This window comes from Rhyacophila brunnea, unplaced genomic scaffold (assembly GCF_057557595.1).
Source record: "Rhyacophila brunnea isolate RB1 unplaced genomic scaffold, BYU_Rbru_1.0 scaffold_261, whole genome shotgun sequence".
Classification (NCBI taxonomy): domain Eukaryota; kingdom Metazoa; phylum Arthropoda; class Insecta; order Trichoptera; family Rhyacophilidae; genus Rhyacophila; species Rhyacophila brunnea.
The window spans coordinates 6,265-78,353 of NW_028232926.1; the positions used below are offsets into that span (position 1 = coordinate 6,265).

General features: G+C 33.5%; 2 protein-coding genes across 3 annotated transcripts in view; one reads left to right on the forward strand and one right to left on the reverse strand.

Annotated features, from left to right (window-relative positions):
* LOC147068716 (eEF1A lysine and N-terminal methyltransferase homolog) overlaps positions 1-4,881 on the forward strand; it is an 11,120-nt gene extending 6,239 nt beyond the window's left edge. The window contains exons 6-8 of the mRNA XM_085951865.1: positions 1,243-1,563; positions 4,330-4,458; positions 4,557-4,881. Coding sequence (XP_085807991.1) covers positions 1,243-1,563; positions 4,330-4,458; positions 4,557-4,831 — 725 coding nt within the window. The 3' untranslated portion in view covers positions 4,832-4,881. The remainder of the gene's footprint in view (positions 1-1,242; positions 1,564-4,329; positions 4,459-4,556) is intronic.
* A 6,375-nt stretch (positions 4,882-11,256) lies between these two features.
* Positions 11,257-45,992, reverse strand: LOC147068717 (SUN domain-containing ossification factor-like). 2 transcript variants are annotated; one of them, XM_085951868.1, is made up of 4 exons: positions 45,872-45,992; positions 22,730-23,114; positions 14,835-17,100; positions 11,257-14,394 (listed from the first exon to the last, which is right to left on the reverse strand). In XM_085951868.1, exons 2-4 carry the CDS (start codon positions 22,816-22,818, stop codon positions 13,234-13,236), a joined length of 3,516 nt encoding a protein of 1,171 aa, XP_085807994.1. In that variant the 5' UTR covers positions 22,819-23,114; positions 45,872-45,992; the 3' UTR covers positions 11,257-13,233. The 2 variants fall into 2 exon arrangements, with proteins under 2 accessions (XP_085807994.1, XP_085807993.1); XM_085951867.1 differs by lacking the exon at positions 45,872-45,992 and adding an exon at positions 23,494-23,567.
* Between the last annotated feature and the right edge of the window lie 26,097 nt (positions 45,993-72,089).

Consider the following 72,089-nt stretch of genomic DNA (forward strand, 5'->3'; position numbering starts at 1 on the left):
AGTTGCGTTGGACGCAGTGAATGGGTCATGATACGACCCGGGTCGGTGTGTCAATTGTATTTACTATTGGTGAGTGTGCATAGTGCCTGAAGATGCCGAAAGGCGATACCCGTGTCGCAAAAAACGATTCAAATGGAATAGTACAAAACTTAAAACCATTAGAATTTATATCTATTTGAATTGCGGAGTTGTCAAGTATCGCGACATACGATAATAAAAAAATGCATCGTACTATTATTGTTAAAATGTTAAAATCGTTGAAATAAATAGTGCGCAGGCGACTTTTTTAGTATTAGAGCAAATTTGTGATGTGTGTTTATCTCATTTATCTGATTGACCCCCAGGCTAGAGCACTGTTAGCCCCCCGCCTTGCGGGGGACATATTTGTAAATATCGTTGTTAAATTATGGTTGTTTGCGAAGGATTATTTATAATTTTATTATATATCCATTGTTATCGAAAGAAATTATCAATAGCAAAATATCGATGTATCTTTCATAAAGTATTGATACTTCAAAATATTGATATTTTTGTTACGGTCCTGCACTCATGCGTAATACGGAAGGGGGCGTGTTCATAACAAAGTTAGTCTATGGTTAAGGATTCCTTAACTCTATACTCAGGATTGTCTATAGTTAAGTCATCCTTTTCGGCGACTTATCCTTAGGAACGATTTCTTAGATTCTGCATTCGGCTCTAATACTCTATTTTAGCTTCCCTTTTATGTACAAAGAGCGGAGTTGTTCCATTTACGATATTGGAAATTTGGCACCTGCAGTTGGCTGTTTTGTGTGAGGAACGATAACGCAATTATTTATATTTAGGAGTTTGAAATTTTGTGTGAGCATAGAAAACATGCTTTATAACATATTTCCATCAAAATCTCATTTTTGGTCAAAAGTGGAGTTAGCTGATTTGCAGGTTAAGCAGTCGATATGCTTTATTATATGCATGATTAATGAATTACAGAATAAAAAGTTCATTTCATGTAGATTCTTGTATAAACTGACATGGCTAATCTTTGTCAATTCTCATTTAAATAGATTAGTTGTAATTTAAGATTAATTCAAGAAACTTTTTATAAACATTATATATTTGATAAAGCAGTTTTTTTTTAATATACCTATGATATGTAAAGGAATGAAATATGATAATAATCTGCCTTATATTTTTTATAATTTATTGGCCAAAAAATTTACAGGGTGAATTATAATAATGAGTTGATCAATTTTCTTCTCTTAGCTAAGAATGCTGGAGATAAACAAATACAAATTGATTTTGGCTATTTGGCATGCAGCCACCACATTTACATGACGGTGGGAGTCCAGCTTGCCATTCAAAAGAATAAGAAAGCTCAAGGAAACGTGGCTATAATTGGACTCGGAGGAGGGGGACTGTGTACTTTCCTGCATGAATGTTATAACAACATTAAAATATCCGCTGTGGACATCGATGAAGCTATGTTGACAGTCGCCCAAGAATATTTTGGACTGCATCTAGACGACAGACTGAAGGTTTCTATTGAAGATGGACTTGTATTTTTGGAACAAGCTAAGAAAAAAGGTAAAAACCATGTATAAGCAAGCTTGTTACATATTATGTAGTTATGAGTATTGTGACTATTCAAAATTAGTTGCCATCAGTTTCCAAGAGCAATAATAAATATTTATTTTGTAGTATGTATCTCTATATGTATGTAGTTTATGAATAATTGTACCACCATGGCTGCAGACGTCATAGCGGCGCAATCTGCAGAAATACGGATCTCCTCAATCTATCTACGTGCCTGACCTCCGCCAAAGTCCTTGACACTGCATATAGTGCTATAAAATCATAGCCAAGACTCTTCTTCTAAAATACATATTGAAGCTGGACTACAGTCGTATTTTTATAATAAATTTTGGAATATCACTTTTTCCGATAATATCAAGTGTCGTGTAGATAAGTGGCGAAGCGTAGACTGGAGATTCGATAAAAATAGTGTACACTCTGTCAGTCATACTTATTTGTTTTCATTGAACTAAGAATACAATTGCAGTTGGTGTTGGGACAGTTTTTAAAATTAAATTAAACTCTGCCTTACCAAACCATAATAGATATAAAATACTCTTCTATTCATCTTCTACTTGGCCGTTCCCTCATGGCTGAGGAATATGACCTCCTTGAAATTCCGTCATCTTTTGAGCGACCAAGACTTTCCACCTATTTCGGTCCTCTGCTTCTCTCAGGGAAGAGTGTAGGCTGCCCCAAGTAAGCTCCTTCACTTGGTCGCGACAACGCTCTTTCTCTGCTTTGCTTTCCCTGAAAACTACCCAAAACAACCAATCTCTCCAGGTTATTCCCTCTACGCTGAATATGTCAAAAAAACTGCAGTATTCAGACATATTGTCGGGAACAATTCCTTTACCTCTCATCTATCTATAAAATATCTAAATTGATGATTTAATGACATAATTTTAAATATTTTCAAAATCAAAATATATTTTTATCTGGTTTTGGGGAGGGTTTAATTGAATTTTAAAAACTAACCAACACCATTTGCAATTTGTGTAGTTCAATGAAAATAAATAATTTTAACTGGCAAAGTCTTGAATGCACTAAGTATTTATGTCAGATGTCCACAGCCTACCTCCCTTCACCACTGGTGTGGATCAGTGGCGAAGACTCCATACTAAGCTATTATTTAAAGCCTACCTTTTTAAGAAAAATAAATATTTAAATAATAACTTGATTATTTTTGTAGAATATAAAAATCTTTCGTATATGTAGAAGTGTATTATAAATATTATATACCATCTGTCAAAGGTTAAAAAAAATGAAACAGCACCATCTCTATTCAACTATTGTATGTATCGAATTATTGTGCGATGAAAATCAGATTTTGTTGTATAGATTTTACTTCACGGACCTCAGCCCCGTCTACCGTAATGTGTGCAACACGCTAGGTTCAAAAGGTGAAGCCTAATACATCTGCGCATAATTTTATTCAAAAATAATTCATAATAAGATAATTTGACATAATTATTATCATCAGTGAGCTATTGACATTTAGATGACATCGATTTAGTGTGTCATTTTCATTAGTGTGTACCTATTCATCTGTAGTAATATCGTGTTATCTTCTTATTTTCTTAAGTATACCTACCTTTACTTGTGCTCTTTTTCTCTGATCTCCACAGCCTACCTCTTTCCAAAAGTCACCCTTCGCCACTGGTGCGGATAGATACATATCTGTCACTTATTACGGGTTTTAATTGTTTTAACTAGAATCAACTTCAATTACCTTAGTTTTTTTATAAATTACGGTGAGCAACCTATTGACAACTCAAATCAAATTTTCTTTCTCTGTCATATTAGAAAACAAGTAGTATTGTATAGTGCAGGGGTCGGAAAACTCTTGGACCAAAGGAGCCAAATATGAGTGGCACAATGGTTAAAAATTTTTTCGAGAGCCATATGTATATTTAAATGAATTAATTACATTTTATAATTGTTTAAATCGTTGAAGAAGATTTCCCGAATAAAACTAACGTAAATATAAATGTTTTTATTGTTGAAATTATAAATATAATTTTTACAGAATATGAATTACGTACAATTTTCACGCATTCCTTAAAACTAATATGAACAATGACCTTCCTTGCATTTCATTGGAGAGTTTCTGTATGTTTGGTATGTAACTTGTAGTTTTTAATTTCAGGCGCGACTCCAAATTCTCATCGGTTTTTTGATTTCTCTAAATGCTATATATATTGTTCATGTTTGAAAATGATTGTTCACATACATGTTATTATGTAGACTCGAATATGAGTTCGGAAAGCTATTCCATAATATGTATTAAAAATCGTAGTATCTACTTTATGTAGATCTTTTGGAGCGCCCCACTTGTATTGTGAAATTAAATTGCATTTGTGTCTCTCCAAATCCTCAATTTTGGTGGCAAGACCTACAAATTTTGAGCTCCATAACTATCTGCTTGATTGACTGCAATGAAATTGTATTTCGAAAGTGCTCGTCTCAATATCAAATGGAGAAAAACTTAATTTGTCAACTTTTGCAATGGGCGGATTTAAAACAACAACAATCATACCTTTTTGCGTCAACCATTACGGAGGAAAAATTAGTCTCGCGATAATGTCATTATATAATATAATAAGTGTACAATCAATGACAAAAAATAAAAACTGTGAATTTTGCAAAAGTTTTTGTAAAAATTGTGAATTAGGAATTTGGCAAAGAGCCGCATGTGGCTCTGGCGACCCCTGGTATAGTGGAACATTTATATGTAAAATTTATATACCTACATAATTTCAACCTCTCTTATTGCAGGGTTAAAATATGATGCTATTCTATTTGATGTTGACAGCAAAGATTCAAATGTGGGAATGTCATGTCCACCGAAACAATTTGTGGACAACGATGTCTTAGAGAATGTTAATTACTGCTTGAAAGAGACAGGTAAAATAAATAAAACATTGTAATGATCACAAAAATGAAGTATTGACATATAATTGTATGCATATTGTGAAATGCTGTAATGTATATTATTTTTTCAGGATTCTTCATTCTTAATCTGGTATGCAGAGATGAAAATGTTCGAAAAGATGTATTGAGTAATTTAAAAGCAGTTTTCAAAAACATGGCGTCTTATAAACTGGACTCTGAAGTTAATGAAGTAATATTCTGCTGCAAAAAATCTGTATCGAATTGGAATGAAGAAATCCAAGTTGCATCGAAGGCTGTAAATTCGAATACCATAAACAAAAAACTACAAAGCGACGAGATTGTAGACCTTTCTTCTCTTTTGGAATCATTGAATGTTAATTTATGACTTAATTAAATTATATATGTAGTTCTATGGAGTGTCTTTTAATTATTTTTTTTAAATCCAATACATTATGGAGGATGCAGATAGGTTTGTATTCATAGTCGTAATTTTTCTATTGTGTATTAAATGTGTATACATATTATTATTCATATCAAGTCATACAAAATGAAATGACTTTTACACATGCATAGATCAAATGCGCAATAGAAAAGTTGGGACTTAGTTTAAGATGAAGTGGATATATTATGAATATTAGTGACAAATCCAAAAGTAAATAAGTTATGATTGCCAACTGCTAATAAGAAAACTCCAATATGCCAGTGTTGTTGGTCTCAGTTTTTAGTTGGACACCATTGTGCTGATCGCATGCAAGTTATTAATATTGTAGTAATAAGTATATGAACAAAAATAACTTTGTTTCAATTGTGCTCAACTGATTCGGATGAAACATATTTGATATTATTGACATGTAATTAATTAGCCAGACGCAGGATTGAAACTGCATCCATGGCTACAAAGAGACAGGTGGGCTATTAATTAACTACGCCACTGTAGTACACATTATTTAAGAGAATGCCAATTATTATCCAAGTACTTACATCAAAGTGTTTCTTAGGATATTTTTTGTAAATGTTTTAATACGGTACTTTAGTGAAATGGCAAATAATTTTCAACTATAGGTGCGACGAAATTTCGGACTAGCTGGCAATCGGAGAGCGAAAGTCGAGCTGTGAACACATCAATTTGTTTTGTGATGGCGACGGGGGAATTAATTCTTAAGGGGGAGAGGCACGCCAGCAGAGAACCTAGCGGAAAAATACGAAGCTTGCAATTTGAGATTTTTGTTGATAATTTACAATTTCAACTGTATTAATTAATAAATATGTATCTGAAAACATAAAAAAGATTTTTTATTTTTTTTTAAATTTAAATATGAACTTACAATTGTAAAAAAATGTAATAAAATGTGAATTCGTTGCAGGATCACATCTTATTATTACATTATATTTTATGGTCATATTTATTATTAAAATTTAGTTTATTAAGTTTTCAATTTTTTGTCGTTTAGATTTTTGACTAATTCATCGTTTTAATATTTTTTATATTTATTTTAAAAAACATCGATTTTTATAAAAATATAAATGTGTATAACTTGAAATTCTTTTTATTTATATCAAATCGAGCTTCAATATTGGGAGCACACCTAAAGTAAAATATAAGTATATATATATAAAATATATAATACCCATATGCTTCAACTAAGGCAGTGGTCGGCAAACTCATTAGTCAACAGAGCCAAATATCAACAATACAACGATTGAGATTTCTTTTGAGAGCCAAATTTCTTAAACTTAAACTATATATTATTATGTAGGTACACAACTATAGGTAAGTACACTGAATAAAACTTGATATCATACTTAATAATGATCTTATTTATTGATAAAACTTAAATTATAAATAAGGTATCCATAAAACTAAATCATGACAAACACTTAATATCCATCTCTTTGAAAAGTTGGGGTAAGTCAGGTTTGTATGTTGTTTTTAATTTTAGGCATGATTCCAGGTTCTTATCAATAAGACGACTTCTCAATTTACTCTTGATAAGGTTCATGTTTGAAAACGATTGTTAGCATGAATATACCGGAAAGGGAAAGAACAGCAAACACTAGTTTTTTCAACTGATCATGAGTCAGGAATATTATTTCAGGTGTTAAAAATCATCATGTTTTCCTTGTCAGCACAGAGACGTTCAAATTTAGAGCTCCATAAGTCTTTAATTTTTAAATCCAGCAATTGCATTTCAAAGTTGCCAATGTCAAAATTAAAGGGAGAACGAATGATGTAATGGTAAGCAAGTATCTCGTGATTATTTTATTCTTTCAAAACAGTAGTAACAAGCCCTTTTCTTATGGCGGTCATACTTTTCGCCCTGTCTGTTGATATTGACATAATTTTATCGAGTGGAATATGTTTTTCCATGCACTCAATTACAGCATTTATAATATCCTCTCCACGCGCTTGACCTATGAGTGGCAACAATCCTAAAAGTTCTTCTTTAAGACCAGTAGATGAAATAAATCATACAAATTTGTGCCGTATAATTTATGTTACAAGACTCGTTAACTGCTATTGATAAAGCTGAAACCAATTTAAGATCTTCGACTTGCTGGTTGGTTATATTCGAAGACATTTTAACTGTTCTATCTTTCACTGTTTTAGTCAATACGTGGTCATTTGTGGTAGAGCCACACTCAAGGGGCCAAAGAGCCACATGTGGCTCGCGAGCTGCGGTTTGCCGACCACTGAACTAAGGGATTGATATGGCCGAAGAGAAGAATTCTTATTCGGCCAGCAGGTTTCAAAACCATGCCTTACCTGTCAGAAAGACAACACCCTAACCACTGTTCCATAGCAGGTGGTGACTTTACTATTGATAGCCGAAGGAATGGATTGGGAGAGTAGAATATTTATTAAATAACAACAAAATTTTGGTTTTCATAAAAATATATTATTACGCATCTATGACTATGTGGAACAAAAAATATCATTATTGTCATACCTGTTCTAAAGAGCTATGAAAATTTAGTAGAATCGAGAAATAAATATAATTTTTCGATACATGTAAACAAAACAAAGAAAGCTAAGTTTAGTTTAACCTATACTTGGTAAACTGTAAAGCGGATTAGATATTTATTTTATTTATAAATGATTGCCTACTGTAAGAATAATGTATTTTCAGTATTTTGTTTAATTCAATTCAAAACTAACACGCATCGAAACCACGTTGTAATTAGTAGATTCCACTGTGGTGGAAAAAAAACAAGTGAGTTTTAAAGGAAGTATGTATCCTTTTTCAAACAAGTGCAATCAATTCAACACCAAAAATGTGTTTAACAATAACTTAATACAGCCAGAGATAAACTTCCTGAAGGCTTATTCTTGCACTCAAATTGATAATAAATTAAATATGGAAATCAGCTTGTAAAATGTACACTGTTATCCATTTTTAATATGGAAATGTGAGAACACAGATTCAATGTTTTGCTTCATACAAAAATAAATCTTCAGGTACATAAATACCGATTTTAAAATAATTTACTATTTTCAATCTAAGCCCTCTTTTTTCGCAGTTAAATAAATACAAGAATGAACATTGTTGTTTTGAATATACAATACATAGTAGCATACAATATCGTCTTTGATACACAATATTTGTATTATTAGAATACATAAAACGAAATAAAAATCAATACACAACATAATGAAAAAGACGAATTTAAAGTAAAAATAAAATATGTTATTTGATATTCAAAAATTCAGGCATTTTTATTAATCTAAGCCTCGAGATACACCAGCCAGCAAAAAAGGGTTCAATAGCAATCAGAAAAATACGAACATTCGTTAAGACTATAATTTTCATCCAAATATCCCTTTGTGAGCATATTTACAGCTGGTGTGTCTCAAGTCTTAAGAAAACGCTAGGCTTGTATTTTTTTATTTTATCACATGGACACCACGGTAGCTTACGGGATAAATAATCACAGAAACCTCATGTTGTTAAAAAAAATTACCAAATACGTGTCGGCAATATTATTATGTACACATTGCCTTTTCAATAAATTTTGTAAATCAACCGTGACTTTCAAGTATAAATGCAAATTGTGAAAAACACATATAAGTATATTTTCGGTTCGATTTGTTGCACTGACGCAATACTGAATACTACTATTGACTTTTGTATGCAATTCAAATTATAATTTAGAACGAAAATAAGTACCTTTTAATTATATTATTAGTGTTGATTTTTATAACTACTACAATTAACTCAAGAGATTTTTGATAAAATGAAATCATTCTAATAATTGATGAGCTGGATAGACGAGCAGTAGAAATATCTAATATTGTACCGTTCTACTGTGATGGCATTTTTAAAATTCTCGATTCCTTCTTTACCGTCTTATCAAAAGTAATACCCCTTACAATTTTAATAATATAACTATCTAATGATATATTCCAATTTTTAAAGAAATTTCCAAACATTATGGTACCAAAATAGTTGTAAAAATAGTAAATCATAAAAACATGATTATTAATTTCAGTGATGGAACATTTTGTTGTTTTTTTTCCCAAAACAATACTTGAGCACCTACGCCTCTGGTCTACCCAACTTCTCAATATAAGTGTCTTTTAACATGTTACCATGACTACTTACAAATCTTACGGCTTACAATATGTACCCATTCTTCGTAAAAGAATTATCAAAATAACTTGAGTTTTACAAACAAATACTTAAATGCATTAAAATTTATATATCAGTCGCTCTAGCATTTTTGATTATATTTTCATGTTTACACATATGCAATATTTAATACACATTAAAAATTAATATGTTGTTATCAATCATATTGAGTGACTAATATACTATTTTCTATAATGTTTGCCATTTCAATATGAAATGAGCAAGTTAAAACAATGCTTATCGCCTGACCATTACTCGAGAATTTTAAATGGGTTTATTGAATATTGCATATTGTAATCAAATCATAAAAAGCGGAATTACCTAAACTATTTTATAATATTTCCTTAACAAAATATCTTAAATGTTTTAACTGGAAATCAATATTTTCGTTGGCGAGACGTTTAGTAAATACATACATAATAGAAGGGATAAAGGGGGAGGAATAGTTATAGGGTCAAGGCTTACGAATAGCATCACATTGGGTCTTACACTGATAGGAACACATACACATTTAACACTATCTATAATACAACATTTTGGCCAACGTGCTATACCCATTCACACATATCAGATCTAAGCAACATATCAATTGGTCACACAATATAAAGGAGTCAAATGAATTCGTCGGAGCCGTTATGTATGGTAACACAATTGAAAAGCAACAAATTATTACAGGACGTGTATAATTATTCAACTTGACAGTAATTTAATGACAAAAGTCTGAATTTACTAATGCCATCGAGGATTTTTAAATATACTTTCTATTACTTTTATGTCACAACTACCACAATAAGAGCATGTGAGAGTAAAACATTATCGCTTTGGTTGATGAAATATTTGATTTTGTGAGGGAAACTTTAAGAGACAAAACTATCAAAATTTAACATAAGCTAATCCCCTCTATGTGAACTGACATACTCCACATATATTTATTTTATTTAATCAAACTTTAAAAATACCAATTTGCATATTATTACTAAAAAAAATTAAGTGACATTAATTTGTTTAATAAATATTCATACCTTAATATAAAATATTTTTTACAGAAGTTATTGTGTAAAACAAGTGTTTGATAAGATTAAATTTTAAACACCCATATATCTCAAATTTACGCTCGTAGAATATGTCAGTTCGCTACCAAAACAATGACTGTATACACGGGATGACAAATTTCAAATCAGCGCAATTCCACCGCAGATAAATTAGTATTTCTGCCTCAGGGGGAAATCCCGTTATGCGCATGAGCTGGACACAAACACGCATATTGACTGAAATAAATTATAATTTCAGCCAAAACGCATGTTTCGAACATAAAGCTGCACATTATTAAAATACTCTGTAGCCATAAATGTTAAGCATTGTAAATAAGTGACATCATTTTGGATTACATTATGTAGATATCATTTGCTGTTTTTCAATGTGGTACCCATAATTTTTCAAGACATGTTTCGTGTGCATGCATTGCGAATAACTTAACTACAGCCAAAAGAAACAAATCGATAATAATATTTATGATTACTGGTAATTTTAACTTAAAAGAAAGTTTACGACAAACAACTGTTGCGGCAATTGAACTACATAAAAACGGGGAGACCTCATTTGATCTATAATATTCACAAATTACAAGTAAAACAGGACGTTACTATTGTTATTCTCTATTTTCACCTTCCTGTCACATTTGGAATTAATTTCTGACTTTATTCGGAAGTATTCAACAAAGCTGTTTATAATGTTAATACTATGAGAATTAATATCTCATTACCATATTGCCATTCTGCAAAAATAAATGCATTTTGATAACAAAGAAGTACACTCAATGTTAATTGTTTTAATTTCATGATAAATTTAATTACTCAGGGTATTTATTTGAATTTCACATTACGGCAGCAATAAAATGGATGGTTTGAAAAACATGAAGTGTATTATATTTTTTAGATTATTCAGATCTATTCCAACGTAGCCTTCACTTCCAAATCACTAAAAATCTGGATAAATGAGTTACTTTTATAGATATACCATCATAAATCATCCGGTGGTTGAATTTAGAACTAAGCTCATCACAGTATAAAAAATATTGAATGATATGTCAAATGTTAACATGCGGCGTCATAACTCAGACAACTTATACTGGTGAATCTAAAGTTTCAAAATCGATAACCCACATTTTTTTCTTGACTCTCATTCTGTAAGTACTTTTCTATCATATGATGTTATATATTTATGTAATCATAAAATATCTATTCCAGCTCTATTTATCACATAATATATGGAATTAAACCACACATTGATTGCAAAGTAGTTTATATTCAACGGCCGCCATTTTTTATATTTGATGACTGACTCACATTCGCGGTCGCGAAGTCTATAGACGTTGGTTTTTTTAAGTGTGATATGACAGTACATCTATAGACGTCCTCTACTGTACAACGTAATAGGACACGACGTGTATACAAGTCGTATTTTGGATTAAAACACTATGTTCCCTATCTACTTGTGTCACGGTGCAAACATATTTCCATTAGATAGTGTAGTATCTTAAGATTTAACTCATTTCTATATATTTAAATCGAAATTTTAAATTTTAATGTGTCATTATCATTATCACTAACATGTATTAGCTAACATGTGTCCGCGAATGTGTTAAACATGGTTTTCTATTAATTTTAATGACGTTTAGGAGATTTTATTCCGCTATTCGCTTTTTCTACATGTTCATTAATATATTTCCAAACAAAAAATATTCTATTTGCGGTCCTAAATGTGCTTGACGGTTTTTTGTGATTATCTGAAAGTGGCAGAATATGGAGGTTACCGACTTTGAATCTGTAGTGGAAAGACTTTTAACCTTGAAATTGTGCAGATTGCGATGTTTCTGTGGTATGTTTAAAACGGCCTCAAATATGCTATAATGTATTCGAAGTGTTACTTATCTTGAGATATTAAACATCAAAAATAGCATTGCTGAATATATATACGAAACAAAATGTTGTTATCTCAGATCCAGAAAAATAACGAATAGTTGTTATGGCGTTATGTAGATGGAATAGTTCTGCAAATATAAGTTTTTGCTAATTTTGTACAGGTTTTATATGTTCACAAATATTGAGAACGTTTCACTTAAGGCAATCGGAATCATTCATTGATCGACCTATCGGTATGAAGCAGTGAGCAGCCAATGAAATTTTATACCTCCTCGGTCAAGATATTATTACAAAAATAAACATGCAATATTACTTTAAAATCCTCATTATTTATAAGCAATTTTAAGTTTCTAATCAATAAAAAACGAAGTACTTATGTTCTTACATGAATTTTGCAACAGAAAATTTATCAATATCTGTCAACATTACATAAATTTGATAACCTAAAGATATCAAAGTTCACAATAATTGAAAGTGGGTACGTAGTGAAGTGCGTTTTAAAAAAATCAAAACTAATCTACAAATAAAAATTAAAAATTGACAAGATACCCCAAAAGTAACTAGAATTCTTTGGCTTCAATATTATAAATTTATTTCAAAGGCTGATTATAAAATAGCAAACATCCATACATCAGATTCTGACTTAAGCAGATATTTTGTCTTTATTTATCTTTAAGGGGTGGTAAACAACCGACTAAGAATAAAATTATCAAAGCAACAATGTCATCAGTCTTCTAACACGTTTCAATAAAAATTCACGCAAAGCCCTGGCACACTTTTGATTTTTATGTTATATTTTAACTTAGTAATGATTTAAAGTAGTATGAAAACTCTTGCACGGTTACGGATTCCTACTTATGAAATAATCTATTGACTATGGTGAATTAATGGCAATACATTAATGTACGCAACATAGAATCAAACACATAATAAAATATGAAACGTCCGTTTGGACGTATTAGAATACAGTTCGGAAAATAATACACACAAAAAAGGAACACGCAGCCTAACTAAACACAAACTAATAAATAACATGTTGTATAAATGAGTAGAAAATTTAATATAAAAACAAAAAATCGTCTGTCTTTCTTTTCACTTCTTCGGAACCAAAAATTAAGCTGTCTTTTTTATTGTGATTAACTGAATGATAACAGAAAATTTTTTCACAATTATTAAGCAAAACGTTTTAATTAAATTTTATGTGGTCCTAAACAATCACAGCACGGACAACACAAGTTTCAAAACACTTTTTTGAAGAGGTTCTTAAACGCTTTGCCTTTTGACCGTTTGTTCTTGGCACTTTGTGGTTCTATGGGCGCGGTACTGCTGGCCTGCGATATATCGCCGATGCTCGACCTGACACTGAGCTGCGGAGACTCGGAACCTACCCTCACTTGTCTCTCTTCAGATTTTATTTCTCTAAAATTCAAGTCTCTAGCGACACTCAGGTCTTCAGAGACGGTCGGCACGCTTCCGTCATTACTAATACTTCTTTGACTCTGCCGGCCGAGTGCAGATTTGAAAAATGCGGGCGAGCTCAATCTTCTTACTTTCCCAGTTTTCTTTTCATTTGACTTATTGCCAAATATTGACCCGTTGGTTTTGGGAAACTCTTTCTTGGGAGTGAGTCCATTGATTCTGGGGATCGGGACTTCTCCGATTTTATTGAAATCAATTGGTTCCGTCTCCGGAACTATAAATTCGGCTTCATCGAGAGCCACAGGGAAGTCTATTCTAACCGCATTCATATCCGGCCTCTCCCATTTTTCGTTATCTTGCTGCAATTGAATGTTGATGTTGGATAATTCAACTTCTGTCGGATTCGCTACGGAATAACTTCTTTGGAGGACAGAAGATTTTCTCTTCCTCTTTTTTTTATCTACTTTTAAGCCGGCAGAGATATCGCTGGCGGTGCGGGCAATATGCAGAGCTTCTTCAGAAGACCTTCGTATTTTGGTGTTCGTGTCTCGACCGGAATGTCCTACAGCGCCTTCTACCGATCTTCTTCGTATTTTAACTTTCTGCGATTGGTCTTTTTTTGGGCTATTGGAATTTTCTATCGCAGCTGCCCCCCTTGGATTTCTTCTGAATATGTAAGTGACGAGGACAGTTATAAAAATTTGAAACATCATCATTTTGAAAAGAGAAGTATTTCCGAACCAGCTTTCTCTCTCTGTCAAAAGAATATTCACAGCGGTAGAAATCTGAGCGAGTTGCTGCTGAAGAAGTAACATCTCATCCGTATTCTTTTGGTCCCGTTCCGTGCTTTTCTTGCTCTCTTCGTTCATGGTGTGCAGCGTCTTGTCGAAAGTCTTCTGCATCTCTTCGACTTGTTTCTTGTACCTCCGACTCAACTCTTCCAAGTACTGACCAGAAAGGGACATATTCCTTTCCAATGCCTGAAACATAAAAGAAAATACATTAAAAGAAATCATAAATAATATTCTGTATTCACCTTGCGGTGAACTAATGGTAATTTATTGGTTTATGAAGCCATGAGTCACAGGTTCAAAACCCTCATCTGGCAAATTCACATGTTGTTATTCAATGTGTATTTGGATCTAGAGAATAAACCCAATATGTTGAGCAAGTGGCTAAATTCATTTTCTCGTAAATTAAATCTGTTAATAAACCTTCACGAGAAGCAGCTGACATCAGGTTCCAATGAAAAAAAAAATTACAATACACGTTTGCTTTATTTAGTATATTTTAAAGTTACATACTAATTCAATGAATAAATAATTCATTTATTGACCTTCAATATTTATGTAAAATTTTTACCAGAATTATAAGTTTTTATCAAATTTTGATTGATTATTAAATTAGAAAATATATTAACCTTTATTCTGTTTGATAACCGGAGGAAAACTGACTCCTTCTGTCCCTGTCCCTGATGAAGAGTCGGTGCGGTGCTGTGTGGTGGGGCCGGAGTAGCCGGATCGTTGCTTCCCTGCTCCAGTTCCGACAGAAGCTTGTCCAACGACAGCTGGTCTTGAGTGGACAATTTCACATCTTCTGCAGAGCCGTCATAGGACACGGTAAGGCTTTCGACATCATTGACACTGTCCTGGTTGACAGTGATTGAGGAGAATTCCGGTTTCTCCTTATCCGGTTCTAGTGTCATTGTCTCTGGTACAATTTCTTTCAAAGACTCGTTAATGTGAATTTTCTCCGGCTCCTTTGTACTGAGAGTCTCGGTTGAAACTTGATCTACATTATTTTTAATACTAGCTTCAATTCCGTACCCACTCGACTGACTATTTACATTGTGGACTAGATGTGATTCAGAAGACGTTTGAACAGTAATGACACTCGGTTCCAAGATATCTGAGTCTTTCTGGAGGGTCTTAGTGGGTTTAATATCAGCGATGGTTCCACCTATTACGTCCAACGGGGCAGAACTCTCAATCAATGGCACAGTATCGGGATTTGGTTCATCATTAATGGTTTCTTTGCATGGAGAACTGGTTATATCGTCCCCACCGCAAGTGACAAACGGTTCATGAATGAGTTCTTCCAACGTTCCCTTCTCTGTTTTCTTATCTATCGTGAGATTTGAAGTAATATTAAGATCGGTTTCATAACTTGTGTTGAGTACCACTTTCTTTTCGATGATCGCCAACATATTACACAGAGCTGCCACGTAGCTGGGCATAAATAATGCCGAAATATAACTAGCCATTTCTGTTTTAGATAACAGCGTCCGTTTACTTTTAAAATCCAAACCATATTGCTGACAAATGTCTGTATTACAGAGTGTACTATGAATTGTTGGAGTTTGCATCAGGTCTTTTAAATGATCTCCCTGACAACTTATCAAATCATACACATCTGTGAACATGGAATTGCTGCAGTTATCGCAAACGATAATGTGACTCGGTGTGCGGCATTTTCTGGAGTCAGGAGTTATGGTTTCCTGATGCACAGAGGAATTTTTAGAATCACCGCTTTTAACAAGAACTTGCGCAGCTTTTTTCATAATTGACATGACAGCATCTCGGGCGGAACCGAACAAATTACGTGAAATGTCTTTTTCAGAGTTTGTTAATCCTAAAACTTCTTCATCATCGTCGTCATCATCATCAGGACCCTGATTAGATTGAGAATGTGGCGAATTTTCTGTCTCGAAGACTTCAAACTCTGAAGTTCCGTAGACTCGAAATAAAGAAATGGGGCAGTAGTGCTCCGAGCCGTAGTAGGAATGCATTTCTACTTTAACAAATTTTCCAAATAAATGAGGATGAAGATTGAAGGTCTGAATGTCTCTTTCATCCTTCGCGATGAACTGCCCAACACCCGCCCAGTCTCTGGTAGGAAACCTGTCACTCACTGACACAGAAAAGTTTTTTGGTGTTGAAGAGAACAGTTCAAAGTTCGCAAGATCGACTTTTTTGGCTTGAATTGCCTCGCACAGCTCCACTATGAACCAAATCCGACTGTTACAAGTGTTGAGCATGTATTCGTCTTTACCAGGGGAAAGAATGAATTCAGCAGACCCCGCTTCAGGATTGGCCGCAATAATCTTCGCTCCACAATCTGGCGAAGCGTAATTCTTCGACCTCACTTTCAGATTGGTGGTAGAAGTCACCGTGCCTTGAGTGGTTTGCGAAGAGTGATTGAGGACATTTTCTTTGTTTTTCTCCGCCTCTTCCAGTTGCTTTTGAGCCCACTCTGAGAAAGATGGTATTTCTTCTTGAGGCTCACTCGCTTGAGGAACAGCATCTGGTTTCTTAACAATTTCTGCTTCCGGCGCTGTGTTATTGTCCCCTCGGACATTGTTATCATTAATGTTACTCAGCACACCACCGGGCGCATGCGGCTCAGGAATGATTGCTTTAGATCGTTCGGTGATTTCTTTGAATGACAATTGATCGTTCTCAATATCATTGTGAGATTCGTTGATGAAAGCCTTCTCTAGCGGTGGAAGAGAGTCTCGTTGGGCCTCCGATATGACAGGCGTGTTATTGAAGTCGACATCGATGTTAGTATTATTTTCGTGGAGTCTGTCAGTGTCAAATGCGTCGGCAATCCGCGCAGAATTGGCCAACTCTGCAGCAGCAGTGTCCACTAATGTCACGAGGACTGGCTGCCCCGTGTCTGCAAGTCTGGAACAGAAAAATTAACAAAAAAAATATAAATAAATTGCAAATTAACAAAGGTATATTCAACAATAATTATTCTAATACCTAAGTGTATTATTTCGTTCTGAACATGGTAGAAATCTCAACAACTCAAAAATGAAATTAACAAATTTTGTTTCATAACAATATAGGTAATAATGAAGTTTTCCCAGGTATTCACCGAATCAATTAATAATTAAAATATACCATCTGAGTGCACTTCTATGATGGCTATTTACTCATATTGTATTTGAATGATTTTAGTAGTTATATATTTTAATTGAGTTAAATTAGTAAGTATAATATGACATTTACTTTCATTTATTGTTCATAGTTGTATTAGCCAATTTCATTTCCAGCTATGCATTATTTATACATTCATATATGTCCAACATTTTTTTCAATTATCTACATTCACTGATATGGCTATGTGCAATATAATATAATAATACGCTCATATATGATTAAAAAAACTTAAGTAGGCAACTAAGTTTTTAAGCAACCTGTTCCACTATAAAAAAAAATAATGGAAACACGAAAGAATAATATCGCAATAAATACAATATGGCTTGACAAATTATACAAATGTATGTTTTTAGATTAAAAAAAACAATGTAATACAAATTATAAGTTTATAGCACTTTTGACATTCACATAAGTATAATAAATTATTTTCAATCAATTTTAAATGTTTACATACATTGTAATGATGTTATGATAGCATAAATGAAAGCACTGTGGAAATGATTATTCAGACTCGTGTAGAAAATTTGTTGAATATGATTTTCAACCAAGGTGATCCATTTTAGACTAAACAATATCTATGTATGCCGTAGATGTCGGTAGGTAATCGGACTTAGTGGTCGTTAATATAATATGTCACACGCTAATGGGTGGAGGAGATCTGATATAATGTTATAATTTATGTCGAAGGGGATGGCAGGGGGGTTCTGTATAAAACGTGATGAACAACCAAAAATACCTACTCATTTTACTCATATTCTACTCAATATTACAGATTACTTTTTTATTGGGCCGCCGTCTTCTGTATTTTTTAAACTTGACAATAAAATTAAACTGTAATAACTAATAACCCATATTACATTGAGATTAGACAGATGTCACTGTGGGAAATTTAAATATGCCGACAAATAAATTGGCAAAGCATATTGGTGGGGTCAATGTTTGTCCAGTGTCATATTCTTTCAAGATGTTTTCTAGTCAGTATGTTTATGGGGTGTTTTCCATATATTATGTATTTCAAATAAATTAATGTCAATTTGCATTATTTTTATCATCCAACACATTTCTTTACGAGTAAGGGTATACTTACAATAAAACTAAAATTTTAAGTATATGAAAAATAAAATGATCACAAAATATTGTCTGCCCTGAAGTAATTTAGCCTGTCAGAATCATTCCATATTTTTTTTATTACACAGATTAAACAGATCAAAGTGACGGAAAAATTAGCTGTATAAGCATTGTAATAAGATAAGGGTCAATTTCCAAACAATAATTTGTACATGTCAATTTTATTGCACTTTAAATTAAAATAAAAGAAAATAATTTAAGTACTTAATTACATATAAGTATGGGATACTTTTTTTAGAAAATTGTTATAAATACATATTGTAAGTATGTACTTAAAACTGAACTTTACTCACTATAAGGTTGATTCTTACAGATTTTTGTAAGATGTCTAAAGCTTTTTCTGGAAAAAGTATCCATCACTATTCTGTTGAGTTACATATTGTATGAAATGGAGTTTCCTGTAGATAAGTATATCAATGTTCCAGATACTAATTCAATTGTTACTATTTTATTTTTTCATTATTCACTAAATGTTCATTGAATGTTTTGGCTTTATCACTATCAGTATTTCGTAAGTTTGTATGTCAGTCATTTAAAAATAATCATTGATAGTTTGTGTAAACAGCCCAAATAAAAATAACTTGATAGTAATGCAATAATATTTACACATTTTCTATAATAGTGGTTAACTACTATATTCTTATCAATTATAATACATACATAATATTATGTAGTAGGGTTGTCAAAAAATCAGCTGTTTGGAAACAAGATAGGTACAATAATGTATAAATGGGAGAAACCGCATTAATTTTACATTTCAAAAATTAAAAATGTGTTTTCTTTTTCGTACCACTGGCAAAGGAACATAATATTAACAGTTTTACATAATTTAAGGGTGGTGTTGCTCAGTGGTCTGACGACGTTTGGAAATTCCCATTCAAGATGAACATGGAAAATCATATTTAATAATATTATTATAAACTTGATAGGTATTCGCATTAATTCAATGGAAATGATATACAATGATTGATGACAAATTTATATATCATCATCATTATCATCATCAGCCCGAATCTATCCACTGCTGGATGAAGGCCTCTTCAAACTGCTTCCACTTCTCTCGGTCCTGTGCATTGCGTTGCCACGTACTTCCACAGAACTTTATCATTTCATCGATCCAGCGGCCTCTAGGTCTACCTTGCGGAAGTTTTGTACTTCTTGGATACCACTGGATGACTAGATTTGTCCAACGATTGTCTCTTCTTCGAGCTATGTGTCCAGCCCATCTCCATTTAAGGCTTTTAATAAACTCTATTACATCGCAAACCCTTGTCTGCTTCCTTATCCACTCATTCCTCTTTTTGTCCGTTCGCGTTATGCCCAGCATGCACCTCTCCATACCACGTTGTGCTACTCTAAGTTTCTGGATCTCTCTTTTGCGTAGGGTCCATGTTTCACTCGCATATGTGATCACGGGAAGCACACACTGATTGAACACTTTGCGCTTTAGGCACAGTGGAAGGTCACTTTTGAAGACATTATTCAGGCGGCCAAAAGCACTCCAGCCTAGCTTTACTCTGCGAACAATTTCATCTAATATACATCCATCTATAGACACTTGTTGTCCCAGATAGATGTAGCTTTTCACCTGTTCGAGCTGAGTGCCATTGACGAGGATCTCTTTTTGGCCCGCAAAGCAGTTGAACATGACTTTTGTCTTTGTTACATTTATTTTCAAACCTACTTTGTTGCTTACTTCAGCGAGTTCCTGCATTCTGCTTTGGAGGTCTTCTGAGTCTTGCGAGAAAATTACTATGTCATCGGCATTAATAAATAGGTACCTTATAATATGTAGGATTTATTTATTTTATTTATTAAGTCCAAAATTTAACTCCAATTTTCGAACTATGTACCTAGTAAGTAACACCCCCTCAATTACAATATAAAAATATTCAGCAAATATATTTAGGAAAATACAATATAATTTTAGTAGGTAGGTACATAATAATATTATAAGTATGAATATTGTATGTACCTAAATATATTTTATATTTAAAAAATGTGTATTTTATGAGGAATCAAAATAAAGATATCCCTATTTAATTTCCCGTCTATAATCTTTCTAGTATCTTAACACCGATTTGACATTGAATTAGGTATTTGCACCGTTTTGATATTAATCTAATTGACATTATTGTTTGTTTTAATTTCAATTAAAACAAGAAAAATCGATTATGAAACCAGAGTTGATTAAAATAGATTATGAATTGAACGTACTTGTGCAGAATGTAGCCAGTCCACAATAATGTCGAGCTGAGATAATGGCACTTTAGCAACAACATGCTATTAAAAATGTATGTAAAATTGTAAATAGTATTTTATTTCAAGAATATTTTTTTCGCGGCTTGGCTATTTTCAGCAGAACGCAAAGAAAACCTTCTCGTATCTGATCTATATCATATCTCATTTTTTTATTTTTTGTGGACTGGCTACTTTCTGCATAACTGTGTCCAATTTATATAAAGTACTTAACTAATAACAACTATAAAAGAACTTGTGATTGCTTCTAAGAAAATCAAATTAACAGGGGAGTATTGCCTCGGTCGGATACAGGGAGAAATCCCGGTAGGCCGAAGACTCCCAAATGGTGTTATTATTGCAAAACACTGACAACGCGTGTAAGTATACCTTTCAAATATGAAATAAAATTGATACTGTTGAATGAGACCAAAAACAATATAATTCCTATCGCATAGTCATTTTGTGTTCATTACATTTTATCGCCTACTGAGCCGTTCAATATTCGATAATAGGAATCATACATAAATTTTTATTTTACAGCGCTCGAAATGGACGGAGCGCACCGGAACGAAGCTCCGTCGCATGGAAAAAATTTACACACCTATTTGAAAATTAATACGAAACTTGTCGACACATCGTCGCTATAGGATTGGTTTCCCGAATATCAGTTTTTGTCGAAATCGACCTTTTAATGCAGAATGTTTTTTTGTATCTAATTGGACTAGAACCATCCCTTTCTTTAAATTACTTTGTAATGGTAATGAATACATCATTCATATGCTGTAAAAATAACAATTTAAATATCTCCATGTATTTAAATATAGGATTATGAAATTTGTTTTTGTCTCCTGAACATTTGATTCTATTCGGAAAACCAATCCTACAGCGATGACATGGTAAAATATAATAATATGTGTCGTACACCCTGTTTTCGCCTGCGACACTGACAACTTTTGCATGCCACAAGTTTAAAGACTGTTATTCAATATGATCGTCTGAGCCAGGTAGGTAGGTATATAACAAAAAAATAAACCACTTATTTGTACACAATACATAATATGAAACTAGATCCTAAATGTGTTAATATTTTCGGAAATACTATATCGAGCGCTCCGGTTAGTATTATTTTCCATTTCGAGCGCTGTTTTTTATATTAACACTGTTGTCATAAATTTCCCGCGACAACACATCACATGAGCATCATAGGTATTATGTATTTTAAAAAAAAACAACTATCACATATAGAGATGTATTAAATGGGTATGCATGTGACATAAAATAGTCACCAACTTATTTCAAATATTATACATCACACATCCTTATAATAGAACAATGCTTAAGTAATACAAAATGCAATATATGAAGGCGTCCCTGGAAAAAAGATCTATATGCAAAAACAAAATTGTTCAGGAGAGGGAAAAAACGTTTTATTCGATCGTGCGGACTTTTGGAGTTTTGGAGTATATCCAGGGCTCGAAATGGACCGGAACGCACCGGAGCGCCGTTCCTTTTCGTGAAATCGGTAAAGTTATCGCTCCGTCTCGTGGAAAAAATAATTTGACCGTCTGAGCTAGATAGGCCATATAACAAAAATCTAACAAACTTATTTTTATGAAATGCACATAACATTTGATAACTATATTAATATCTTCAGAAATTTTCCGAGCGCTCCGATCGTAAATTGTTCCATTTCGAGCGCTGAGTATATCTGTGTGTTCATGAAAACACTCTTTATCATTGACATTTTTTTTTAAATTTTTGGATAGGTAATAAAATAATCATATAGACCCCTTTTCTACGGTAAACATTTTAGTGTTGCTAATATCTCAAAAAGTGTGGCAGTTAACATAATAAAACTTTCCAACATCGTGAGCAATACTATATTATATAGACTCCTTTTCCGGGGACGCCTTCATATCTTGAACGAGGCCTACGGTGATATTAAGGGACAACTAAAGGGGATGAAAAAAGTATGTTAAAAGTTCAAACAATTGTTTACCTATAATATAAATCAGTTGACAGACTCTTAGAAGCGGGTTGCATCGCGACCAAAAAGCACACGAGCACCCTAAACAGCCTCCCCAACATCTTGATTGACTGTACACTTCACTCTCACCACCTCCGGCCGCTAGATAATTCAATCCCCATCAATATAAAAATGGAGCACGTACAGTCATCAAAATTCCAAGCCGGCAAGTTAAACAATTCACGGGGGTCAATGTATAAATAGTTCACCTATTGATGAAAGTCCGCGATGTCAGTTTCACTTTATGCATATCGCTTTTGTTAGCATATAAATAAGGCACTTTGTACAGATTCACCATTTCATTAAAGTATTCAATTATAAAATTACACTCTTTCCCAACATATCAACACCCCGTACACTGTAAAGAAAATAATATTTATAAATTTTAATATGCACATAATTTATTATAATTATTATACCTCCTAATTTAGGTAAATAAACACAATTTTACAACGCAGCCTTGCTCTATTTCCAAATAAGAAGCTCGATACAAATTCAAAATTCTTATTTCAAATTTCATTCGTACTGTGAAACGCCATATTATTACTATGACGAAATTTCGCTGATATTTTCACGGCAGTTCATAATGTGTCAAATCGATTAACATTGACCGCCTTTTAAATACGCGTCATACATAAGCAATCTAACCGGCGCGTGTTTCATTACGCGCGATTCGCGAATAACATTGTACCACGTAAGTACTACTGAAAACATACGATAAGAGAGAAATGAAATACCTATAAACGTAAAGTTTGAGCCGGCCTAGTCTATGAAAAAGCAGACCGTCCGCCTTGAAAGTTGAACATCGACTAAAATCAAAACGGTAAAGACAAAATGTACCCGTTCACTAGTGACTATACAAATAATCAAACCTCTCAATTAACGCTGCCCGGATATTAACAATAAATTATAATTGTTAAACAATCGATGACATACAGTAGGTAGACTATGATTTAGTGTCCTTACAGATTGACGTTCTTTAGAAGCGCCACAAACGCATCAAAAAACGCCGGCACCGTGCGCCTCGAAAAGTGGCGCCACTTTTACGTCAAGTAGGGATGTTATGTGTGTATCGGATCTAAATGTATATAAATATGAAGCCGGCATTGCTCATTCGGAGCACTTACATATTTTATAATTTTTGTATTTACTCTTTATACTGTTTACATATCGTTTTTCTAATACCCCTTAAATTTCTTTGTTTCCTCGTGTCACGTTGTGAACGTCTTGAATTTGTAAAGTTCACTAAGTATAATAACTCAAAAAGCATAGTTCTGAGATAATTAGGAAACAAGATTTTGGACAGGTTTAATATTCTATTGTAAGCAAAGATATTGAAAGACTAGTCCAATCTCTTTGATTGTAAGTATATCTAATTTTTGTAGATTTTAATGACATTCTAGGACAGTGTTTCCCAAAGTGTGGTACGCGTACCCTGGGGTACGGGAAGAGTTTGGTGGGGGAACGTGCTGCACCGAGCTTTGGCTGCGCCTGGTGCAACAAGCAATAATCCGACATCAATACGACATCCACGCTAGAGGGTTTATCGCTTGCGGAAGAAGAGCAATAATTGTTGGAATTGGCTTCAGACGGTTTCATTAACATTAAATGTCTAACTTAATTATATGTATTCGCTTTTTATATCTAAATGTAATTTTGTATGCTATATTGGTGTATATTTTGTTAGTAATGTATCAATACAACACATTTCTTAGATACTGGAGTCATGAAAGGGTGATAAAAATACTGTATAAAAAATGGGGGGCTTTTTGGCGCTGCCTAGGGGCGGCATTTTGCCTATGGACGTCACTGCATTGGGCAAATTAATAAGACCAAACGTTCGAATAAGACTCGTTCCTTTCGGTTATTTCTCTTTAAAGATCGCGCACCGATGTGTCTCTTTCGACAGCGGCAACTTTAATATTGCATCTCGAATGTGTACTTCATATGGAAGGGCCTCGATTCCGGTTTGGCAGTAAATTTTTAAGCGGACGTTTCCAAATCGGGAACATTTCGGGCAATAAGGTTACGCGAAACGAATACGTAACTACAGGTGAGACGCGGTTAAACGAAAATAGACCATCATCGATGTGGTTACAATAAGCGTACCTACTGAAAGAGAATGATTTAGTTGCAGTTTCCACAGAGTATCATCACAATATGTCTGTCAAATAACGTGCGCAATTTATTCAAATAATGGTTTTAATTCAATATTATAATAAGATTTAGAAAATGCATATTTTCATAGTATTCAAAAAGAAAATTTATTCAAAAAGAAAATTTATTAAAAATGGTTACCCAATGTTAAATGACGTGCCCCTTATGCTCTCAACCCCTCAATTAATACTATCGACAAGTTTTAACATTACACTTAATTGAAGTGTTACACTCAGGAAACTCAAAAATAATGGGAACTGAAATACATAACGGGTAAGTGCAAGAACGTAGTGGTCGCGCGGGGGTGGCGCGGTGGCGTCTTGCGAAACTCAAACGTATAACCGTGTGTAAAATGTTCGTAGACAGTGTCATTTTTGGGGCATAATACACACAGTTATACGTTTGAGTTTCGCAAGACGCCGCCGCGCCGCGCCCGCCAAATCGCTACGGCCGAGCACTAAGGCGATAGCAGGTAACCGACTCGAGTAAGGAAGAAACCGGGTTAAACTTACACACGTGTCAAGAATACGTTTTACGTCGAATACTGAAAACTGCTCTCGGTTTATGCATTTACGCTCATTTAATGTTGGTGTATTACACACACTATTGCACGTGCATAATGCGTGCTTCATTTTCGTAGGACACCACACATTCAAAAACCCTGCATCAATATGCGGCGTATTGAATATAGCCTATCGGTATTCTATTTATTATCTGTTCTGTGGTTACACTCCATAATATGAGTATAACCTTGATTCGTTTCTCAGCATCTTCAAGTCATAAGTAGGTGTAATAAATTGTGAATACTTAATAATACAATATTTCAATACTTTATTGGTAAATATAATAATTGTTTATAATAAAATTTATTTTAATTTTTACAAATTGGTTAGGATTAAATCGATAGATATTTCGGTGTTGACACCAGAGTCTAATTAATTATATAATTATTAATAATAACGATTTTAAAACAACGCTCTTTATTAAATTTACTTTTTACCCTGAACTGGAGAGGAGCCGAATCACGGAAGATTCTTACTACTACATTGCTCGAGATTTCTACAATAATTATTATTTTACTATTTTGGAAGCAATGAAAGACGATGTTTTCCTGTCTGTAATCGCGTTGTACAAAAAATATGACAGTTGATATTGTACTCTCAAATAAATTTTATTTATTATGAAATAACAAACACATGGTTTTGTTAACTTATTATACTATTTAATTTACTTAAAGACCGGTTTCGTCTTTAAGCATTTTCAATTGGTCTAATTATTGAAATACTACAAACAAAAAAAAAACAAAAAAAATAGGCAGATAGTGTGTTACCTTATAATTTCACCAAGAAATACGGTATAAAAATAAAGGTTATTTGATTAAACAACTATATCAATAGGCACTTACTTCAATTGTTGATCATTAGTAAATCGAATTAAGAGAGCAAGATTTTTTTCCGAATTCTTGATTATGTTAGAATAAATTCTATCACGTAAATGCATGCTTAGTTAATAATATTAATATTTCGGCTGGGTTAATACGTCAATGCTATAATTTCTCCGGAGTTAGTTATAGAGCAAACTAGATGATAATTAAATTTACAATACAATATTTACAATATGTCACGAGTCTCGTTGATAATGATTAATTATGTTTACGACATAGAAAACCCACTCGTTATCTCCGCCTAAGTATGCATAATGCAGCATTTTAAGCTCTAATTTGTGTTTTAAATAATATGATCTCGGTAACTTGCATCGGTCGTGCACTCGTCGCCGTCATGAATTTAGATAAGTAAGGATACCCCACGCCGGTGACGAAGTCATTATTTAAATCCAGTTACCAGGCAAATTGGTAAGGTCGATGTGTTACGTCTGGTTGGCTTTATATTGTATTTTAATTTTTAACATGACAGGGTGGAATAATTCAGTCTCATACTGATCGCAGAATTGATACAAGATTGTAACAGCTCAAGAAAATTCAACGATTTGAATTTTATCTTTATTAGGTAGGTAAAATATTATATTGTCTAATAATCCAAAACCATTATGAAACTGGACTAGAGGTTATAATATAAATCGTAGAAATAATAATTTAAAAAAAAGTTAATAAAGTCAGTGTTTGGTATTCCTTTAAATATTATGTCTTTCCTCGAGAGAAAAAAAATTGAAAAAAACACCAACAAATTCTATAAAAATGAAAAAACCAGCAGACCCCAATTTTATGGGCCCGGAATTAACGTTGTCCCGCTATTTACGTGTAGTTTCTGCAGTCCTGTTACATTTTAATACATTAAATTCCCGGTTTTACGTTGTTATATCCCGCAATTTACGTCTAATACATATATTCAAAATTTCGTATGTATTAAAATTAAATCAAATCAAATTTAATTCAACCCATTCAATTCAATGCATGCGATGGATGAAATGAATTCCAGACGCACGTGTGCGCTCCATTTATAGATATCTAATGCGATTGTAGCAGTTTCAAGAGAAAATGAACATTCTCGAATAGGCGATATACTATGCTCCGAACAAATTTGTATGATTTTTAATAAAAAAATAATTTATTTAAAAAAAAATCAATAAGTAAGTACCCTCCAATTTACGGGTTCTTTTAATTTCTGTTTTTTTGTCAGTCCCTTCAAAAACGTAAAATTGGGGTTTCACTGCATTCATATTCGCAATTGCAAATGTGGTAATTTCACAAGCATATTTATTTTAAATCAGTTAAATACTACTGCAGTGTGATAGTATCTATATAATTATAGATAATGAATAATCACTACTTATGTCATTAACACATTAAAAACAATAATTATTATATTGTATCAACCACGTTCTAGCACCACAGATAACGTTTTAATAATACGGTTTAGACTGTTTTCTTTATAATTTCGAATAATTTGAGTCGATAACCAATTAAATAAGTTGCTCCAATGTATTTTAATTTTTATCTATTCCTGGATAATAACAGTAACCATAGAACGAACAATGAAAATACATACTTAATTATAATTAAAATATTACCCCGTTATATTTTAATTATACCTACGCTTACGGTCAATAATTGCCCACTGCGGTCAATTTGCCGTAAACGAAAATATGTTAATACCCACGTACATTTAAAAGGTTGGCATAGTCTCACTATAAATACGTAAGAATTTCTTTAAGTTTGATGAATGATTCTTTCCTACGAAATACGGAAACAGAATATTGAAAATTGATTTAACGTCGGATGGGACTTGATAATCTTATTTCTAAGTTATCATTTAAAAAAATAATGATTTGTCCCCAACACCGTCCGCTACGTCTCCATGTCCGTTATGCAGGCGTGTACCGTGGCGTAGCCAACGCTAGACGCCCTTAATTTAAATGTTGTATATTACGGTCAACCCTGCTGGGAAAATACCTTCACGCTCTTCGTGAACTGTCGCAAACTTTTCGAAAGCTGAAGAATTTTTCCTTCGTAGATAAACAAACGTAGATAAGTCGCGAGGGCGGACCGTCCTAGAAGAAATCGGAAGCAAATCGGAGATTCTACTATGCCAAGCTGATAGACCTTTTTTTTTTTTTTGAATTATTAATAACCATGTCCTTGCTTTTTCGTACAAGGTGGTTGTTAGTAATTTTGAACAATCACAAACACCCAGGCTTTGAGACAAACACATAAATATTGTGTGTCCTGACCGGGAATCGAACCCAGGAACTCTCGGGTGGAAGGCAAGCGCCTTACGCACTGCACCACGAGAGCCGCCATCATAGACCTTGTAGGCAAAACCACCGTGTGAACTGTGGACCACAAATTGAAAAAAAAAATATGTTAGTTTACCGGACGCGGGGGGGGTTAAACTCGCGTTTTATGCTACTACAACAGTGACGACCTTTTTTGTAGTAAAAAAATACACTGTAACACTCTTGAAATCGCAGAGCGATATACCTACGTCTGACGTTGGGCGTTGCAGAATTGACGCCCACCACGATAATGAATTGAGGTAGGCGGCTGAACATGCCATGGTAATGCGTGCTATCACTTAATGTCTCTGAACAAATATTTAACAATAAAAAATAATAATTAAATCTGATAAGATAACCAAGTTAATCTAAAGCAATCTCATGCAATATACCACCTAAACGGCACAATATGCTCGTAGATTATAAAAAACAATCAACATCGTAAACATGTGTGACATATGTATATGTGTATATATCAGTCAGATCAATATTAATAAATAATATTGATCTATAAGCAAGCTCGCACAAACAAACTCAACGCAACCACAAATTGTATTGTCAACATCATCTATGCAATTTAGTTGACATTCAGAAAACAAATGTACTAAACTTAATGTAATGGATTGACTCAATATTTTTAATTACCTAGTAAAAAAAAATGCGCGTGCAAAATAAATTAGTAGCGACGCGGTACGCCTGACACTATTGTAATCTACCAAGCGCACGTCACCAATTAAGTGGACGCTCATAATAACCAGGGAACACAAAAATAATGGAAAGTCAGTTACCCTCTGGGTGGATAATCTCACTCAATATAGTTAACACAGTTTAAATCTCGAGTGAGGATGAATATGGGATGAACTTAACTCAATACATAATATTCGCAGAAACGCGCATTCGGTAATATTTGAGAACATTCAGGCGGGATTTAAGTACCTACGTGTCATAAAATACAAACTACATACTTAATAAACCGAATCAGGCTTTAAAATTGACGGTGCACGTCGAGGTTGAGAAATACCCTTGCAATAAAATATTAACTGTGAATCAATATTGTCATTTATAATTTCAGAATGCATCCGATATTTCCGCTTTCTTCGCAATGGACCGACAGAGCCAAATAATACTGCATATGTCGATATCTTAATGTCATGTTATTACTGCAAAATTGTAATTCTTGAAAAATCAACAAAAAAATGTTATTTTATGCTAAATAAGGATTTGAAAGAAATATATAACATCATTTACAAAAAAACACCCGTATCTAGTAGGTATTCTTAATATTAAATAATAATTCTTTCGGAAATCCTTTCAGAAGTCAACATCAACTATGTTTTTGCCGATTTCTCAAGAATCACTATTTTGTAGTTATAACATTATGACAATGATCATCATGGCCCCCACATCATGAACCGGGCCCCCATTCTAGGATCTTTGGCAGGCCCCCCTTCCCCTACCTATCTCTAAGGATAAAGGCAGTGTGTCTACAGTAGCGTTTCAAACGCTGTACGTGGTAAAATTAATGTGTAGGTATATTTAGTGTTTCTTGTTGTATATTTTAATACATCTATTTGAATTAAGGAGTTGTCGAGTGTCGATACACAATTTAAAAAAATATCGTACAACCATATAATTTTAAATAATAACATTAATGAAGGAAAATAGCGCCGCAGGCGACTTTTTTTTAGTATTAAAGCAAAATTGTGCTGTGTGTTTATCTCACTTATCTGGTCGACTGGCCTCGCCGAGACCCTCCTGAGCCCGGGCCCCCAGGCTAGAGCCCTATCAGCCCCCCCTTGTGGGGGCCATGATGATCATCGATATAATTATTATGAGACGGACAAAATACCTACTAAATTCCTGATGTGAACGTCTAGTGATGTCGATATATATATATACCTATATGTAAAACAAAAACACGGGGTATAAGAAAATTCCTGCGTTATCTATATAGTGTTATTTTTAGTTTTTTTTTTAAAGTGCCAAAATCATTATGTAAAGAACACAGATAAAAAAACCAATTATGGGGTAACATTAACGAAATCAGGCCAAGAACAACCGCCGAATCGACAATGCAAATAATTTATGTAAATGGCGCATTGTGCATCAACAAATTATTATATACTAGTATGTACCTATTAGGGTTTTATCATTATATTTTACCTAGGTAATAAGTAAAAATACAATAAACAATAAAACCAAAAATAATTTTGCATGACCAAGATGCAGATTATTATGATGTTGTCTGTGGTTTGGTTAGTAGAAAATTTTGGAGACCGCATACATTTATGGCACTATTAATATGTGTTCGTATTACATAATGCAATTTAAAAGCGTTTGAAACAAATTGTCGCAAATTAATGCGAATTGTCAGGCAACTTGAATAATTGAAGAAGGCCATTTTAAATTTACGTCGAAAACTAAAAAATAACATAAAATTATGCCGATAACGATTTAAGAAATTTCTTTATCTTTATCACCGCGTCCTTGACTCGGCAAAAATATTATTAAAATTTGACGTAAGTATTTTAATCATATCAGTTTAGCATGGTTCTCACGGTTAATGATTTTGCAAGAGAGAATTTATTCATACAATTTTATATTAATCCGTACAAGTCAAATTATACAGTATTATACTGCAATTATTACACTAGTCTCATAATTATACAGATCGGAATACACATTCTTCTACTTTACAGCTAGAGATAAGTTAGATCGAAATATGAAGTGGGAATGCAAATACCTAGTGTCTTAAACGTAAATTATTCGAATCTTGCATCCCCTGTTAAATAATGATACATTATATTTTAGCATTCACCTTCTTGATTATGTACCTACATACACATTAACAATGGCATCGGTAGGTATTATGTAAAAAAACTCCAACCTATAGATTTAGAGCAGCGTTTCTTCACCTATGGGTCGTGAACCAAAATGGGGTCGATTGGTATATTTAGTCAATTTGGTGGGTCATGAAATTAATATTCTCAACCAAACAATATTCTTGCCTTCATTTATAGTAACTATACATAATAGTGACTATCCATATGAAAATTTGAGGCGGCGAAGAAGCCTGTGTAATAAATGCCCACAATATAATTATTTTGCATTTAAATAGCTCAATATTCAAATAAATAAGAACAGGAGCTGTGTTTGTTATTGTCAGCAATAATTGTGAGTTGTTCATTGGTCATTTGATTACAGTATCTATCGATAAAATACATAATATTATTGTATGACTTCAATCGATAAGGTCCAACCCAAGACTCAATTATAAATAATTAATCACGATTATTTTCCTTGAAAATACGTAACTTGGAAGAAAAATCTCAGATACAGACCTGCCATACACATGGATTAGAAAAAAACATAATTGCTTGATAATAACATTTTGTTTGTTTTCAGTTTTTCTGTAGGATTTTTCAGATATGTAAATTATTATTGTAGGTGCCTTTCTTAAATCTAGTGTATATTACATAAAACAATAATTTCATTGATTATAATAATAATTATATTAACCAAGTATACTAGTGTTACACCTTATTCTATGCTAATGGTAAAAATAATTACAAGATAAAAATAACGTTTTTAAATTCTGTTGAACCATACAAACTTGACTTGACTAGCTTAAACGATCAAAAAAATTTGTACTTGACATGTCATATTGGTTTCCATAGTAACGCACGTATATATTAATAATTTAGTTGCTAGGACCCCAGACCCCTAGCAACCGATAATGGTGTAAAAATAACTTTTCATACAAAACAGAATTAACTGAAAATGAATTCAATTCTACTTAAAGATGGCTAAAGGTATTTAAAAAAAATGCATTGGCATCGTGTTCTGATATATTCTAAAAGTTTCAAATGTCTAGCTACTAGGAAGTTAGTTAAAAATCGAATGCAAGATTTGTACGGACAAAGAACCACCAGACAAATGAGAATACGAGCTAAGAAAAACGTTGTAATTATAGTGTTCCTTAAAACAACTATAGTACCTACCGGAACATTTTTAGTCTTAAATTTTTCAAAGATATAGTATTGTACCATAATAAACTACAGTAGATGTTGATACTAAATTGGGGACCGATCCTTACGCCATCTATGAAGCACAGTATTTACGTAATTACCTTGATGTAAGTTAGAAATTTGGTGACCATTACTGACGAAATTTGAAAAAAAAAACGTTTTATATTGATATTATTAAAAAATGTTGGTTGGTTCAACAAGGATAGTCAAGCGCCGCGTTCGCCAAATTCCGTGGGACCGTGGCAAGAAATAGGAGTAGCCAAATACACAGTGGCGCATTTAGTGATGTAGAGGCCCGACGCGACGACTGATGGGCCTCAACCCTCTACGATAAAACATCTGATTTAAAAATAAATCAATGCATTCAAACAAATTATTTTTTTATTATCTCTGTTAATTGTTTAATATTAATAATATGTGCATCCATATATACCTACATAAATACTTACAAGTTAATTGAAAAGAACTCGATAGCAAAAACAAATTTACATAGGGGGCGCATTTTATTGTTTGGTTCACTGTTCGTATCTACCTACTTTTATTAACATATTTTTACTTCTAATCAGTAGATATTATAATTCCTTCTTTTATGCTGGGATTTTGTTATGCTTTGGGCAATACATATTTTCTACTCAGTTTGTGAGAAATATGTACCTATCTTTTTTCAAGTCTCGTTATAATTTAATAACTGACTGGTAGGTGTTAACTCTTCGGAGGTACCCTTTTAATTTTTCTCACGAATCGGTTGTGGCATGATTCCTCGAGATTTAAAAAAAACGGTTCAAGGGTTCCGTCAAACAAAATAGTTTGGGAATCGTGATTAGTACCTCTAGTACTTACATACATATATTACGTTTTTGTTTGGATATTGTTGGATGTAACAAGGAAGGAAAAAGACGACAGTAACATAATAATTGTAATTATAAAACTACGTGTGGGTTATTTGAATGGACAGAGGTCGACATTGAAAGAGTCATACCTGCCATGCAGCATGCTAACCAAGAAATCGATACTGATCAAACGATAACTGCACAGTTATAAAATGATTTGCCTGTCACGCTAGCTAACTCTGTGTGGTTTGCACTCACGCGAGTGAAAGCATTCACGCCTCGAGATTAAAGATCAGCTGGAACCCTGAACTTGGCTACAGAGTTCAACGACGCACAATAAATCGCCAACCAGAGAGACAGCTCAACACTCGAGAAGAAGTGCGAAAGTTATTATTGCTCGGGTGAAACGAACGCAAATGAGCGAAGTTATATTTAAATAGAGACGAGACACTGTCTAATACAGGGTTTACCAAACTATGTTCCGCGGAACACCAGTGTTCCGCCGAACCTGAATAGGTGTTTCGCGACCATTTGGAAAGGTTTTATACACTACAAAATATTTAAAGATCTTCTACTAAGTAGAAGTAAAATAAGTAAAACTAAAATAATTAAAGAATATACTTCATATTGAAAGGCGAGTGATGATCAATCTCCACTGATGTTTATGACGTCGAGTATCTTGGCTCCCACAAGGAGGCGGGGGCTGACAGGCTTCTAGCCTGGGGGGCTGGGCTTACGGGGGGCCTGGCGTGAGAGATCGACCAGCCAAGTGATATAAACACACATCACAAACATGCACTATAGTAAAAAAAAAATGGCACTGTTTCACTTCAAGCCTACTAACATTTAAGAATATGTGGTTTTCCCATACTTACAATTTTTGATTATTGTCGATATTGGACATGTCGATATTGGACATGTCGATAATTGTGCATATCCAAACTGTGCGCATGAAAAAGATGGGGTAGGTATATTGTTTTAACTGACCGGCTGACAAGTCTTGTCAGTTTAACGACAGTTGCCAAAATTGGCAGAACGGTTAGCTGCGCTCATAAATAACCTACAAAATAAACTAAGTGTTCCGTTAAAATTTCCGGGTTTGCGAAGTGTTCCATTGCAGAAAACGTTTGGGAAACCCTGGTCTAATACTAATAACTATCTTATAGAAGCTTTACTTTACAAACATCGAAAAATTTTCGGGTGCACTTATTTTTTAGAAACAATTATGTTATACGTACTAATATTTAGTTTTCAATCAATATACCTATTGTGTCGAACGGATCAAACAATCTTTGTAAAGTTTGCTTAGAGACCTCCACCCTGCGAAAATCCATTTGGTCGGAATCCAACAATGTAGGTACTGTATAATATATACATATTGTGATATTCTTTTTTAACACTACAACAGGCCGTGAGGTCTAATGACAGTAGTGTAGAGAAACAGTAGAGTAGTAAGGTGATACATCAGTTAAACGGCAAATAATTTTGAACTATAGGCGTGACGAAATTTTGGACTCGCTGCCATTCGGAGAGAGAACGTCGAGCTGGAAACACGTAAATTTGTTTCGTGATGGCGACGGGCGTATTAATTCTCAAATCGTGTAAAGATGACTAAAAACGTTACCCATTTACTTTAAAAAGAAAACATGTCAATGAATATATTATTATTGTTACTGATAGAACAATAAACAGAACATTAAATGAACACATGTTGGATTTATGACAAATTAATTATATTATTTCGTTTGACATGCGTCATTTGCACCCGCGACCCACAATCCGCGCATCGCCTAGCCACGATCTTTATAGACCGTGTCTCAACTGAGGTATAACCTTACAATCCATAAACACCCAGACTTTGAGAAAATCACATAAATATACTTATTCCTCACTGGGATCGAACCCAGAACCCCGGGTGAAAACCCAGCGCCTTATGTAGAAATCTGAAATCTGCGGCTGAATCAACCTTCCTACATGCCAGCTGTCTAGAAACTAACAGCTGGCCTAGCGAAAATATGGTAATATTATCAAGTTCCGGAATATAAATTGCGATTATATTATTACTTTCTTCTTGCTAAATTAATATTAAATATAATTTTTGCGTCCAATATTTTCATATGTCATTATCAAATTTCCTGTAAGCCAAGACTCATCAAAACTTCGAAAACTCGTCTACTTTTTGCATACGTAAAACGCATGACTATGTTTGATCTGTATTGCAGATGCTGCTTCAGTTAGGTAGAATAATGATAGCCACACAATAGAGAGAATTGAGTAAAACCAGCCACAAAGACATGCATTACCAGTGATAAAAGAAATTTATATTACAGTAGTTGTGTAATTTTATCGGTTATAATTTGATATAATTTTCCTTATAGCACTTTCACGGAACGTTCGTAATGCCCCGTAGTATGCTATTTATAAAAACATAATATATTACCGGTTCATTACAGACATGGGAAGTAAATGCACAGGTAGATATTGCAGAGTATTTTTTATTTAACAGCTGGTTATAATATAAGTTCAATGACTTCTTATCTTACCATTGATTCGCCTTTGGCGTAATTTCTAGACTATTTTTTTCTACGCACACACTCTAATAATTGGGCCGTTTTAATGTGTGTTTGAAGGAGTGAAAGTGGTCGATCAGATCTCCATCACGCATTTGCGATAAACCGTGGTTTTGTATGGACAACAACAGTTTATCGCATAATTACGATTATGCAACATCATCGAAAACAAACTTAAGAGACCTTTCTATGATAAAAATTCACTTTAAAAATATATTAGATACTATATTGAGTACCTGAGTGTATATTTAATATAATTACAATGGAAAATATTCTTATCCAACCGAACCTTCAATAAATCAAACATTCGTTTTAACTTAGCTTTATATAACTGCAGACAGCAAATAATAAAAACTAAAAAGATTAATAATCGTTTTTTAAATGCCAGTAAAATAGCATTCAACAACTCTAGTAGTAGATGTATAATCAGTAGCGAAGGGTGGAGGTAGGCTGTTGATCCACCATAAATAGTGCACATTAAACTTTGTTAGTCATACCGTATTTGTTTTTATTGAAAAATCAATTAAACCCTGCCTAAATTAAACTATAATAGTTTTTGTTTATTTTGGGCGATACGTCAATTTATTTTCGTTGGATTAAGAATAATATATTAGGTACCTACACATATTGTTGGTTCATTTTTTTAAAATTCATTAAGCCCTGCCAATATAATATTATTCTTTCTATAAATATCAAAAGTTACGTATGATTTAATTGCATAATTTTAGATATTTCATAGATAGTCGAGTATTTTTTGACTATTATCTAATGGCATGGTTTTCGCAGGGTTTAATTGAAATTTGAAAGCCAACCAACACTATCTGTAAATTGTAGTATTATTTCAATGAAAACAAATATATATGACTGACAAAGTTTAATGTGCACTATTTACCTCCCACCCTTCGCCACCAATATAATAGGTAGGTCATTTTAAAAACCTAACCAGTAAAAGTAAAACATAAAATCACGCTGTCAAAATATTATTAAATTAAAAATAATACGTCAGCATGCAATTCGATCCATAACTAAGTATGCATTAAAATATTACGCCAAAATTATCATTTCAATATTTATCTTGTGTTATTTCTAAGACCGGTTCACGATCTACTTCAATATTTAAAAAAATATATACTTGGTATGCGATGCTTGGCTTCGGTGTCACGGCTGGCAGATTAACCTACAGTTTTCAGGTTTTTATAGTTAAAATCCGGTACCATTGCAACGCAATACAACAACCTGGAGGAAAAGGTGTTACATTTGCCAACTTCTATCTATAGTGACACAATATGTGAAAAACCACGAAGTGCTTCCATCCCCAGTTAATCCGGATAAGTAAGATCCTACTGACACCCCATTCGTAGTAGTTCATACGCATATAAATCAGTTAGGATAAGTAACATTCTACTGACACCACATTCGTAGTACGCGTACGCATATAAATCGGTCAACTTTGAGACAGTACCTACATAAGTAAAGTTATACAGTCGATATAACGGTACTTATAGTGTTGAAGGGACATTAAAGTTGTTTGATAGATAATGGTAGAGTTGTCAAAGTGTGGTCAGGAGAGATCGGAGCGGTCAGAGCACTTAATAAATGACAAATAAAGCGAAATGGCCGCTAAGATATCGCTTTCTAGAAGAAACCAGTATAATTATATATATAATAATATATCAAAGTGCGAATCATACATACCTACCATAGTAATGGAGCTTAATTCATACTGCCTATAAAATATTTTCTTCGTCTCGTGATCTGAATAAGTGACGGAATGTTTTTGCCAGTATATATAATTTTTATTTTTAACATTACATCAGGCCATGAGCCCCACTAATTGCAGTGTAGTGGCAACAGTAATGTACCTAGTAGGTATTATATAGATGTGTGAGAAAATCACATGGAATCAAACCTAGGCCCGCCAGATGAGAAGTCCATGCCTTAAGCCTTAAGCATTATACTACTATATTATGACACATTTGTGTGTACATTATAGGCTTGAAAAATGCAAAAAAATGCGTGGCAGAAATGAAACATCATTGCATGGCAATGGTTCTAAGTACGTTTGCTACATAATACATACATACAACGGAAATATAAAATACGTCAATTTTTATTTCCTATACAATTTCCATCGATTCACAACCTAAACCGAAACTAAAATATGTTGAGTATAAACACTCTTGCTTTGAATTGATTTACTTCACGGTACGCTACAACCCCGCGGCGTTGCTACAAGATCGATATACTCGATGGAGGGTGGGAAGGAGGCGCATAACGCCGTACCGAGGGAAATACCGCGATATTGTGATGTCTTTAAGCACGGAAGTGTCAGAGTGAACGTCAAAACAAATAATATAAATATGTAGGTCTAGTGTGGGTGAATATGGACGTTTTTCATATAATATATATGAAGCCCAAATAATATAGTTACTTACATAATGTTACAGCTACGAGCTGAATTGCGTGGTAAACAGCTTCCAATATTAATTTATCTTGATCATAATTACGTAAATATTATATCGTTCAAGTATGTACGTACGTGCATATTAAAGTCAATATTATTTATGAACCTTTAAATATTTAATGTTATCGAAAAATTAAATCGTTCGGCTCAAAGTGTGTAGGTTAGTACCAGGGATCGCAATCTCGGACATAATCATCATTCCCGGGATTTTGTGATTAGTATGAGAGATCCTGGGATTGTAGCACGTTTCAATTTTATTATATTCAATACGAACATTAATATGATATTGTTTAATAGGTATGACTTTGACGTACCAGAATTTTATATGATATATATTATGATATGATTTTATCTCTAATTGACTTACATACCTATTTCCTTGTCTTTCCCTTGTATCCCGGTGGTGTGTATTACGTATTTTTGATTGTTTTATACGGCCAACTGGATATTGCCCAATAAGAACTTCTTGTCTACATGCTAAAACTGTTAACTAACAAGCCCCTTCTATGCAGTTAATCGTACTTCCGTTTCAAATGAGGAACACCCCTAAATTTATCATTTCATTTTACGCTTTCGTGGTGTACGTATCTATCAATTTACGTAATTTGATGCCTTTTATAATAATATATATATATATATATATAAAACGATAAGAAGTGATATTAAAATTATTATTAGTAAACTTTTGATTTATTGCGAAGAAGAAAAGGAGTCACGTCTAAAAAGAGAGCCGATACATTATTTAAACACGCGTTGCCGCCATGACATGTACGTTACTGAGAAGTTTTCCATATGCTACTACAGCGACTTCCGGTTATATTCTTCCGGCTTGTTGTCGGACAGTACGTAAGAAACCGGATACGTCACATAACAGAATCATTAGGTATTATGAAGGGGATAGACAACTTGACATAAACAATACAAAGTAAATACGCGGCATTTTTGTTGCCGATTGAAAAAAATTCAAACAATCCCTAAATGGCGTCCAACGCGTTGGGCGAGAGCGTTATCTAATTATAAGGCCACTGCCGTTATAGAGGAATGTTAAAATAATAATGTGCTTGGTGGAATCCTAGCCGTAAATGAAATGCCTGTAATAAATTACTACATCATCATTCCCCAAAATTGAAATCCCGACATGACCCTCTGCCGCTCATTGAAACAACTTATATTATTATATCTTTAGTTCACAAAAATATGCTATTTTTCATAAATAACATAATATAAAAATTAATCCCGAAATCACGGGTTGCAAGCCCTACTTGGTACGTATTCCCACACACGTAGAAATTATTACGCTAAATAAAACAGCACACAAAATTTCGTACGTTCTTAACACTACAATTTAAAAGCGTTAATGAATTACTGGACGCAGTAAAGCGGTCATTAATCATCCCGAAAAAGTATTCTTACGATTTGAATTATTTAATTGTCCCGTCATATTCGAATGCAGAGCGCGGCAAACGGAATGCGCGCGCGTTCCATTTCCGAATCGAACTCTGGCGGCCGGCGACAATTTTAAATCATGGCGAACGCCAATAAAGCAGCGACCACCAAATACGGACCAATCGCAGTAATGAAATAATAATTGAATTTATTAAAGAGTCAATACGAGACGGAAAAATGTGTAGCCCCATAATAACTATGCTCAAGGACAGAATATTCGATTCGTACAGAGATATTTAATGAATGGTACATAGCTATCAATTAATCTCTACATAAATAATTGTAAGATATTTCAGTCCTACTGTGGATAACTACAACAGGACGCATATACTAATCAAGCTATTTGAGAACTGGCGCCTTGTTAAATTTGGGATCACAACTTATAAAATATATATTTTTTATCGTATATATGTCACTATACAATGTCACTAATAAATCTAAAAAATCTTAACACCACTGCACATGGATGTACTAAAATATGACTATATTCTAAAACATTAGAGCGAGAGGTTTAAAAGAATACTATTTTATGTAATAAAAATACTTTATGCAGTCATCAAATGTTTAAAATAAATATAAAGGATAATAAAGCTTGATAAGTACATAAATAGATTATCTACAACGTTTAAGGAATGTCCAGGGTTATGCTTTGAAAATACCATAAAGCTCCATTTTGACCTACGCTGAGCATGTGAACCCTTAAGCAGACCCAAAATGTTGCCGCGTATCGTTTTTTAATCTCTAATTATAGAGAAAATGCATACCCACTACTGATTATAGTTTAGTATTCCATGTCGGCTGTCGTAAAAACTTCAAAATTCTGAGATACATCTACTGAGGTTTACAGTTAGACAATGTCTTAAGCGCTGCAGACGAAACTAGTCCATATCTAAAGTAAAGGCACATGACCTATCCACCCACACAGGGCGACACTGGATAACACCAATAAAATATAATAATTCATAAGTTTCTTTGAGCTTCAGTTTGAATTAGATTAAGATTATCTAATTTAGTCAATATTAGTGAAATATCTTCTCATATAGGTTCATCCGTAGTAATTTCTAGAAACCCTGCACAGGATTTGCCGGTATCCACTTTGTTGCATCGTTGACCGTGATGCATACTTATACATAACTGTAAACGTACTGTTGGATCGTATCGTATCACCAAGACAAGTCCAAACGAATCATGATACAATACCCAGATATGCAACAACCCACCATTAGCAATCATGGCTCCCAGTACAATTTTTGATGGCGTTCAGCATATTATCTATACCTGGGCTCAGCCGGTATTTTCTATAATTTGATAAAATATATTAATGAAAACTGTCAGAGAAAGTAAATGGCGGGTTACAAGTAAACAAAATTTGATTAAATGACATCAAAGAAACAGTTGAGACTACATCTTTTGTCTACTTCAGTCTACAATACTGACGCCCAACCTGTTTTTTTGTTTGGAAGATTCCTTGACATGTTTTGAAATTTGAAACCCCCCATCTAGCTGACAGATAGAAATATAATAAGAATAACAATATGTATAAATAAAATCGATAAAGGTAAACTACAAAATACAAAGCAGGGTTAAAACATAATAACAATAACTTTTTAAAATAATTTTGTTGCCGTCATTTTCACTTTCCATTATTCGGTTCTTGCACTCGACGACCTACTACCAATACCAAGTACTTGTGACATGTGACGTTTGCCTGTTTTCGATCATATTTTTACTGTGCAACAAAGTTTTAGAAAATCAGTAGATATTTATCCTGATAGAATTATCCCCATCCGTATTCATCAAGAGTTAGATGGCGGTTTGTTAGCACCTATCTCACTGTGATCAATTACAAAATTAGTGGCAAGTTTTTCATCATCATAGAATCTGTGGGTGAATTCTAGTTGGGAATCGCTGATCCACATCAATAAAATTTTAGATACGAGAGTTTGAACTAACAACATTTGACATGACATGACATACAAAAAAAAATAAGAAATTTACATTATACAAACACAAATAATGTGACATTTTTTGATCAAAGTTGTTGAAAAAAAGCTGTACCTTGTACCTATTTAGGTATTTACTTGATGAATGTGAGAGACATAGTATAATTAAAAATGTTTTGTTGTTATGACAGTTGCGCGAATGCCAATTTAACTATTCTGAATACCTACACAAATCTCAATAAAATATAAGATACACTCACTCAGATTTCTCTACTAATAATATCATGTTCAGTACCTACTTGATGCACTTACGACTCCTACGAGTGTACAAGTCTGCCGACTTTATATGGAGGGGAACTTTCTAGACTGGTGTTATACCCCAAAAGGAAATATCAGTTCCAGTGACAGATTTTTACGTCTGGCATGAACTTTTATAATACACATAACGAACGAAGTCTTCTTCTTTATATTTTTATTAACGTATAGATAATCCAGATTACAAATTGTTGTTTTTATTTAATAAAACGCAATTTTTTTATAGTACTTATTCCACTTTAATGAATAAAATAATAGAATAAAGTGGAATAAGTACTATAAAAAAAATTGCGTTTTATTAAATAAAAACAACAATACAATGCAGTTCCACCATGAATTGACAGTTAACAAAATAAAAGAAACCAGATTACAAAGTTAAACAAGATGCATGTAAAAGCTTTTATAATATGTGATTCCCAACAATCCCAACCGGGCTCCGCGAAATTTCTCAAAAGCTTGCGATGAGAATATTACTAGAAAAAATTTAAGCAAAACAAAACAATACAAATTGAGGAATAGAGTTTTCAGCAGTAAGGAGAATCACTGTTTAATATGCACGATTTCTTTTTTTTTATCAAAACGTTTAAAAATTTCACGCCGACATTACAGTTTCTCACAGTACATATAGGTATATTGTTATAGTTACGTATTGTTCTATTTATTTTTAAGTGTGGGTACTTTATTAGCCTGTCGATTAGTTTTCGACAACGTGGAAAGATGTTTCGATAACCCGTGGTATAAAATAAATATTATTTTAATATACTTACATATTTTTAGATTCCGAAGAGATCGCAAAATTCAAACCTGCTTAATAAAGTTTACTATGGCACACCCATAACTGTAATATTATAAGTTATAACTATAAGTTATAAGTTTATAAAGACAATCGTGTCCCTATTATTTACTTGTGCAACATAATAATATTTGGCATTGTCATAAAAAAATCGACACCAAAATGCCGGTCATATCCAGTTTCAGAATGATGTCAAATATCGAGATAAATATTGTTGATTAAATTCTAATTAATATTGATTATCCATTATTAAATTTGATATACGTAATTCAAAAATATACCTTCCCATATCAAATATCTCGCTAGATAACAAATGAAATCCATCTTTTGTTACAGGTTACAACCAGTTATATGTATGCATGCAGAAAAAAATCAACAAGTAGACATAAGTAATATATATTTCTGTTACGTAATTATAGGCAAAAAACTACACATGCCAAACATACGTTCAAGGCTTCCAAAGACAGAAATTCAATATTCACTTCCTACTTGTCAAATAGACGAAAATATTTTTGAAAAAAGTGGTTATTGAAGGAAAACTACGATGTAAAGAATCATTAAGATGCGAATATTGCAGATATGGGCAGTGTTGCCAATTATTGTTGTTGAAAAAAATATCCCAGACAGGGTAAAAGAAAAGCTTGATGTCGGACAGACGTGTTTATTTTTCGTCGAGAAACCACTATTTTCAATCATAAGTCGTAATCATGAACATTGCTTTCACGAGAAGAACGAATGAAGAAGATTTTTTTATTTCGTAAGTAACGAATAAATCATACAACTAAAAATGACAAGACACGAAATTTGGCTATCACTTAATCGTATAAAATAGTATTGTGACCGTTATTTTTTTTATTTTAAAATATCGAATTACATTAAAATAATGAATTACTCAAAAATCTTTTTGGTATCTTCGAAATAACTATGGCTGTGGCAACATAAGTTTTAATGATAAAAATATTCATAATTAGATTTTTAATGAATGCATTTTTAAATCGTCTAAATTATTATAGTGAGTTTATCTTTTAATTTAAAAAATAATTTCAATGTATTGAATACGTATTGAAAATTTCAAATGAAAATTATTAGTAAAATGTGTTAAGTAGGTACTTAAATTGTAGTTTCTTTCAAAAACGTTGATCTCACGCGTAATTATGTTTAGTACCTACTACATTTTTATTATCAATACTGATTTAATGAGAAATTTTAAGCTACTTGCGGCGCCAAAAAACGCTAGATTTAACGACATATGCCAGACGTGTATTTTCCAAGTTGCATAATATTAATAAATGATAAATCTGACAATTAATATTAATAAGTTGGCAACGCTGGAAATGGCGTGTTGATGGAATGCGAAACGTAACGATATTATATTATAATATACGAATGCAGACATATAATTATTAGTGATTAATAGTGTTATAAAATAATTTAAGCAATATAATATTTGACCACAATTATAATATTTCAAGTGTTTTTTTTTGTACGAAGCATAGCAAAGGTTATTTATTCATCATAGAAAATATGTTTTCATTTTCAACTATAATAATAATTCATTTTTTTCGGAGTGCAGTACTTACGTAAACATTTGTAAATGTGCGTAAGCACGAACTATAAAACGTCATTCAGAACAGTATGAATAGTTTTATAATAATTAAATTATACAAAAACAATTATTGTTATTCAAAACAGATACCTACCTATGTAAACGTTTACTACCACGTGATACCCAGATGGTACCTACATGAGGTATAGTATAAAATCAGGGAACTTAGAAGTAATTTTCTGTGTGCTAAGAGATCCTGCGGAAGATCTTTAGCAACATTCGAAAGGATGGCATCGTTTTTCTACAGTTTTCCGAATCCGTCATCCGAGACAACGGTCTGATGTGGCAGCCTCCACAGGTCTTGTATCGCCGCTTGTTCACATAACGTCAGTCATCACAGATCCGTCATTCCCGCATCCGGTAATTTTGCTACATCGGATCAAGCGCTTGATCGGCCCGAAATTTTCTAGGGCGGCGTCTTATACACGTGCTTTGCTTTATCTTGAAATAAGGAAGCTATGCTTGTGGGACAAAACAGCGAATGAGGACGAACAAAGACGATTTTGACGTATGCCAGGTAGGTATCTAAAGACTCTAAAGTAATGGTAGTCAACCTTTTTTTTCACCACGGCAAAATACATATATTTGTAAAGTAACGCGGGCCGCATCACTACTGGTGTGACGAAAAAAATCATGAACCCCCCCTTTTTTACAAAACATATTTGAGATTTTTAAAATTATAAACAAAAGTAATGTGTATCCAAGCGTTTATTTCAAAAGTAAAAATCATGTTCCTGATAATAAATGTGTTTCGGGCCGCATACAAAAGCTTAAAGGCCGCATGCCGCAGGTTGAGTATCGCTGCTCTAAAGCGTCGATCACGGGATGGATTGTGGTCCATCGCACCCAAGCCCCACTATATTCAGACCGCGGCACGGAACTGTGAACTTCGATAGTAGAGCTAGTTATTGCTTATACCTGCTTCGAATGCAATAACGTTTATAGAAAATTATTCTGAAGTTGATTGAAAAAAATGGTAAGTAATGCATTAATTAGTAATATAAACGAAATATTCATCTAGTACGACAGGTTACTGCTTTCAAATCGAAATGAAGCCATAACTAGCACTACCATCGGAATCCTTAATCAGCTTAAATTAACCATAAGGAAGCCCGTGTATCGTCGTCGTCTCACTTAATTCGTATTACAACACTCACTGCCTACCGCGAAAGTGAGAGAAAGAAAAGATGTGAATTCCCGCGCTTTAAACCGAAGCGTAATTTCTTTTTACCGTCGTGCGACTCTCTTTTCACAGTATAACAATAGTGCAATGCGTGTGCAAAGGAAGACCTAAACTTCACTAACAACGAGGAATTGAGTATTTCTTTGTAATGATGAAAAAGACAAATAATGTTGTTTAACTTGTCACGTTTCTACGTCAGCCAAATTTAAGACGTAATGACAATGAGTATTGATACCATTGCCTGACGACGTAGGCCACAAAATGTCTTTGGAACTCTATCGTTGATGAACGTTAGTAAACAAGACGTGTTTTTCTTTTACCCACCTTTTCAATATAAATAGTCATAATTTACATGTATTTGCATATAATTTGAATTTGACTAACGGTGTAGTATAAACAGATGTTTAAACATCGGTCCAGTTGGTAAGACTTAACAATTTAAAAACACCAATACCAGGTTTACCTATAGATTTTAGGTTGCGACAAATGTATGCGTATCCTGATAAAAAGTATACATACCTAATGAGAAAAAAATAGGTAAGTAAACACAAAAATGTCGGCAGAAGTTTTTACTCATTGAATTAATAGAACAATTATTATGATAGTTTTGAACAAAAACGAATGATTCACATGTCGTTGATCCAGCGCCACTGATAATAATTTGTTCCTATACTCATTGAACCTGTGTCTAGGGCCGTCAAAAAATTTCAATACTTTTTCTCTCAATATGACAGCCCTACAGTAGCGAAGGGTGGAGGTAGGCTGTTAAGATTTCCCATAAATAGTATTACGAATTTGTTTTCATTTAAATACGACTACAATTGACAGACGGTGTTGGTTAATTTTTAAAATTCAATTAAACCCTGTGAAACCAAGCCATAATAGATAATCGTCAAAAATACTCGTATATCTATAAAATATTTTAAATTATGCAAGTAAATCAATCATACATAACTTTGGATATTTTATAGATAGAATAATATTTTGGATATATTGTACTTTGGTTTAGGCAGGGCTTTTAGTGAATTAAAAAAAATGAACCAACAATATGTGTACCTACTTAATATGTATTCTTAATCCAACGAAAACAGAAGAAAAGTGAGAATGAAAAAGTGTGCACAATTTTGTCGTATCGCCAAAAATATACCAAAACTATTATGGTTTGGCTTAGGCAGGGTTTAATTGATTTTTAAGCTAACCAATCGTCTGCTTACCTGAATTATTGTATGTATTGAGATTTCTTAATCATTATTACTCCGTATATCCATAGTGCGGCATTAGTTGTTTTCATACATTTATGAGTAGGATACTGTTCATATAATATGATATTTTAATACATACGGATGGAAGAAATAATTTGCAATATTTCTAGTGATTAAATAATACGTTAATTATTAAATAATTGTTGTACTTAATTCAATTATTTTTATTTGAATAATTGTTTGATACTGACTTTTCGTCATTGGTAGGTACTCAGTTTTTTTAATTGCATATTATAGGTACCGAACAAGACGCAAATTTACAGGTAAGTATAAATTTAATATAAGAAATTTATGTAAATTATATTATGGTAATGCTAACTCAAGAATGCACCGATATCTATAATTGTATGCTAAATCTAGTGTCTTCATTAAAAGTGTTTATCATACTAATAAAAATCACAATTGCATGGTAAAATATTTACGACCTGTCTAACACGAAATAATATGCGACAGACAATCATCTCGGTTAGAATGTGTTGCAATTTACGCCACAAACTGAAGACAGGAAGAAAGTTAACGTCAAAGTTACAATGAGATAATAAATTTAATAAACAAATAATAGTGGTGTGTTACGATCGCGGAATTGGTTAATAAATCTGTTGTCGACACGAGGAAGTTATCTCGCAGTGATTTAACGACGGATTTAACCGTGGGCATGATATTAATGTTAGAGAAATATGCATCGTAATAAAAAATGTAACGGAAATTTACTTTACGACTTGATAAAATAACATTGTTTTTCTATTATTATTTTCTTTCGACCACGTCCGATCCTAATAGGATCATATTATGGGCCCCCACAGAGTGGAGTTTTGTATTAACAGATTTTATTTTTACGAGAAATGGATGTCAGCCATTTGCTCAACCTATTAGGTCCATACTCTGACTCATACAAAAATTGAAAAACAATATGTGTGCTTGCCAGACCGAGGATTTGAACCTGGGACCCTCGACACTATAGACCGGCGCTTAAGCCACGCGGCTATCGTGGTTTCTATTGTAGCGTTCATTAAATTGTCCATTTCAGCATTTACAATTTCAGCTTAGTGTGATCCTGACATTTAAAGTAACAACATGGCAAACTAACGTCGCTGTGTGGGCCTATTAAGAAACTTTTCGGCTTGGAATAACGTACAGTTATATTTTTTTTACGAAGGAGGGAAAGATACCTAAAGTATTCAATGAGCGCATGGTGGTAGTTTATAAGGAGAAAGACCACACCTTGAACTTTAAAATTTAATTTTGAAGCTAGCCATTAAATTATAATAGAAAGTATATTAAAGGTGAATCTTACACTCTGGACTTGCGGAAGAATTTTGCAAGAAAATTGATATCACAGACCAGACCGACAGAGTTTGTTGAATACTTTAAGAAAGTGCTTCGTGTACGTGAGAGAAAGCTCACATAAAGCTCCTTTACGTCAACTCTCCAGTGCACATATTGCCAGTGATGCGAATGAGAATGTATTATAACGATAGAATTTTTATTTCTAAAACGTGAACTTCGATGCAGGAGACGTGGACAAAATGCATTTAACTGACAAGTACCTAAGTATATAAAAAAAAACAAAAAAATCGTTGTGATCTGTCTTCGTTTTCCTGCTGACGTAGATACTACAATGAACGATTGGCCATTTTAGTTAACAAGAAAAATAAAATCGGTTATAACAGATCGCTTATTAAACGTTGTACGTAGCGAATCAAATTTATAATATTGGTCTCTTTATTTATAATGATAGCGTTAAACCTATATATATATTTATTTAATGTATCCGAACTTAAATATCTCAGTGCAGTAAATGTGAAAGAGAAAATACTATTGTACGTTAAATTCACCTGTATTGTCAGTATTTATTTAAAAAAAACAGCGTAAATTAATGCCACCATACCTATATAAAAAACGTTGGCAACACATCTGACGCCGTTTATTTACACGACACGAGCATCGCGACGCTCAATTTAATATTCAAAATGTGATAATAAAATAATAATCAGAAGGTGGGGGGTGGCACGTGCTCCTGTATTCAGCATCACAAACGTAAGATATGATAGGTACCTACGTATCTATGTTGATTTTTTAAATTATCATATTACAATTCACTAATGACAACATTTAAATTTAATTTTCAAAAAAGAAACTAATATACAAAATAAAGTAGTTTACCTACTACGCATATTGTATTAAACTAATAAAATCTGGTAAATATGTTATTGTATGGTATTAGAATATATTATATATCTCATAGGTTTCTAGAGTCCGATGAAGACGTTAGCCCCCTCTTGAAGAGGTTTCTTATTAGATTGTTTCACGCGAAATGGTTTACCAATAGCTCAACCCATAAAGCTCATCCATATTGCGTATTTATACACACGATGATAAACAGCAGTATTTCAGACGCATAAGTAAACCCGCGACCCAAGGCTTCGAAAGCGGGCATTTTGATACTCGCCCATCGCGGATCCTTCCATCCACCTGGAAGCAAGTGCATGTGCTAATAGCGCAGATTACGTTATACAATTATACATGTAAAGTCTTTCTGCGATAACAATTTCATGATAAACAAGATATGGATCAACGATTCAAACGGGAGTTTTTTGACATTATCATTTTTATCACACAATGTGATAACCTGATAACATAAAACAATATTGCAACATTAAATTCTCTCTAAAACTAAGCCGAAGTCCCTAGATACTGTTGTGTTATCCAAGCTTAATAGAATATTAATAAGGATATTGCAAATTGCAATTATAACAATGTAGACGGCGACGCCGGAAATCGTTATACTGCCAGGCGTCGGTGCACGGCGTCGACGCCGCCACCGTCTAGGAATAACCCACAGTAATTATAACGCATCGGAAATTCCAAAGTAACTGTCACCTTTCTGCATTATAAAAGCGGGTACAATTATATTTTGAAAACCAATGGAAACAATAGTGTTAAAAGTATTTTTCACACCACCGTTACATATTGATTTACATAATATGCATGAGAAGAAATTCAACCATGTAACTAGTTTGTATAATCGATTACTATAAGCATTTTTTTCTAGTATTAGGTAACACTGCATGAATTGCATATAAAATATTATTATTATATGGATTGGGTGTTGCGATATTTACTCGAATAATCTGACTTGACAAATTAATAAACATAAAAAAAATATTAATATTGTCATTTGGATCATTTCAAATCCCAAGTCCTCGAATTCCGTAGTCTTCAGAATCGATACACCTACTTACATGGCACATAAGACCGTATTAGTATTAAACATAAAATTTGAAATCATGGCAAAGAAAACAGACGGTAGTGAGGATTACTTATAAATTCGTATTAATACCCGCAGATAAGAGTGTTTTCGAATTTTAGTTTACAATATGAATTCCATTCCGGATAATATTCTGCAAGAAACGTCAATATTAGCATTCAAATACATACACATGTACATTAATCTTTGATGCATTCGTTTGTTTTCAGTAGGATTGTAAACATTTCAAGTTTCAATATTGTTCAGTGTGTAATGTTTTTTTTAGTCTAATTTAAATAAAATGTATCGTTTCTCCAGAAAACTGTAAAACTAAAACTGAAAGTAAAAAATTTAACTGAAAAAGTAAAACTGTATAATTTAAGCGAAGAAAAATCTCGTCGCATCTCATCTCAAATAATGAAAACAATGTTGCTGTCAACTAAAGATACAAGTGGGTGGCTATCGGAATCTATCGACGGTAGTTTATCATATTTATGTACTGAGGTATTATAATTGTTACGATAAGCCGTATAAACTGTCAAACCTGTCTATCTCTGTAAATACTAAAATTAATATTAATCTCTAATCACCAAAAGACAGTATGTACCTCACAATATATAATCGGTGTACCTACTGAACTTTCAAATGTTCAAATAAAATAAATAGAATGTTAAATATTGATATTACCTACCGAGATTCCGGATTACATATTATACTGCAAAGATTTTTCAGCGTATTTATGATCAAAGGTTACAAAGATCAGTTTTCTTTTATACTGCAATAAATAACATACAATTCTACGAATAATAGTGAGTTAAAGAATTTTATTTCTACAAACGTGTGACGCAAGAGAATATATTAAGTACATATCTCGTGCATGCCTGTCTAGCGTCAACGGGTCACACTCAAAGGAAATTTCTAAAAAAATATTACAAAAAATAAAACAGTAAATAAAAAGATGCCTTGTCATAAAAGTGATAACAACGAAAATGAAGTTCTTGACATTAATGGAAACGTACTCAGAGGTAAACCGATACGCAAGTCAAAGGAAAAACGTAGGCGCCTGTCTACGCGAAATAAGTACTTAACTCAAAGGTTGTATGTTATATACATAATTATTATTATCACAACATGGCGTAGGCCGTAGACCGTAGGCAGTTAGGTAGGTATAAGAATCGTAGACGTACGCTGTACACTCGGTTACTGTGCGCGTAGCAACAGCTGGGTACCTACGTTAAATTATTACAGGGGCTTTTACTGAGTTGATTGTACCAATAGACAGAACGTAAGTGGCTGATCGACTAATCGCCATATATGCTGTGGACAAAAGCATCCACGTCATGGCAATATAAGATTAATATTCATTGAAAAACATACATCGGTCAGAATTGGTTGGGTCTAGACTCGAGAGAACAAACTGGTTTTTTTGCTATTACGATCCAAAAAAGAATACAAACGTATGCAAAACAACCGAATTCCATCGTCGCAAAACTGTATTTTGAACATTTTTGTATACCTGCTTGTATATTTACTTTACGCCAATGACATCCAACCTAGTTTTTATGCATACTGACAACTAGCTATTGTCACCATATAGACCTCTAGGTCCACACCGTGGAATTACAAAACTATGGAATGACTGCATGTGTATTATTGTGACACTTGTGAAGTCAACTAGGGGAATTGTGCAGTTGTGGTGTTATTTATGGGCATCAACCCTTAAAATAGCAATCATTATATTTCAATGCTATATAAGTAAAATTTAAGTCGTCTACAATATATGTGTAATCAGTTTGATAGCAATATGATCTACTTACGTTAAGATTAATTTAGAACGTTTAGGTGGACACTGTTACATGTATCCTTAAAATAGTTTATATTTGACTTAGTCATTGTACTTCCTTCTAATTTATGTAGGTATAAATTACACTAACAGAGGGGTTGAATGGGTTATAATTTCATTTTTTTCGGGCACAGGCTCGTGTTCGCTCTACAGATAGGTACCTACTGCCAGTAGAGTGACTTGAGCCAGTGTTGCCATAGTACCCGCCTCGTAGTGAAATGCTTTTACAATCTATTACAAAATATTATATCGTTGTTAATAATGATGACGATGCTGTGGTGTCAGTACATACATAACGATTTCGTTGTACATGAAAATTGTTAATTGTTTTGACAATTGCCAGAAAATAAATATATAATCGGTCGTGTTCGCGCTACCAATGCTGTCAGTGGAATGACTTGAGCCAGGATCGCCACATTTATGAATCCTTCTGTAATATTTTTTAAAACATTGTCTAAATCTATCATTCAACTGTTTCGTTTGTGCTTCTTTTTCTTAACATGTTTCATGGAAAGTGTAATTTGTAATCATCGCCGATGTAAACAAATAAAATTGAATTTCTCAATATACATGATTGGGAATATGCGCAGAAGACCGGTGCTCTGGAGGAAAACAATGAAGAAGGACAAGCTCAGCGCCAAAAAAGACGATGCACGTATTACCCACTACAATTAACACGTTTACTCAATAGGTGCATCAGTGGGTAGATATATAATTACATAGTAAAACCAAAACAATATTTACAATATCACTCAAGAGTGAAGAGATATTAGGCAAAGATTACAGTACGATTTCGGAATAGTATCATTGCAAATTCTCACGAACGGCTGGCGAAGCAGTGAGTTTTTTCTAACTCGTCGGATAAAAAGACAAGAATCTAGTAACTGCTTACGTCTATCTATTCCGTCTGGTGTTATTGAATTTCATCATGCGACTTCTTTGAATAAGTCACGGTTTACTGAAAATATGAAATCGTATACCAACTGTGCAATCATTGCGACACCTGGAGTGATAAATTATTAGGTATTATTTTGTATTATGATGCGTTGTGGAAAAAGCCACCCTCTACAACTTAACACACAGGGAAAACTCTAGGAAGGCAACTACCATGACTGGAGAATCATACATGGTCACAAAAGATCACAACATCGTTATTCCGATCAATCAAATGACAATTTTAACAACCATCGGTGTCCGTCGAATCATTCATTTTCTTTATAATGTCGCTGGTGTCATAGGGCCGGATGCTGAGACGCTAGTGAGTGGTGACACTACTAAATAGTGACGGGATTAAGAAATGAATTATGAATTTCAATTGAAATTCAAGTTGACTTTATCTTGTGAATACATGAAACATAATGCTGTATTTGCTTGAACTCCATGTGCGACATATTTGATTGTTTTGACAAAATACCACATGCGTTTCTCCAGTCTGCCACTATAAGGTGGTAATGGCACTTATTTGAATTATGTCAATATAACGGCGACGTTTCCGTATTGTTCCTAATTTCAGACATATAATTTAATGTTTAATAAACTATTTTAGGCATAGTAGAAGGTAGGCTACCTATCGGGGCATCAAATTTCCAAAATTCCAATAAAATGAGTAGGTATGTATTAATTTTATACCATAAGCAATGTTCCCTGTAAGGAGTGCGCGTGTGCGCGCGCACACCTACCGAAATGTGTCCACACACAGGTTGTTATCCCCCGCACAGTCCTCACACAAAAATAATTTAAAAAAAAGTTTCCTTTACCAGAGTTTAGTTTGCTCGAATGCACGAAACCATTACTTAAATTATTTTTGCGTGAATCAAAATTTGTTAGTGTTATTATAAAATCACCGAAATTAATAAATACCTTAAAAATATAAGTGTTAATGAAAAATTGTGTGTTTGTGGGGGGGGGGGGGTGTAAATTTTACCGCACGGTGACACCAACCCTAGTTACACCACTGCTCAGTGCGTTGATGATCCGCACACATAATAGAAAAATTAGAATGATTTTTTTCGATAATGAAAAAAAAGATGAATAATACAATAGAAAATAAATGCGTAACTGCGTGCCTTAACCAACCCTAGATGGAGGATTTAAAGATCTCAATTCTAAAAATTCTAAATCAGCTTATTGCACGAAAATCCTCTATAAAACCCACTTTGGCATGTATATGTATTTTACATACCTATATATGCTTTTAATTGCGCAGTTAATAAACAAATAATATTTAGATAGGTATTTATTATTACAGATTCATTGATATAAGATAATTAGTTGTTTTGCATACTATCACAAGGTAGTAGGTACAATAACTTACTACGATTTTCCCTAAACAACGTAGTTGAATGATAAAATGTAATAATATTATTGTGTATAGGTACTATAAATACGGTGGACCACACGACCGGCGTTATATTAGAAATTAGATGGGTAGTTCTTTATTTTAGGGTGTTTCTTAAGGGGGAACATGCTCTACGTAGGTCATAATGGAGCTTTTGTTCTATTTTCAAAGCATGATCCTGGACATACCTTAAACGTTGTAGATAATCTATTTATATAATTTTGAAGCCTTATTATCCTTTATATTTATTTTAAACATTTGATGACTGCATAAAGTATTTTTATTACATAAAATAGTATTCTTTTAAACCTCTCGCTCTAATGTTTTAGAATATAGTCATATTTCAGTACATAAATGTGTAGTGGTCTAAAGATTTTTTACATTTATTAATTTTTAAACGCATTTATAAAACCATCAGTATAATTTATGTCGACATTATTATAGTGAAATATTTACGATAAAAAATTATATTGATAATCTCTGTGATCCCAAATTTGACAAGAATTAAGCATTTTATTATTCAAAAAATGGGCAAGATTAACACATTTGAAGATAATTCTAAAGATACTAATTATAAGCTATGTCTTTGACCATTCAAGTGTGATAAAAATCCTACGAATAATGATTGCTTTATAATAATTATTGACCTAAGAATAAGGTAGTGTTTTTTTTTAAATACGCCATTTCTTTTGGCATTCCCCAGTGGTTAAGCTGCAACATACGGCCGTAGCCGTAGTTCGGTGGAACACGAAGATCTTTTAAGCGATGAAATGCTGGGTCTTACTCTGTCACTAATACCGTTGGTCTTTCCTTAAACAGTGAACTGGGAAGTAGCAGAAGTAGGTACTTACTGTAGTTTTTTAGTGATGATGCTGATGTGAAGAATTTGACAGTCACGTCTCATTCTTTCATTAAGAAACCAATGTCAAATATCAGAGATATTCATGTAATTTTAGAATCACTAATATTGACTGAGACGCAATAAAGATAAAACGTAAATTTATGTTATATTCAGTTGATTTGGCCGTAACTGTAAACCTACTATTTGAGTAGGTATGCAAATTTAAAATTGCCAATATACAAATAACGTAAACAGAAATAAAGCCATTATCAGCAACAGTAAGCAGTTGTGGTCATGCCAAAATAAAGGTCATGTCCACGTCGCATGCAAGGTCGTTCGGAATTTACAGAAATGTGTGCCCAAATAAAACCGTACGCGTTTCCTAGTTACAACTTTACTCGCTTACTATCTGATTGATAATGCGAAAATAATTAAATATAATATGGAAAAGGTCAGAATGCGTCTGTTGTCGGAGATTTTTTTACTAATTTTTTTAACTTAATTGGCGTAGTAATGCAGAAATATACAATAGCATTTGTCAATGTCTGGGTATTTTTTTTACTTAGTACCTAATAGCGTCCTTTCGCGATCTTTTTAGTTTTTTAGAATTTTGATTAAGTATCTACCTATATAAACAATGCCTAGTAACTTTACTATATTCCGTGTCAGTCGAACGTTTATTTACATTGGTGATGGTGCATAGTGCCCGAAATCTTAAATCAATTAAAATTTATAATGTTATAGTTAGATAATAATATACTTATTATAAAGTAGATACAAAAAACATAAAGTTGAATAGGTACCCCTTGAAATACGCTTGCTTACCACTACGGATACGCGAATCGTACATTGAGAATCATTGACCCAGAGTTGAGAAAGGGGTTCAATACTTTTAGCCGATAGTTCAATACTTTGGCATCAATACTCCTCTCTGAATATCGAAGCGTGAACCATACGTAGAAGACAATAGGTACTTTACGTTAGGGAGGGAAATTTCTTTAGAGAGAATATAATAAATTATTTTCAAATTTCAGAGTGTTTCTTACGATACGATACTTTTGTAGTATATTTTTTATAATACCTACTGGAATCAATACTTTCTTTCAGTATATACCAAACGATCTTTACGATAAGATTTTTTTTTCATTCTTACAGTTTTATTGTGGACGGAAAAATGGACGACGAAGACAAAAGAAAACCACACGGTTTTAAATGGTATTTCAGACGTATATTAAGAGTCTACCTACTAGAGTATGCAAGTGATTAACATACATTTCTGGTAAAAAAAAAATCCAATACAACATCCACCCAGTATCGAACATGGTAATTTACGTTTTACTTGTGAACACATCCAGTGGCGCACCCAGGGGGGGGGGGGGGCAAGGGGCCCTGGCACCCCCCAAAATTATCAGAATGATTTTAAACATTGAAATTGAAAGCCGATAAACTATACTTTTGGGCTTAGACAAATAAAAACACGGGAAAAAAAAGATTTGTAATTCTCCAGCACCCTTTTTAGAAAAAATTCTTAGATTTTAATTTCTAACACAAAAATTTCGAAATACTAATGTCAGGTTTTTTTAGAAACCCAATCCCTAATGGAACTGTCAAAAAATTCTCGGTGTCCACCCGAATTCCGGAGTGGTATAGGAAATGGCTGGGGAGTGCTGACACTGCTGACAGGGCTCTAGCCTGGGGGCCCGGGCTGTGGGGGGCCCGGAGTGTCGGGTTGACCAGATAAGTGAGATAAACACACATCATACATTAGCTTTAATAGTAAAAAAAGTCGCTTGCGGCGCTATTATACTTTATGGCCATGAACATTTTCAATTATATAATTGTGGAATATATTTTTTGATTATTATGTGTCGATACTCGGCAGCTCCATTATTAAAGTAAATATATTAAAAATCGCCAATAATTCACTGTATGAGTACCCTTAATTTGAACTAAAACACAATTTGAAAAACGTTAATGTAGTGTTTCACACTGCCTTTAACCCTTTATAGGGCAAAGCATTTTTTTCTTCATTTCAAACCGACCTCTATCATTTTGCATCAGATATTTAATATCTTAAAACAATTTTAATATAAAAATAAAAAATATCTATCAGAAATTTGGAAAAACTATAATATATGGTGGTTTTTTTATCAACCAGTGCCCATTCAGGTGTTTTTTTTTTTTGATTTTTTGATATATTTTTTTCAAATAAAACAAATAAATAATGGTTCTACATATTATTTATTTAATCATAAGAAAAGTTACAATTCATTTTTTATTTTTTTACACCCATTTACCTAATACTTTTCAAAACATAGTATGCAAAACGGTACGTTAAAAAATAATATATGCGTTTTGGCTCTCTAACCGTACTACAATAAGCACATCGACAGCTCCTTTTCTTAAATTTACTCATGAACTGAAAAAAAAATAAAACATATTATCCTAACAGTACCTACCGACCTACAACATTACCATATTACGAAATGACCGAGAAAAATGGAGTATGCTGGGGGAGGCCTACATCCAGCAGTGGATAGACCCCAGCTGATGATGATGTTACTTCTACAGTCAAATATAATACAATACAAGCCCATGAAAGTTGCGATATTGATACTAATTTAGTACTTTAGCATTCAATTGATGTCACAACTAACAAAAAAACACCTTTTCTTCGAGGATATTTTGAAAACTTTTCCGATCCCAAATATTTTGAGTAAAACTAAAATACATTTATGATAGTATACTATATTCACAATAAAATATAACTATACACAGCTGCCTAAGCCGTTTTTTTATTTTTAAAATAATTCTAGAGGTCAGCCATGCGAATTGCAAATTTGAGGTTATGTACTTCCCGCTTGGCAATAGAATGACGAAACAAGTACCCTGTCAAAATATATTTGTAAAAAATATAATGTAAATCGATAAATAAATGCATATTTAATACTTATGTACATACTTTTTTTCACAAAATATAATATAAATGGGAACAAAATGACTTGCAAAGTCAAGTGTCACTCGCGAATTCGTCGAGTCGCGACCGCAAACGCGCAATGGCTGATACATCGACCAATCGATGAAATAGTGTTTTGCGAGCGATTGACGTACACTTCATATTAGATGGTTTATTTCATAACCAGAGAACGTTCTCGACAACGTCTTGACGCACTAAGGTTGATATTTCCATATTTAGTGTATGACTTATAGCTCATAAATGAGGTGGTTGATAAATAAACCGTTTTCGACCTTTGCCCTATAAAGGGTTAATCTTCGCGGTAGGTAGGGGGCCCGCCAAATATCATATCCTGAGGGCCCGTTTCAGGATATGGGGACCATGGTGTAGGTACACCGAGTGCAATAGACAAAAGGCCGATAAACGAGAAATTAGGCTGTGAAGAAGAAAAAGATCCTATGGGACTAATTTACATTATCCTCCTTGCCCCCCCCCCCAATATTTAATCCTGGGTGCGCCACTGAACACATCTACAACACTATGAAATAATTGTATGTATCTATTTTTATATGAACATGACTTCTTATCGTATAAAGGAAATGCCACAGTGGACTGTTGAACTATAGTTCATTTTGCGTGGGATTATTGTTATTCTAAAAATGAGTTCGTCTTATTAAAGTTTTACAAAAATACTTTGCTTTGTACAAGTGTTTCATCGCCCGTGTGAAGTTGTTTACATTTTACGTAGAAATCCATACAGATTATTCATACTTCAGTAGCTGAGTAAACATTGATAATTTCAAGTACATCTCAGATTCCACAGTATAAAATAATAACATTAAAAATGCGCAATTTATCGATTAATAAACATTTATGAATACTCCAGTTCTGATAAATTAGATGCCTGGTCAGTGTTGCCAACTGTCGTTAACAAATATATGCCAGACGGGGTACGAAAATAAGCTATTTGGCAGGGAAAAAAACCGTAGATTTTGCGATAATAAAATTTCAATACTTTTTTTTAGCCTATCGAAAAAAAGTGCGGAAAAAAATCACACCACACTTTCCCAGAAACTCATTTCAAAATTGACAAAAAATAATTAATTAATCTAACAACCTACGATAAGTAATAATTAGGTAATACCAGAGAGTTAAAACGTCAATCCGATGTCACGTCATGCCTAAGCACACATTAAATTGTAATATCGTAATATAGTACCGACCTACTTCATTAAATATTAGAATAAATTTTAATAAACTACATATCAAGCTTATTTTCAGCACATTTAAAGCTGTTGAAGGCATAAAAAAACGCTAATAAATACGCCATAAGCTAGATGCATTTTTTGCAAGATGCTAGATCTGGCAAGAAAAACGGTAAGTTGGCAACACTGTGCCTGGTGTTGAATTAGTACACCGTTGAAATGACAGATGCCAGATGGTTATATTTATGATAGCAGATGAGTATAAATTATTAGACATTACTGATGCCTCACGGTCGCTAATAATATAATAATATGCTAGGACTTATTATATTACTATTAATTTAACTACCACTCTGACTAGGGAATCCAATCCCGAACCAAAAATCTGATCCCGGGATTTCGGGATTACAATTTGACAATCCCGGGATCCCGGGACTGGTCCCGGGATTGGCATTTTTTTCCATTGTCAATATAAAATTTGTATATTTAAAAATAACATTGATAAAATCAGTCAAAAATAAATCTAGTATAATTTATACTATTTAAGACATTTATTGTTAATATTGTATACGTTCAATCTTAGAAATACATCAGTTTAATGGAGTAAATAATATTGTAATATAAATAATAATGTGAATTTAATATGAGATTGCTGTTTTTGATAGTACAGACTTAATGAATGGGTTAGCGAGATTTAAAATAGTAAAGCAACTCATGGTGTAGGTACTTATGGCCTTTCCGCTTCATAAATCTAATTAGTCGGCTAATTATGAAACTGCCGTAAAACGTATGAGATCATGGTGAAATTACTTTGTTAATAGTGCGAAGCATTGTTTTTTTCCAATCATTCTCATTTTTATTAATTTATATGAAAAAATAAAATGAATCAGCAACTTACAAATGGATATAAATCAAACTTCATTCAAACTCAGTTTATTTCTAATGTAGTTATTTGTTATTAAAAGTATTTTTTCTGTTATATTTTCGTTTTTATTTTATTTTCCATAAAAATTGATAAAAAAATCAATCCCGAAACTTTCGGGATTATGTTTATCAATCCCGGGATTCATAGGTATCGAAAATAGCTCGGGATCCCGGGATTGGAGTCCCTAACTCTGACGTCCGACTTGAAACAAAATTCCTGTCCACGGAGTTCATCCAATCTGTCTGTATGGACTTAAAATGTAAATATCTCTGATAATAATATTAATATTAATTATTAGCAAAATGTTGTGCCAACTAGCGTGCAGGCATACTGACTGTCAGTGTCACGGGCTCGAAATTGGATTAAATGAAACAGATTAAAAGAACTTCCTAACGATGACTAATGTTGTTGCAGTAATTATTTTTCAAGTTATTATTAATTATAATTGTACCTACGCGGAAATGGAACCAAATAAAAAGACATTGAAAACGGGCTGCATCACCGCCATCTTTAGATTAATAAAGCCTGAGTATAACTTTTTGCACAAGCAACGAGTGGTCCACTTTTCAGCTGTCAAAATCAGATCCCAGATTGCTTGACATATTGAGTCGCACTTTCTCGTCTCAAATTGAATTATGAAAAATTCTCAAATCAAATATATTAACTATCAGTGTTATTTATAAAAATATACCTACATTCCTAGTATTCATCAGCTGTCAAAGACAGACTAGTCCTTCACACAAAAACCGGTGATAATATCGATTTCCAAAAAATATGTAGCATTGATATATGCATTACATTTGTAGAAAGTGTATTAATGCTAGTGTATTATTTATCATTTAACTCATCTATCCAAATCAAACCATTCCCTGTGTCAATGCTTGCTTTGATCGTCATTTCCAATTATTAATAACACAGAATCACTAAATCGAATTCCAAGGTCTCCAAGATACGTTAAAACAATCTGAAAGAATACTCTAACAAATGAACACGACAGACGCGTCAGTATGAGCACTCTATAGACAATGACAGGCAATTACAAGTCATCCATAGACAACGGGAGGGGCGAAAAGTAGGACCAGTCGTGTAATGTATCGGCTTTCTTCTTCAGTGGGTAATGGCCCCCACATTCATTGAAAACAATAATAATATTATTTTGTGTGAGGCAATCAATTAATTATCAGTTGACATACAAATTACCTGCATGTTGCTAAACGTCGTTTCGGTCAATCACATCACAATATCCACAATAATTGTACGTAGGTACCGACTTCATTGTTGTTTTATTAATTTTACGAATGAATGCTAGGTATATAATATATTGTGCAATATTTCCGCGCGCGACAAAACGGTACTAGGTATATACCAAAGTAATAATTATTAGTGTTAAACGTTGTGACAGGTCGTAACATTTAAGTCATGCATAGCAATAAAAGACAGTCGTATAATCTCACAGTATGTAAAGAAAATTCAGTATTGAATAGGCCATGATTTTGCAAAGATCGTTGCATTTGAGGTGTTGACATACTGGACGGCAAATATGACAATATAATAATATCTGGTATGGAAGACACCTATTATGCAAGTAAAGGGTCGGTTTGATAAAAAATATGTATTTAGAGAGTTCAGAAGTTCTTTCTTCACATAGATAGAAGAGAAAATGATAATTGTATTTAAGTTGACTTGAAAGAGGGAGGTCGCCTGCTCGAAGGTCTGATCTAGTGAAGGACACTATGGGTTTCTTAATTCCTTCGGCTGTGAGCGTTTCTCTTGTTTCTCGGTCTTTTCGTCAGCCATTTATTCAACACACCAGAATTCAATAATTATATTATTAATCATTTAAAGACGGATCAAATCATCATCGTTGTGACAAAAATATAGATTAGTGTCTTGGTAGTCATCTAGATTCACCACCCCGCCGTTACACGTAGGTATATAATATCTATATCTCCATTGACAGCGCCATGATCTTTTGATTTGACTATAGCGACATAACTCGACATCGTGAAAATATGTCGCTGGACGTTAAGACTATCAATAGGTACCTAACTAGATATAAACAACAAGGCTCATTACCTGAAGTTAATTTCAGACTCACTCGATCCCACTGATAGTTCTTACAGCTGATACCGTCGTCCAACGCAGGCCTATGTTATAACTGGTGATATAGTCACCCGACGACATGACGTAATTGTGACGTAAGCCAATACACGCTCGAGGCAAGCCGCCCAACACACACTGCTCACCATAGATATTATTATGCTGAAACACATATTTGTGTATGGGGACAATTAATAACGCCAGTATTTGACTAGCGTTATTTTCTCGAATGCTATTATCACTCCGGTAGTACGTCACAATGATGTCATATGACGTCATGTCGACCGTCGACTAGAACTCGCAAGTTCTAACATAAGGCCCCTGGGGTTTGAGTAGCGCGTGCCGCTCAACGCTCCGCCGAACGCGCCTACCCTGGACGGGGCCCAAGACCTACAACGTTGTCAACAATATTAAATTGTTTAACCTACAAACTCTCAAATTATCGTTACCAATAAATTAAATCATTTAATTTTAACTTTATTAACATTCACTATCTACTCTCAGACTTTCTGTTAATAATATTTAGGTACCTACAGAGTAAGTCATATATTTCCTTCAAAATACACGCTTGTAATAGTCGCACGTCGTCCCTTCTGAATTAATGAACGTGAATAAAGACAAAAAAAAACGCTTTCCCGCAGATACTTTGGCAGTGTAGTAAAAACTCGAGCATCAACCTGAAAGGTCATTGTTCTTTGACTTGTTTGAGAGACGTCACTTGTCATGGCATGCACGCGTTTCCCTATGTAGATACCATAGTACAGTGATGGCGAACCATGGCAAATGTTTTTGCACGGCACGCGATTGTTTTAAATAAAAAAAAATTACAAATAAACTAATAAGAACATATATAATAATATATAATATTAAAAAAATAATGATGACAAGACCATGCGTATTTTTTTCAGTTTTAATATTTTTACCAATAATAGTGAACAATCGATGCGCAAATGAAAACGACAAAATTCATCCATAATTGACAGACCGCATTGTATAAAAAATAGCAGGCAGATACTCTTCAAGAATACGCATTACGTTTAATTTAAATTGTATAAGTCGGTTCTTAGGTCTCACAGATAATATTATTATCGCACTGACCTCATCAGGCGGCGAGGGAAGCCGCGCCGCGAACCTCTGATTTTGATCGATTTACAATTTTACAATGCTTGCGACCACTGTAGCGAGAGAATACCTCATCTGATCGGAGAAATTACTTTGGCGTCAATTTTTGCGTAAAGAACCAAATTAAGTAATACAGCAATACTCAAGAACTCAATTACTTATAATTTTTAACTTTTTTATAGAATTCTTAAAACTATTTCATTTTTTCCCTGTGAAAAACTGCTCGGCACGTCAGACAGTAAAAAAATAATATTTGAGAAATTTTGGCACACGTACGTAAAAAGGTTCACCAACCCTGCTATAGTATAACACACAAGATTCGGTGAACCTACCTACTAATGAATACTTGCGTTACGTATAACCTGCAGTTAACGAAGAGTAAAAAGTTGAGAGTTATTCAACTGTATTGTAATGTTGACAAACTGAGGCTTTTAAATGTAAAAAATAATGTAGTTTTATCATTATTATATTGTAGGAAAGACGTATTGGTGCACTCAGAGTTATCATACTTTAGTTTAGACCTCAGGAACAATGTTACCTAGCCTACCATATTTTCATATAAGTAGTCTTCTCTAGGGCCTAGGCGACCTAGGTTACGCATAGATAAAGGCACACTATTCCTACTTCATAATATTACGATGAATGGCGCGGATTCACAGGGGGGTTGTAACAACGGCACGGCTGTGAAACAACGCTACAAAGGCCAATGGAAAAACATAACAATAAATTTACTTAGTATAATCATTATTTTATATTATGATTATTTGTCATAAAATATTATATATAAAAATATATTGTCAATAGCTCAATTCATAATGTCGTAAAATAAATATTACCCACCTAATTATTGTAAAAAAGTATAATTTTGACTAAATCGATGGAATAGCATACTTACGCCAAGGCTACTCATTTCCGTTTCCTGTATAGATGACACCATTACATAATCGTAATATATTTAATGATAATATGTAGTATTGTAATTTTTTAAGAACGATAATAGCAACAAAAATATTATTTTAGTAAAATCGCAGATGATAATAATTAACTGAATGGTCCGTTTTCATTCAATGTGTGTACGATAAGTGACGGGCGTTCACTATGTCATCAGTTGCGAGTTGCAAAGTCGTATTTAGGTACTAACTAAAAGCGCGATGCAGAATCATCTGGATTAACTTGGCAATAGACACCATCCAGAGTTGGTATTTAGCTCGACTTTGTTAGGCGTGATTTTGGTTTCGTTCTCGGCCATTGCCTTTTTCCATAGATTTACTACCTGCTATATGACGTATTATTATAAATTGCAACTGTAGTCAACGCAATCAAAGTTGCCGATATTGGCTGCTTAAAGATAGGCGCATATTTTACGCTCCTAAGTATGGGTCTGCATCGCGTTCCAAGTAGTTGTGCTGACTGAAGGTAAATTAACGTTATGTACAAATTGATAATTCCATTAGGTCTCATTCCGATATGAGCATAATATACACGACACCGAAAGAATATAAAATGATATGAAATTAAAAATTAATCTATTGAGTGGGGATCGTGAGAGTTTTCAAATGCTTCTATGAAAAGTTATGTGAGCTGGCATTTGCGTAGCAGATATTTTGATGAGGTAACATTTCGGTAAACTGATTCCTCCAGTCTGCACGCACATTCTGAGCCCAAAATCGTTAGACTGCGTCTGTCACGGTAAGCTGAACAAATTTGCCAAGACATTTTGTATTGCATTTTTCTTATGAAAATTCTTTGGGCTCGCATTTGTGCACGAGGTATCAAGTTGAACTTATCTTGATGAAAAATACCAACACGTAGACTGAAGGACAGATTCTTCTGGTATTGCGGCTACGACGAAATCACTTTGGAACGTTGTTAGTGTCATTTGAAAGTAACGATACCAATACCTAAATGAGTCGCCTGCACTGCCACAAGAATCTGACACATTTTACCTAAAAATAATATCTTATACAGCCAAAGTAAGTATTAGGCAGCTCACGGTGAACTATGCTACGGCGAAATGTAATACCTACGTACAATGTACATGCAATCGTGATTAGAGAATCCAATACTGGGATTACGGGATCCCGGACAATTTTCGATACCTATGAATCCCGTGATTAGTAAACATAATCCCAAAATCTTCGGGATTGATTTTTTTTCAATTAGTAATAACTAACTAAATAATAAATAACTATTTTTTTGTCATACGCAATCGTATTAACATTCAGTAAAAAATAATAAATTCGTTTATTTAACCAGCTAGACGCCACTGACGTTCTGGCACGCGAACGGCGTCTAGCTGCCAGTGCCACAGACGAGCAGGCAGGCACTTGTTTATATGCCGAACTTTATGAATGTTATCTTTTCTTAAATAAATTTAAAAAAAAAAAAAAACACTGTTTTACTTTCACATTATTATCTATATTACAATATTATTTACTCTATTAAACCCATATATTTCCAAGATTGAACATACACAATATTAACATTAAATGTCTTAAATAGTATACATTATAATAGACATTTTTGACCGATTTTATCAATGCTATGTGTATAAACATTAAATATCGAAAAAAAACGCCAATCCAATTGGATAAAAATTGTGTCTCATGATTGGATTCCCTAACCGCGATGCGTATGTCCTAACTACATATTATGCCCTTTCTCAATAGTAATTCAAGTATCACTGTAGTGTGAGAAATTGCAGTGGACCTATCACACCTATCACACACCTAGCAATTTTACACCTAGCAATAGTGGACCTATCATACACCTAGCAATTTTATTAAGATAGATGAGTGGAGAAAGCAACCGTGTCAAATCAACCAATTACAGTACTTATTAGTCTTATTACATACATATCGATTCATTTAAAATTGTAAAACCGCAATTAAGCATCGTTCTATTTACCATTTAGTGCTACATTTAAATATTTATTACTAAACCAGTGACTGCGGCAAGACTATATTTGGGACAGCGTGGCAATAGTGATTCGTTTATGATCAGTTTATATGCAATGTAGGTACATATTCACTATTCACATTAAGTATTAGATATCGGATCATGCCACTCCCTTCACACATCAAAAACCGGATACACATTGACGAAACAAAACAATAAATCAAACAAAATTAATCAATAATCAAATTTACATATTAAGGGTGGTAACACAACAGATTAATAAGATAGAACTGCGGAAGCCAGTCACCATAGACCAAGACTTTGAAGTCAGTTTTGGTGTATGACTTAGATCAGGGGTTGTCGACCTGGTCCCTACCGCACACTGGTGAGCGTTCCAGCTTTCATGGTGGGCGATAGGGATTTAAACACATATGGCAAAACAAAAAAATGCCTGTCTTATATCAAAATATTTAATTACTTTATCAAATGTAATTTCATCAGACTTCATGCTTCTATGTGTACAAAGTATAAATAAAAAGATAGATTTGACTACAGTAAGTTATTTTATAAAGATTTATTCTGCCAAACTTAGCGAAAGTCTGACATAAGTATCAGTAGTTACACCCGTACTTTATAAATCACCGTTACTGTGGAACTAGTGGGCGGTTAGAAAAACATCGCCAATGTAGGGCCACGTGATACGCTCGATTAAGACCGGGTGTGGTGCATGGCGGGTTTTGGTTTGGAAAGATTAACTTCAATGGTCAGATCACAAAACGCAAGATATACGAAGTCCACTGAATATCAAATATTACCAACATTGAATATGCGTTTCGTGTACGTGACAAACTTTAATGCATATTATAACACAGGCATATTTCTCCACAATCGAGAAAAGTAACTGCTTGCAGCCACTTACAGAAGGGTGTGGCTGTTACCATCTGGATGTGGTTTTAAGATTGTATAATTCTCGAGTGTGGAGAAATATGGGATAAACCTACTCAACATCTATGTCTATATCAGAATACAATATACATATTGAAGTTTGCACATTCAATATGCGAGGACTTTCATTCCCTAAACTGCCGTCAAAATATTGGTCTATTTCTATTAATCTGTTCTGTTGTACCAATCAATTTACTTATATACATAGTAGTATGTCAATCAATCGTTTACTACGGAGACGTGACACAAAAAAGTGACAGAAGTTTTCTAAAAGAAATTCTATAAATACAATTATTTTGTTGTATTACTGAGATGATAAAACATTTTTTGTTGGTCCAACTGCGAGAAGTGTAACGAGTTCAGTCGCCCACAGACAAAAGTGCAAGTAGGAATTCTCGAGATAAAAAAAATAATTTCACAAAAAATAACAACGAGGCTGATAAGGAAGAGATGTAGAACCTTTTAAATGTAGTTGATAATCTCACTATTCTTAAAATTTTGAGAATATTGTTAGGTAAGTTAGGTACCAATGTTAATGTTAAATAATAACAACATGTAAAAATAAGATAATAAGTCGGATAAAAAATTATTTATTTCTACATACTTAGTCAAATTCTAATAAAAATCGTATTTGAAGTACCGTTAGCTTATCAATATATCGGCACTTATATAAGATCTAACGGGTAGGAACCTGCTTACACTGTACCAGGTGTACCTACCTAAAACAGGCTATGGATCACGACTGTAGAAAATGTGTTATTTTCAATAATTACGTCTGTATCATAATATGCATTAAAGTTTGTTACGTGCATTAAATATTTGATGGCAGTCGGCGCGCTTTGTTATACTTGAGTTTTGTGGCATGACTGTCATAAATCACCAAGCTTCAAAACCTTGGTCGACAGCGATGGCTTTAACATTTCTGTCTGAACAATCTGTCATGTGGGATCTAATAACAATGCAGATAACATCGCTAAATACTTGAACACTAGATGGATGAATAAAAATAAATATATAGGTACCTACAGAAGGTGAGATAATATTTAAGGATGCAATTATTTATAATTTTGTATATTTTTAACAAATAAAGTTAGTTTCTTCATAATTGAAATATAGCCAGCAAGGACTCTTTGAATTTGAATTATGTTATTGGTATTACTTATAGGTATAGGCTTTTCATGTGCCGAAGTTTATCTTGTAAAGAAAACATTTAATTATGATCATTTGTAGAACAAGTTGAGCCAAAACTAAAATGGATTGATTTATTATTCGCATTTAAATTAAGCACATCGCAAACAAACAGTAACATAATAATAATAAGTAAGTATGCAATTTGAATAAAGTTTAGAGAGTATTTCGACTGCAATTCACGAGAGCAAAATATTTGAAAATCGCTGGTGATTTATGATGGTAAAATAGAAAAAAATCACAATTCTTTCATACAATTCAAATACCCAACAATCACTTGCAAAGAAAGATAATATCATCGCTAGAGAGCGACAGATAGATAACATGTGTGTTTTGCATTGTTAAAAATGACTTGACGATTTGATTTCGAATTTACATCAAGTGTGTTTGATATTGTCTTGTGAGAACTGAAATTATTATAGGAGTAGGTAGTGTTTTCATCAATAATATTCATACAATTATTATTCGTAACAACTACCTAAGTAAGTACCTACTCAAATTTTGTAAGCAGGCAGTGATAGGTATGGGTTTATGTAGGGTGTTGATATATACTTTTACACTTATTAAAAACACGGATTCAGGGACATTAAGTATTACGTAAGTATACTTCGATTTAGGCATTATGATATTTGGTATCAGTAGGTAGGTATCTACTATGTTTTCGAATTACTAAGGTATTGTAAATATAAGGGGCACTAATAAAAACTACAATAAATACTTATCTCATAGTGATTGTGATAAAAGTCAACTTCTTTTAATAAATTATTCAAATACGTAAGTGTTACGGTCATTGACGTCGTCAACGCGTGGGTGCAATAAGAATTATTTACACAGAATTGGGAGAAAAACATTTTCCCAACACTCAATTATATAAAGAAACAATTATTTATGGAAAATCTTATAATCATATCAATCTTGTTCATAGATAGTATATGTAGTGTATTATTTATTGGTTTGCACACATACGAGATCGGACCAATGGACCATAAACAATCGACGCACAAAAAATAAACGGCGTATAAGAATTCACTTTCTATCTTCATACTTACCGTTACGTTTATAATAATAATGTACATCCATAAATTATAATTTCCACGTGTTACTTAATTCAAACAAAGTAAATGTGTATAAAAGAAAACTCGGTACTGTTCGGTTATACCGGAGGCAGCGGAAAACGCATTTTGAAAATAGCCGATAAACTGGATTATTTGTTAGTTTGGGTTCGGTTAGGTTGGGTTAGGTTAGGTAAGGTTAGGTTAGGTTAGGTTAGGTTTGGTTAGGTTAACCTAACAAATAATCCAGTTTATCGGCTATTTTCAAAATGCGTTTTCCGCTGCCTCCGGTATAACCGAACAGTACCGAAAACTCTTATCTAGATGAGATTAGATCCGGCTTTCGGTATGAAAAGAATCGCCAATGACACTTTCAAGTGACGCCAAATGTTAACTGTTGTTTTCCAAATAAAATTTGTTGGTTTTCTTTCACGATATTATGGTTAAGCATATTTTTATGAGAAATAAAAAGGTACAGAAGGCATTCTCACTTTCCATTAAACATTGTAAAAATATACTACGATTATTTACTTTACAGAATATTCAGTGTACCTACAAGTAAAAAAAAATAGTATAAACAAATAAGTAGGCACGTAGTAAAGTAGGTATTTGTGCGCAAAAACCCCAGAAGAATTACTTTCTCATAGATACTATAAAGATATAAGAAACTCCGAAAATATAAATATCTACTCGCACAACTATGTTTGCTTTGATTGGCTGGCATTTTATGATACGTCATTATTGGTGCCATTATATGACGGGCATCTTCTTATCTGGTGATGGACCAGGTGCCTAAGTAGGTACATCTGCGGTGCGGACATACCCGATTTGGATATAGGATTAACACAATGACATTATTAATGGGCAACGCACTCAATACAGTAGCTAGCAATTAAATTCACGCACAGCGACATTCGCACATGTATAGGTAGACGTCACGCAATTTCCATTATGCGATATCACGCATCGGGAATTTATAGCAATATCACCTTTATTGTAATGGCGTTAGAATAGTGTTTCTAGTGTCAATGTTCATTTGAGCGAACCCGTTCGAACCGAACCGTTCGGCAGACCCGACTAAAAGCATCGGGAATTTATAGCAATATCACCTTTATTGTAATGGCGTTAGAACAGATTATGCCATTCGGCAGACCCGACAAAAAAGTGTCATTTATATTCCCAGATGATTCGTCCATATTAATGTCATTGGATTAACCCTTGTGGTTAAAAACAAATCCGTTGTATGATTGCGGAAAATAGTTACCTCTGAACATACCGGTGAGATCTGTGTCACGTATGATGCTTTTTCGGAGGACTTTCTACCTCTTACCATATTGGTTCACAGGCTCTACCCGAGCATCTGTAGAATTACTACTGAGAATCTAACGTTGAGTTGGTGTATGTGGTTTTTGTTTCCGTACGTATTTACATGCTGTGTTTTACACACTCGCCATACAAGTGTAATATTTGTCACAACATCCAGTATGTACCTACATACTCTCTAGTGAACATTTTATTCTAGGAAAATAACATATCACCTATCGAGTTACTTAGACATGAATGTGTTTGCAATATTACTGGGATGGATATGGAAAAAATACGACAACGAAAAACTTGGACAATTTGGAAAGTTACCGTAATTTAATGAAACACGTGTTAGAACTGCTAAGTGATTACGATGTAAGTGTTGCTGTGACGTTTTATTGTATTTATTTGGACATTACAAATTTACAAGGAATTATAAGAAATGTTAAAAATTTAATGATTGACTTAATTGTCTTTTTAATCGACACATAATTTACTACTATTGGCAAACGAATGCCATCACAAACTATTAGAAGCACTAATAGCTAAAACATTCAATTGCTGTGTTGAATATGTTCGTACACACATTTTTTTTTTAAATTATTAATAACCATGTCCTTGTTTTTAGTACAAGGTGGTTGTTAGTAATTTTCAACAATCAGACTTTGAGAAAATCACATACTTAAATATATTGTGTGCTCACCGGATCGAACATAGAGCTCCCTGATGGAAGGCCAGCGCTTTACGCACTGCACCACGAGAGTCGCCTCGTATACACATTAGGTTCGTTAAATTAAAATATATATACATATATATACGTACTTTTAAAGTGGGTACCTACTGGATATAAATAATTAAAGCTCAGATTAAAAGTGTGCAGATAAGTGGAGATAATATTGCAGTTTACCTGTCAATTATTGCGCTCATATGGTTAGCTGTAGCTTGCGTAACTATTCGGAGCAGGTCGTAGACTTCGCAAACAAGTCGTACTCACATAGAGGTAAAAATATGACTTGTTCAAGGATTTAGGTCGGCGGTC

Bases quoted from the DNA above. Each gene is read 5' to 3' on its own strand.
- LOC147068717 (XM_085951868.1), bottom strand. From the start codon at position 22,818: ATGTTGGGGAGGCTGTTTAGGGTGCTCGTGTGCTTTTTGGTCGCGATG. The intron at 17,101-22,729 runs GTAAACAATTGT...TTTCTGTTCCAG, and splicing joins TCAACTGATTTATATTATAG to ACTTGCAGACACGGGGCAGC. The intron at 14,395-14,834 runs GTTAATATATTT...TTTATGTTTCAG, and splicing joins GGTTATCAAACAGAATAAAG to GCATTGGAAAGGAATATGTC.